Here is a 52,057-nt window from a genome sequence, read left to right as displayed (position 1 = left end):
GTCTGTGACTCTGCTCAGCAATGCTAGAGGTCAAAGGGCCCATGCACTATATTGATCCCTAATTTGGGGGAAGTAATTTAGATTTTGTCAGGAAAGTGCCTCCTCGGTTCTTGTCTTTCTGGTCCACGCTCATCTGGGACTATTCTGTGCTCTGCTGGTAAATCATGTACTTCTTAGTGCTTTTCAACGCATGGCAGATAAGTACTTATGCAGTGAATCAATCCATCCATATAACTTTTTGTTGGACGGCATTAATACATTTTCAACTAGCTTTTAGGGATGTGCACTCATTTAAAACAACATGGAAAACACCAGCAATATATTTTGCTTTGCATTGTTTCCCATCTGAAATGACAATAAAGCAAACAAAAACGTTACCGGTGTTTTTCCATCTTGTTCAGGAGAAGCCGTGAGAGCCCCCTCCTTCAAGGCTGCTGGCCATACCCACCTCCTCCAAGGCTGCTGGCCATCCCCTCATTTCCGTGCCAGTACCAGGAGCAGGTTCATAACTTGCGGGCTGGCACTTCCTGCCTGCTGATCTCACAGGACAAGATCAGAAGGCAGGAAGCGATGACCCGTGAGTTTTCAAAAAGGCTTGCAATTTTAGCACAGGGCAAATCGATTGGGAGGAAACAAAATGTCTGCTGATGGAGCCCGACCCAACGAAGAGAGAAGGAGGCCGAATTGATGGCATAACCCATTCTGTCAGCAGCGGAGAGTGGTAGGCCCAGGCAGAGCATTAAGGAACTGTCCTGGGCACTGGGGAGAGAGAGAGAGAGAGAGAGGAATGGATGCTGGGGGAGAGGGAGTGGAGGCAGTGAGGAACAGATGGTACCAGGGGAGAGAGAGTGGGACAGCCTGTGGCAGGAGCGAAATGCTGGTAAAAGGGGAAATATGCTGGGGCTGGGGGTGGAGGAGGAGGAGTGGTCCGTTTGGGTGTTTAGCTTCTGTTACAGTCAATGAGCATAGAAACGAATACAGGTCGCAAGCAGAACAATAGAAATGATTCCGTTATGAATTCAGGATTCCAGTCTGCCATCACTTTTTTCATTTTGTGCACAAATAAAGAAAGTGGTCAAGGTAGGGTTTTTTTTTTTTAAGCTGAGAAAGCTTTGTGAGTTAAAATATATCTTGGACGAGCAGGATTTTACAACTGCAATTCAAGCCTTTGTTCTAACAAACCTGGACTATTGCAATGCCTTATATGTTGGCTTGCCTGATATCAAATAAGAGCCTTGCAATGCAATCATTGCTACAAGCATCGGCTAGATTAATTACAGGAACCCCTTTGTGGGAGGATATATCGCCAGTACCACAGGCTCTTCATTGGCTTCTGGTAAAAGCAAAGGATGAAGTTTAAAACTATGATGCATGTATTATTAAAAACTATGGTTACCTGGTATTGTCCTTCTTGGAGTTTGTGCTCCCTGAGTTCTCAGATATTGGCGCTGCCAAGCGTAAAGGGTAGAAGGGGGGGGGGGGGGGGGGGAAAAGACTTGTGAGCGAGCTTTTTTGCGGAAAGCCGTGGCATTATGGAACCAGCTCCCATTACCCTTGCCGCAGATTCAGGATTACAAGATGTTCCAGAGAAAGTTAAAGGCCTAATTGTTTTCCAGACGCCTTCTCTGTCTTTTGAAGTTATGATTTTGCTGAACCGTTTTCTAATGTTATGCCATGGCATCTGTCTGATTCTATTGTTTATGTGATTTTGAAAGCTACCAAGAACAGATATCTGGTCATTTGGTGGCATGCAAGTCATCGTAAATAAATAAATAAGATGGAAAACAATTTTTTCTTTCCTGCACAGCCCTTCTAGTTTCAAGAGCGATGCTTCCTTCTTCAGGCTAGCTAAGAGCACGTCAAGTTAGTTCCACAAAAGTATGCACCGGCAGCTTATTTCTGGACCCTTTCTATGCCTGTTCAAATGGGCTAATATGGCAACCACGTTACTTTCAGGCCGATGCAATACTGACTGAGCGCCCACTCTCTTAAGGCCCACGGAGCCACCTCTCCCGGGCGCCCGATTTAATATTTAAATCAACTGTCATGGTAAAAAAGGAGGCGCAAAGGAAAATTTTGCGTCCCTACTGCTTCCTCTGAATCGGGCGCCCGGGAGAGGGGGCTGTCAGGGGGTTAGGAAAACAGGCGCTCGTAAAATTCAGCATCCATTTTCCTAACCTGACTGCCGGCGACACTATTTTTTAATTTTTTTTTTCTGTTCTCCTTTTTTAGGTTCCTCCGGCTTAATGTCACCACGATATTAAGTCAGAGATTTTTTTTCTGCTTTTCTGTGAACTTTTGGGGGTCCTCAAGAATTAACGCCTGATCCGGGGCAGGCGTTAGTTTTTGAGAGTAAAAATGTGTGCGTCGGGTGCACTTTTTTTTTTTTGCATGGGGGGTAATAGCTAATAGCCTCCTCAACGTGAATTTACATGTGACGCGCGCTATTAGCTTCGTGCTTGTTTGGAGGCGCGTTTTGGATGCGTTAATCCCCTTATTGCACGCGCCCAAGCGCCGGTAAAGTCACGTGCTCACCCGAGCGCACTGTATTGCATCGGCCCGTTGATGTTTAAAACTGTATTTTCGCTTAAAACGCGCCATATAAACTTGCTGTAACACAAAGACAAGATAACCGAAGAATGGATGGTCCTCATAGCGACATAGGGTATATTCCAGAGCTAGAAAAGCTAAGAAGACTCATAGAAGTCCTGTGGTAACTGCTCCTGGGAAATGAATCGCTAAGAGCAATATTCCCTGCTGCTCAATTTTATTTTTGACAGCCACTTAATCCGAAGCAAACACTAGAAAGAAGCAAGCTTCAACCGAAACTCATGAAGAAGAAACTGGCACAAAGCTTTACAAGAAACCATGCTGCAAGCCCTGCCAGCTCACATCACAGGATTCCCCGGTCACGCTGCTCCTCCAGTGCAGTGAATATTATTCCATGCTGTGAGGGAAGATAAGTAACTCCCTCAGAACACCTTAAGGGGCTGGCCACAGTTATCTGGCCCAGTCCTCCTTAAAACCCAACCCAGCAGGGGATTCCGAGTCCAGGAAGGATCCCATCAGCCTAGCATAAGAAGGCAGGGTCCAAAAGAGTTACTGGCCGATGCAGTATCGTGCGCTCGGCCTAGCACACCAGTTAGACTGTGGTTGGACGCACGTTTTGGAGCAAGACGTGCGTCCAAACACACTTGAGACTAATAGCGCTCATCACGTGCAAATGCCATGCAGATGAGGCTACTTTTGCCCGCGATGTAAAAAAAAAAAAAAGCTTGAGCTCGACCAGCACGTTTTAACATGCAAGAATTAACACCAGCCCAGAGCCGGTGTTAAGTCTCGCTGCGCGTCGAGGGCTCACGAGAGAAACAAACGTGTCTGTGGTTCCTGCTACACAGGAGGCTGCCAGGAGCTGATCGTGGCGCTTCCGCTTCTCTCCCTGATGCGGCTTCATCATCACTGCCGCCCAACCCTGGTGCCAAACTAGAAGCCAGGGCCACCCCGCTGCTTCCCTGACAGGTGGGGAGGAGAAAGATTGCATCGGCCCGCTATCATTCGCCAGGATCTCCCTGTGGAAATGACCCTCTGTAGGGGACAAGTAAGCCAGATGCCTTCTGGATCGCCGGGTGGCAGGAGCGTTCGTGGTTCTCCTAATCACCCGGAGGTGGGATTTGTTCTTACCCAGCGTGAGTGGCAGTGTGTTGGCAGGTGTTGCCTGCTGGCAGCCCTGGTTGTTCCCCACTGTCAAGGGGGCAAGAGGCATTGCTGAGAGGAAACACGTATGCGCCAATGCAAAATGTGCACACAGACACAGGTCCCCTGGGCGCCCAGTGCTGTTTAATGCAGCAGCTCATTAAAGTATAGCATCGCGCATTTAAAAAACGGGCACCCACTTTGGATGCATGTTTTTTGTGGGCATCTTATTGCATCGGCGAGGCCCCCAGGGAGAAGGCAGGAAGCCAGCTTATGCCAGAACTACATATGTAAGCAAGGAACTGCTGAGGTAAGCAGCCCTTGTGCTGTATATTTGTTTTTTGCCTGTAAATAAAGAGTCTTGTTTGTGTGGAATCAGCCAGAGCTTGGCCTTTTTTTTTTTTACACCTGGCTGCTTCCATACCTATGGCCACCTCTGAGTGACCACAAATGCAGAAAATGTGTAAAGAGAAGTGCCACCTTGGTGTAATGGGTCATAGGTCAAAGACAGGAATACACAGGAGCACACATCACAGAAAAGAACAAGGCAACACCTCCGTGGAGGAGCAGGTTTCAGGATTAAAGCACTCTCTGAAGGAGCTGGCCATCTGGATGCTAAAAGGGGCTTTAGAGCTATCCCAGGCACGCCGCCGAATATTCTCAGCTATCTTATAGTTAGCCAGCTCTGTTTATCCGGCTAACTTTAGGGCTGTACTTAGGATGTTTGGTTGTTGTTGTTCAAATTTAAAAGCGAGCATAAAAAGACTGAAGAGGCTCGTGAGTTTCCGGGTTTCCTCACCCATTCTACCAGATGTAATCCCACTGTCTGTCACTTCTCCTCCCTCCTCTTCCTCTTGTGTATACCGGCAACCTTATCCTTTCCATCAGCCTGTACATTGTACTGTGACTTGAAGAAGGAAGCATAACCCTCAAAAAATGTAATCCAAAACATTTTAAAAATAGTCCAATTAAAAGGTATCGCCTACAACCTTTTGTTTTCTACCTACCCATTGGATTTTGCCAAATGAAAGAGATATCCGATAGCATATCATGCAGACAGACACAAAAAGGACCAGCTAACAGGTAGATTTACTAATCCGCCATAAGGGTGATAGCACGCATTTCCCCTCCAGAATCTGCCCCTATTGAAATGAGCTGCTTTGCATGCTTAAAATGAACTACTGCATGCAAAGCAGCTAATACATATGTAATCTAATGCAAATAAAACAATGCAGCTGGCTTTAAAAAAAAAAGCAGTGCATGCAAATCTGCCTTGTGCATATTCATTGTGGCTATCCTGGAAACCTGACTGGTTTGGGAACCACTGTGATGGAGGAAGAGAGATGTAAACAAACTCGCTGCACATCCAAGTTCTCAAACAACCCTGCTAAGTCTAGTTTTAATGATATAAAACAGTATTTCAGTTGTAGCCAAATAAAATACTAGGAATCGAATGCACCAAAATCATCCCAATTAAGCTTCCGAAAGGATTTTTAATTGTTCCTACGTACCAAATGCCCTCCGACCCAAATACTCTTTATCATATTATGATGTCCGAGAGTACTTCGGCAGTTCTAACGTTATCATAGAAACATAGAAATGACGGCAGAAGAAGACCAAATGGCCCATCTAGTCTGCCCAGCAAGCTTCACACATTTTTTCTCTCATACTTATCTGTTTCTCTTGGTTCTATTTCCCTTCCACCCCCACCTTTAATGTAGAGAGCAGTGATGGAGCTGCATCCAAGTGAAATATCTAGCTTGATTAGTTAGGGGTATTAGCCGGATAACTCTGAAAATGCAGGAATCTTGGTTTAAAGTTTGGAATAAATCGATCTATGTTTGTTTGTCAGCTTTGATTGCTCTGTTTTTAATTTATTTTTTTTTATTGCCCATAGGGCAATTTGAACCTCAGTCAGCGTTGCAAACCTAATGTACTATGATGGGCATGCAAGGTGGAAGTGAGTTCGCCGTCTCATAGGCTTTTCTTTTGCTCCAGTTTTATCTTTCTTTTGGGAACGGGTATAGCGCCGTCTTGCTAGCATTCTTTATTTTCAAGAACCTTTGTCTTTTGAATTATTTGAACTCTTCAGCTATGCAAACGTTGTTCAGTAGTTAAAAGAAAATTCTGGATCATTCACTGGAAGGCAGGCTAATACAGTTTTGGGATGTCACTGGGTGCTGGTCCTGGAATGCAGTGAGTTAGTACTCGTCTAAATATGAACCAGTTACAGCCGATAAAAATGGTCCTGCACTTGCTGATTATAAAGGATAGGGGATGCTGCGTTCCTACTCATCATCACTCTTATTGCACATCTTCTGCTTCATATGCTTCTGTCTTGTCTTAGGTTGTCAAGCTTCCTGGTAGTTTGTTTGTTACATATTGTATTTTGGATGAGTCTTGTTTTCTGTAATTTCAATAAGCAAATTTGAACAACAACAACAACAAAACCCAGCCGAAGTACAGCCCTAAAGTTAGCCGGATAAACGAATCTGGCTAACTGTCATAGCTGAGAATATTCGGCCGGAAACGTTTATCCGGCTAACTTTCCAGTAGCAGATGAGGACGGGAACGGGCCGTGAACATCTTAAATTCTTTAGTACGAGATGAACGGGAACATTTAGAAATCCTCGAGAAAGAGGCAGGAGAGGGGGCAACAGATCGGCTCGGGCTTCGTCCCGCGGCTCTAACGAGCCAGCGGTCAGCAGACAAATTCCTGGAACGGTTTCGGCATCGCCAAGAGTGAAGTGCGAAGAGGAACCGCAGGTTAAGCGGTGCTGCTTCGCCTTTATCGCGAGGGTATATATAAGGAGCCTCCCTTGCCCCTCTCTAGTGCGAGGGCATCGGCTGAAGATGAGGACCGTCCTGCGCGCCCTGCTGGCCGCGGCGCTCTGCCTGCACGCCGGTAAGTGGGAGGCCGGGTCCTTCTTATAAATGCAAAACTTCTCCTCTCTCTCTCTCTCTCTTATTTATCATGATCCAATGCCTCTAAAGCTGTTGCAGCCTTTACGCATGTGAAAGGCGTCTCCTTTTATACCTCACACCTTTGTATTCATGTATTTAATAAACGGCAAAGCCAGCAGTGCCCCCCCCCCCCAAAAAAAACCCCCATGCTTCCCGTAAAATAACTTGGCGACTCATTCCTGGCTATGTGGCGTGCTAGCCTAAGCCCAGCGTGGGTCGCCCCCCCCCACCAACGAATACAAAGTGCAAGCTAGAAAAGCAGTCAGAAGCAGCAAAGGAGACTGCCGAGGACTTTGCTCGTAGTCCGTCGGGGCGGAGGAGGGGGGGAATCCCTGCCGTTGTACAACACTAAAACCTCTGCGGATATAGCAGGGTGGACGTCTAGTAGTAGTAGTGGTGGCAGCAGTGGGATACAAGAGGCCTGGGTTCTTGGCATTCCAGTCCCCGGGCCCGTGTTCAGAGCGGACGAGGCCTGCGGGATGAGTCCTTTACAAATCTCCTTTCCCATTCCTTCCTCCAGCCATGCAAACAGGAGGTACAGAGTCTGGGGGGAGGTTTTTGGGGGACCTCTCTCTGGATACTGGCCAGCAGGCATGCGGGCACCCCAGGCTCTTTGCCTCTCGGGCAGCCAATGCCCGTCGCCCCAGCCCCGGGCGATCAGAAGGATCATCGGGCCCATCCGCTCCCGGAGATGCTAGCCATGCTGCATGCACGGAGAAACCACCCAGGGCCGGAGCAGCCTGCCCCTTTTACCCCCCCCCCCCCGACAACCCCTGCCAGTCCGGCATGAGGAGGGCCCTTCACGCCAGCCAGCGGTGTTTGAATCAGGAAACACCTGAAGGGCACATGACGGGGAGAGAGAGAGAGAGCGCGCCCGGTGCCAACAGGTCCAACCTGGTAAGCAAACAGTGCCTTGTTTATCGAGGGACGGGGCATTTGCCAAAACAAACCCCGAGCAGGAATGTGACGTTGCGGGCAGTGCCGTTTCCCTGCTGCGGGCAGCACAGCCCCAGTCGGAGAGCGCTCGCCTAGGACTCCCCTGGTGACTCCCCTGACGACGACTCTGACGATGAGGAGGACCGTCCTGCTCGCCCTGCTGGCCGCGGCGCTCTGCCTGCACGCCGGTGAGTGGGGGGGGGGGGGGGGGGCGCACTCGGGCGATGCCCTTCAGGGGAGGGGGGGGGGGTCGCCTTTTCACCCCAGCCGCCTGGGAAAGGACTCTGCTGCCTTTCTGTCTTTAAACGTGCAAGCTCTTTGTTAGCCGTTCAGCCGCTAACCCGCCGGGGACAGCAGCGTTTTCGAAGATTGGAATAGACGCGCAGACCTGGGAGAGGTGGGGGAGACTCACAGATCCGGGAGCTGTGGCAGACAGCGGATGGCTGTGTATTTTGGCACTGGGAAAGCAGGAGAAAGCGGTATCCTGCTGGTGCCACCTCCAGACCCGCTGTAAGGGCTTTGTGTGTACCTGTGAGGGCTTTGTGTGTACCTGGCAAATGCCAGAATCCCCTGCATTGCCCCCCTGCGGGGTATTTGACGGTGGGGGTGATACTGGCGCCAGATGTCTAGGAGCCGACTCGTTTTCTAGACTATTTAAGATTGCCCTGATGCTTTCATATCTTTTACCAACCCTATGGACAGGGTATGTTTTGGGGTTTAGTTTTTTTTTTTTTTTGGAAAGGTGTGTAACAAAAGCAAACAAATAAATCATTAATTCTGGACATTCTGAGTGAAAAAGTCACATCCCAGGATCGACTGAACCTATGTGGTTGATACAGTGTATGTTCCTTTGGTAAATCAGCCTCTTGTCAGTGTTACTGGTGCAGCCAGTGCTCTTTTCATAAATCAGCTCCTTGTCAGTACTATTGGTACAGTGTATGTTCCTTTGATAAATCTGCTCCTTGTCAGTGTTATTGGTACAGTGTATGCTCCTTTGATAAATCTGCTCCTTGTCAGTGTTATTGGTACAGTGTATGCTCCTTTGATAAATCAGCTCCTTGTCAGTGTTATTGGTGCAGTATGTACTTCTTTGATAAATCAGCTCCTTGTCAGTGTTATTGGTGCAGTATGTACTTCTTTGATAAATCAGCTCCTTGTCAGTGTTATTGGTGCAGTATGTACTTCTTTGATAAATCAGCTCCTTGTCAGTGTTATTGGTGCAGTATGTACTTCTTTGATAAATCAGCTCCTTGTCAGTGTTATTGGTACAGTGTATGTTCCTTTGATAATTCAGCTCCTTGTCAGTGTTATTGGTGCAGTGTATGCTCCTTTGATAAATCAGCTCCTTGTCAGTGTTATTTGTGCAGTATGTACTTCTTTGCTAAAGCAGCTCCTTGTCAGTGTTATTGGTACAGTGTATGCTCCTTTGATAAATCATCTCCTTGTCAGTGTTATTGGTACAGTGTATGCTCCTTTGATAAATCAGCTCCTTGTCAGTGTTATTGGTACAGTGTGCATTCCTTTGATAAATCAGCTCCTTGTCAGTGTTATTGGTACAGTGTGCACTCCTTCGATAAATCAGCTCCTTGTCAGTGTTATTGGTACATTGTATGCTCCTTTGATAAATCAGCTCCTTGTCAGTGTTATTGGTACAGTGTGCACTCCTTTGATAAATCAGCTCCTTGTCAGTGTTATTGGTGCAGTGTATGCTCCTTTGATAAATCAGCTCCTTGTCAGTGTTATTGGTACAGTGTATGCTCCTTTGATAAATCAGCTCCTTGTCAGTGTTATTGATGATGTACTCCTTTGATAAATCAGCTCCTTGTCAGTGTTATTGGTACAGTATATGCTCCTTTGATAAATCAGCTCCTTGTCAGTGTTATTGGTACAGTGTATGCTCCTTTGATAAATCAGCTCCTTGTCAGTGTTATTGGTACAGTGTATGTTCCTTTGATAAATCAGCTCCTTGTCAGTGTTATTGATGATGTACTCCTTTGATAAATCAGCTCCTTGTCAGTGTTATTGGTACAGTATATGCTCCTTTGATAAATCAGCTCCTTGTCAGTGTTATTGGTACAGTGTATGCTCCTTTGATAAATCAGCTCCTTGTCAGTGTTATTGGTACAGTGTATGCTCCTTTGATAAATCAGCTCCTTGTCAGTGTTATTGGTACAGTGTATGCTCCTTTGATAAATCAGCTCCTTGTCAGTGTTATTGATGATGCACTCCTTTGATAAATCAGCTCCTTGTCAGTGTTATTGGTATTGCTATGATTGTGAACCCTTGAGCCGGCTAGAAGATGATGATGAAGCGCTGAGGGGAGGCCCACAGCGGAAGTCGTAGCCGGGAGGCGGATTGGAGCCAGGAGACCAACAGGAACTTCACCACTGGAAGCCCGAGGTCCCCCCGGGAGGAGCCCTTGGGGACCCGGGCCGCTTGGACTTAGGCGAGGCCTCCTGGAGAAGAGTGCAAAGAGAAGTCCACGTTGAGCCAGGTGGCAATGGAGCAAAACGTGGAGCGGACCAGCAGTCAGGGCAAGCGGCAGACAGCAGAAACAAGCCAGGGATCGAGACGAGCAGCGAAGCAGGAAACCAGATGACGTACCGAAGTCAGGAGCCAGGAGGACGAGCCAAGAGGAAGCAGGAACAAAAGCAAGCAAGGACGGAGCTGGAGACAGGAACAGGCTGGAAGGGAGCAGGAGTCAGGAACTAGCTGGATCAGGAATCAGGAACAAGCTGGATCAGGAACAAGCAGGATCAGGAACAAGCAACTTGAGAACTCCAGGGAGCGAACCTCGTTGCAAGGCAAAGCAGAGCTGGGCTGGGACTTCCTTAAATAGTCCCCAGCTGATGACGAGTCATTAGGGGCCAGGCCGAGGTTTCCCACCACGGCCCCTTTAAATCCTGCAGAGAGACGCGCACGTCTAAGGGGTGGAGCTAGGCAGGACGAGCAGCCAGCGTCCTCCTCGTGGGGAGGATGCCAAGAGAAGGCCCTGATGCGGCTGACTGTAAAGCGGAGCGGGCCGCAGGTGGGCGGGCCCGCCTCGAGATGAGGAAGAGGGAGTTAGTGGCCGACCGCGGCCCCGATTTATAACAGTACCCCCCCCCCTCTTTACGCCCCATCCCTGGGGGTCAAGGCTTAGTGGGATGAGCTCGATGAAATTGGAGCAGTAGAGACTTATCCAGAATGTTGGAAGTGGGTTCTCAAGTATTTTCTTCGGGCCCGAAACCCTCCCAAGAGATCAAGAATTCCCATCTGCGACGATAGAATCGAACGTCGACGGTCTTGCCTGCAGGAACCAAGTCAGTAGTTGATAACAACATTTTAGCAGGGTCCAAAATGTATTGTGGAAGCGCTGGTGTATCTTTGAGCTCTGTAGTCCGAGAAAGAGCATCTGCTCTAATATTCTTGGATGCTGGGTGGTATCGGAGGGTGAAGTTAAAGCGGCTAAAAAACAGCGACCAACGTGCTTGTCGTGGGTTAAGACGTTGAGCTTTACACAAATATTTGAGATTTTTGTGGTCGGTGTATAACTGTATACTACTATGGGGTGTTGAGCGCCCTCTAGCCACTGTCGCCATTCTTCAAACGCCATCTTGATGGCTAAGAGTTCCTTATCCCCTATGCCACCAGGGAAAACTTCCTTGAGAAGTAGGAGCATGGAAGGAGTGTATCGTTGCTGGAAATTTGATTAAGGATGGCACTCATGGCCAGGTCAGAGGCGTCTACCTCCACTACAAAGGGTCGCGAAGGATCCGGGTGCCGATGGCATGTGTCACGGAGAAAAGCTTGCTTCAAGTCTTCGAAGGCTTGAATGGCCTCTGGTGGCCAATCCTTGGCATTAGCTCCCTTTCTAGTCAGAGCCGTGTGTGGCGCTACAATAGCGGAGTAGTGAGGTATGAAATGACCATAAAAGTTTGCAAAGCCTAGGAAGCGCTGTAAGGCTTTAATTCCGGTTGGCCTAGGCCAGTCTTGGATAGCGGTCACCTTCTCGGGGGTCCATGTGAAATCCAATTGAGTATCCTAGAAATGGTAAGGATTCTCGTTCGGAGACACATTTCTCAGCTTTAGCAAAGAGGCGATTCTCATGGAGTCGTTGTAGTACCTTACGTACGTCTTGTCTGTGGGAAGATAGATCCTTGGAATATATGAGTACATCATCCAGGTACACAATGACCGACGATTGGAGCATGTCTCTGAGTACCTCATTCATGAGGTTTTGAAAAACCGCAGGGGCATTGCATAACCCAAAGGGCACGACCAAGTACTTGTAATGCCAATCCTGCGAGTTGAAAGCGGTTTTCCATTCATCGCCAGCCTTGATTCGAACTAAGTTGTATGCACTCCTTAAGTCCAGCTTAGTGAAGTCAGGAGCCAGGAGGACGAGCCAAGGGGAAGCAGGAACAGGAGCAGGCGAGGACGGAGCTGGAAACAGGAACAAGGCTGGAACGGAGCAGGAGTCAGGAACAAGCTGAAACAGGAACCAGGAACAAGCTGGAACAGGAACAAGCAATTTGAGAACTCCAGGGAGCAAATCTCGTTGCAAGGCAAAGCAGAGGTGGGCTGGGACTTCCTTAAATAGTCCCCAGCCGATGACGAGTCATTAGGGGCCGGGCTGAGGTTTCCCGCCACGGCCCCTTTAAATCCTGCAGAGAAACGCATGCATGCGTCTAGGGGTGGAGCCAGGCAGGATGAGCAGCCGGCGTCCTCCTCGTGGGGAGGACGCCGAGAGAAGGCCCCGATGCGGCCGACTGTAAAGCGGAGCGGGCCCGCCACGAGGTAATGAGGAGGGGGTTAGTGGCCGACCGTTGCCCTGATTTATAACAGGTACAGTGTGCACTCCTTCGATAAATCAGCTCCTTGTCAGTGTTATTGGTACAGTGTGCACTCCTTCGATAAATCAGCTCCTTGTCAGTGTTATTGGTACAGTGTGCACTCCTTTGCTAAAGCAGCTCCTTGTCAGTGTTATTGGTACAGTGTATGCTCCTTTGATAAATCAGCTCCTTGTCAGTGTTATTGGTACAGTGTATGCTCCTTTGATAAATCAGCTCCTTGTCAGTGTTATTGGTACAGTGTGCACTCCTTCGATAAATCAGCTCCTTGTCAGTGTTATTGGTACAGTGTATGCTCCTTTGATAAATCAGCTCCTTGTCAGTGTTATTGGTACAGTGTGCACTCCTTTGATAAATCAGCTCCTTGTCAGTGTTATTGGTACAGTGTGCACTCCTTCGATAAATCAGCTCCTTGTCAGTGTTATTGGTACATTGTATGCTCCTTTGATAAATCAGCTCCTTGTCAGTGTTATTGGTACAGTGTATGCTCCTTTGATAAATCAGCTCCTTGTCAGTGTTATTGGTACAGTGTATGCTCCTTTGATAAATCAGCTCCTTGTCAGTGTTATTGGTACAGTGTATGCTCCTTTGATAAATCAGCTCCTTGTCAGTGTTATTGGTACAGTGTGCACTCCTTTGATAAATCAGCTCCTTGTCAGTGTTATTGGTACAGTGTGCACTCCTTTGTAAAGCAGCCCCTTGTCAGTATTATCAGTGCAGTGTGTGCTCCTTTGATAACGCAGCCCCTTGTCAGTGTTAGTGGTGCAATATATGCTGCTTTAGTAAACTCGTTTCTTTTTAAGATTTTCCCTTATAGTTTTGCTGACCATAATCACTCATTAATTGGAGCAAATGTGTGGAGCTCTAGGAGCTATGGATGATAATCTGTTATAATTCTCCTGATAGTAAACGCAGAGATCGTGAGAGGGATTTATCCTTACAACGGCAGACCATTCTTGAAGGTAAAAAACCCCCCAAAAACTGCTTTTTTTGTACACCCTCTGACTTCATATCCTAGCGATATAAAGTCAGAGGAGCCTAAAATTTAAAAAAAATAAATAAAAATCTGCCCGCCGGTCAGGGGGTTAGAAAAATGGATGCTCAGTTTTACCAGTGTCCGTTTCCCTAACCCATGGCTGTCAGCAGTTTAAAAAACCGACGCTGGTAAAATAGAGCGTCGGTTGTCGGACCCGCTGACAGTCAGCTCTACCGCTAATAAGGCGCTAGGGTCGCGCTATTGTCCCTAGTGCCTCCCCTATTAGCGCGCCGCCTCATTTAAATAGAGAATCGCACACCCAGGAGAGGTGCCTGGGTGCGCGTTGGGTGAGCGGGCGCTCAGCACGGAGCGCCCGCTCTCCTGGGATTTTTACAGTATTGGCCTGTGAGCGAAAAAATGCTTTCTGCAATTTATTGTAAAAGTGCTGTCCATTAGCTTCATGGAGTGTTCCCTAGTCCTAGTGCTGGTTGGAAAGGCTAAATAACAGTTCCCCGTCTACCATCCAACACACTCATGATTTTTATATTCCCTATCACAGGTTACGCAACTCTGGTGCTCAGGTGCCTCCAGCCGGTCTGGTTTTCAGGATATCCACAATGAATATGCATGAGATATATTTGCATGCACTGCTCTGACGGCCATTTTGGAGCAGCGAGGGGGGGACTTTCAGCCTCCTGCTCTTAGCCCTGAGGGGGTGCGCGTGCGATGGTCTTCAAATGTGCGGTTTCAGCAGCGTTAGTGCAGACCACTCCTAATTTTACTATTTCCTCCTCGGCCGCAGTCTTGACCAGCAGGAGGAAGACAGAGATCAACGGGCTCGCCGATGTCCCTCCTGATACCAGCCTGCCAGTATTCCTATAACAGGCTAAACAGACTGTGGACATCCTTCATGCAACCAATCATCAAATTAACCCATTATAATGTTACTTTTTTTTTTAACCAGTTTACTTTCAAAAGAATAAGGAACCTCCTGAGTCAGACCGTGATATTATACGCTGCAGTGCAGTGGAATCCTAGTTTGGAGACTACCCCCCTCCATTGGGACAACTGGGTCTGGCCATGCCAAGGAGGAGGTGCCCTTAGGACTGGCAGAGTGCCAAGATGGCCACTGCTGCTATTATTGGTAGTTCCTGAATGCATAGCTGAGGGTAGGATGTGGCATGAAGGAGATGCTCCTCTGGCTCCCTGGGAGGCAAGGCTTCTCGTAGCTACCCAAGGACTCTATCTGGGAAAGGTGATCGAGGATGGGGGGGGGGGGGGGGGGGGGGGATAAGGGGGCCGGCCAAGTGGCTCAGTTCCCGGGTCAGGTCTTCAGCTCCTTGGGCTGATCAGGGCTGAGGTCGGATGCTGCAGAGTCAGGGTGGTGGGATGTCACAGCCGTTGCACAACGGTGACACTGCGAAGCCGATATCCTGTGCTATTCGTTCGGACTTAGCCGGATAAGTGGTGGGGGGGGTTTTTGAAACTTTCCACCGGCAGATCGCCCCCGAGTTGTTTGGCTTAAGTAGTTAAGCTGGTTACAACTTTTCTAGAAAGCCTGGAGGCATTCTGGGGGCGTTCTGTGATGGAGTTAAGTTAGCCAGATAAGTTATGTTATAAGTTATATTAACCGGACAACTTATCCGGCTAACTCTGGTCAGGCCAGATAAACTCATCAGGCTGTCTTTAAGAGAGCTGAGAATATTTAGTGGCGCTGCCGGGCCGTTGACTATCCCGAGAAAGTTAGCCAGATAAGTTTAGCTGCCTAACTTTGCTGGCCTTATGGGGGGGGGGGGGGGGGGTGGAAAACGGACCTCCTAGAGGCCAAACCTAGGACCCCTGATTGCAGGGTTCTTAAAGGAGCCCCTGGTGCATGGCCCTTGGTGGAGGGACTTTCATCTCAATGACTGGAGTGAGCAAGCTGGGAGGGGGTATAAAACGGGGACAGTGTCCCAGGGTAGTGACAAACGAAGTCCCGCAGCACGAAATCTCGGCTCTGGTTCCAAGCGAACCGGAAACCTAAAGAAACAGGGGGAAAACAGCACCCCCCTCCCAAAAACCCCCCCAAAAGAATAGTTATGGTACAAACCTAAGCTCCTTATCTACCTATCCATCTGGTTAGCTGAAAAATATGAACTGCTAATCCTGAGGGAAGGAGCAGTAAAGACAGAATCATACTGTTTGAAAGCAAAAGCAGATAAAAATGGTTTCGTTTTGGCACCCGAAAGCACAATTTCGGGGGTTTTTTTTGACTTGGCACTTTCCTCTTGCTCCTTCGGGCTACCTGTTCCCCCCTCTTCTGCATCCCCTCCCAACTTTACCCCCATCACTGCATCGATGGTGCTTGGCTGCACTGGGGCTCTTCCGTGAACCCTGCACTCATGGGCCCTAGATCCGGCCACCAGGTGTCGCCGTTGTGCGATGTCTATGACTTCCCTCCCCGACTGACCTGGGGAGAAGAGCTCAGGCCTAGGAAATCAAACCCAGATCCCTCCGCAGGGCAGAGCACAGGTCAATGAGCCACCGGGCCTGGCTTGGAACATTTTTTTTTTAAAGCCTTATCTGGAGCCACGGTAGATAGCTGCTGTAACCTGTGACTGCTTTTCAGGATTTGTTTCTGTGCTGAGCTGCTGCTAAATGACAGGGCTGGGTCATCACATAAACCCCCCTTCTCCTCTCTCATAGAGGACGATGTAATAACGCGGTAGCAATAAATGTGCGTTAAGATTTAGCACCCTTTTCTTTGCTACCAAAGCAATAAACGAATTATATGCAAATTGCTTGACAGTGGGGAAAAATAAAAATAAAAAAAAACAGTACTGTGAACAGTTGCAAGGTTACAAAGTGCGCTATGTTTCCTGCCACTGTTTTTAACAGCAGTGCTTAGAGGTGGAAGTTAATTTTAATACACACCACTAACCACTGAATTTAAAAAAAACCTGGAGGCTCTCTGGTGCAGCCTGGAATCCCTGAAACAGAGGGACCCTGCCCTGGGACCCCCCGAGACAGAGTGACTCTGCCTCAGGATCCACACGCTGGAGTCCTCCTGCCCTCAGACGCCCAACACAGAGGGACTCTGCCCCCAAAACCAGAGCGCGCATAACCACACCCACCCACTCCCGCCTACCCTACCACCTTTCCTGTACAATGCCTCTTCCTGTCTTCCCTGTGGGGGGGTTAAGCTGCGAGTGGGGGGGGGGGGGGGCTGAATTAGAGCGAAGATGGTGCGTGGGTAGATAAATGGGGTTTAGGTGGAGCGGGCGATTCCAGACCCAAATCTCCCACGTGCAGGGGTTCTGGACTCAGGTCTCCTGATTTGGATCATCCCGGCCTGGAGTTCCTAGGTCCGGGGGTAATCAGGTCTCCTGTGTCCAGAGACCCTAATTTGGGGATCCTGGGTCCAGAGGTCTCAATTTGGGGGATCCTGTGATTCTCTTGGACTTGGCGACCCAGGTCAATGAATGGCTGTTTTGTTTTTTTTTAAACTTCTGTTTACTTCCCATAGAAATAAATGAAAGTTAAAACTTTACTCCACCTTCAGGTACTAAAAAAATCAGCAGTAAAGGTGAAGTCAAAACGTGTGCTGAGTTTTAGTAATTCCATGTGCAGTTCATTTCCGTGCATTAGCATGGGCAGTGTTATTAGTAATGTATAACCAACTTTTTGGCATAGCAAAGTGGACTATATTCAGGTACTGTAGGTTATTTTCCTGCCCTCAGTGGATTTACAATCTAATTTGTATCTGATGCAATAGAGAGGGTAAAGTGACTTGCCCAAGGTCACGAGGAGCAAAAGTGGGATAGGAATCGTGGATCCCTGGTTTGTAGTTTGCTGCTTTAACCAGTAGGCCCCCACCTCCACTCAAATGAGAGTACTTTTTGTAGGTGCATGCTTTGGGTGCCCTAAAATTACATCCAGCAACGGAAGGCATCGTGCATGTAACGGGGGATGGGGTGGATTCCCCGCAGAGCCGGAGCAGCACATATTTCTGCAGTGAAAAGAATATCTGGGGCACGGACAGGCCGAGACGTTATCAATGTCACATTTTTTTTTTCTGTCTTGCAGTTTATTCTTTGAAGTGCTACACGTGTACTGCGCAGAACAGCAACAGCAATTGTCTTGTAGAAACCGATTGTTCAAATGATACGACAAGCTGCTTGACCATCGTGGGTCACCTGACAACGGGTAAGTTTTAATGGGACAAAGCCAGCATGGATTTAGCCAAGGGAAGTCTTGCCTCACCGATCTGCTACATTTTTTTTTTTTTTTTGAGGGTAGAAATAAACATGGGGGTAAAGGTGAGCCCGCTGATACAGTGCATCTGGATTTCCAGAAAGCATCCGGCAAAGTCCCTCATGAGATATTTCTTAGGAAATTAAAATGTCATGGGATAATTAGCAGTGTTCTTTTGTGGATTGGGAATGGGTTAAAGGATAGAAAACAGAGAGTAGGTCTAAACGGTTAATTTTCCCCCTGGAGACAGGTGAATAGTGGAGCGCCCCAGGGATCTGTTCTGGGACCGATGTTTTTTTTTTTTTTTTTTTAATTTATATTTTATTAAGATTTTCAATATAAATAACAATAGCAAAAAACAGTACCACACGAAGTGAAGTGAACACAGACAGTTTAACAAATATCAAAAAGGTGCTTCACCCCCAGGTGATCAACATCCAACCCCTAGTCAACCCCTCTCCCCCCACCCCTCCAGGAACCATCACATTTCCAAGACCCAAGGCATTGCTGTGAACAGCAATAGACTGTCCGTGCAAGTGTCTCAGTGGATTTAATCATTAAAACATCTTCAGTAAGTGTAGAGGTCGTTGTCGCTAGATGTTCCGGGAATTGAAGGAATATAATATCGTCCATAGTTCATGTTCCCACCGGGTATAATAGTTGACTATTTAAGAGAAGCAGCGTTCAAGGTGCGGGTTCATCTTTGAGGAAGTGCCACACTTTATAATGAGAAGCCAGTCGGTTATGTCCAAGTGCTGTTAAATAATCCAACCGCTGATAACCCTTTAATGTAACAACCACTTCATGGAGGTGCGGGAGGGTTACAGACTTCCAATATTTGGCAACATTAATGCGTGCTGCCAGTAAAGCAAAAGGACACAATTTGCGCTGACGTTGGGCAAGTCCATCAAGGGGTACATTTAAAAGAGCCTGCGCAGGCCCCCATTGAAAGTGATAACCCAGTAAGGACCATAGCCAATCAGCTGAAACCTGCCATAAAGTGACTATTTTTGGGCACTGCCACCATATATGGAAGTAAGTACCGGTTTCACCACAGTTCCTCCAACAACATGGAGATATAGAAGGGTAAGTTTTATGCAAACGTTCGGGATCAAAGTGCCATCTATATATCGATTTATAGCCATGTTCTTGTAATCTGGCTGAAATGATACCTCTACTAGCTCTCTGATAAATAGTATCCCATGTTTTGACCGGTAGTGATTCCCCCAGGTCTTGTTCCCATTTCAAAATATGTGGAGGCTTTGTATTCCCCCCCCAGGGCTCAGCAGCTGATATATTCTTGAAATTCCTTTAGTCAGAGAATCAGAGTTAATACAATAATTTTCAAAAAGAGATCTGCTCCCCCCCCCTCATTCTCCCCGAATTGCCGATAGCTGTGAGGAAATGGCGAATTTGTGCATAAGCCAGAAAAGTATTGTGATCAAGGTGATATTTGTCTGTGAGCTGTCGCCCCGGTAAGGTCTTCCCCCCCTTGAAAGAAATGACCCAGGGTAGTTAGGTCTGCATCATGCCAGGCTTGAAAGGTCCGTGACTGAAAGCCAGTAGCAAACTCCTTATTATATAGAATAGACGTCCGATAGTAATAAGGATAGTTCCCTACTAATCTGGACTTCCATCTATGCCAAATCTTCAATGTAGTCTGTAGGGACCAAGGAATATCCCTCACAGACTGCCATGTAGTTCGTGGCTGCCATGGCAGAGCTCCAATGGCCATGGAGCCCAATATAGATTGTTCAGTATTAACCCATTGTTTACCGGTATACCTTCTAGCCAAATCCAATATGGCCCTTAATTGTGAAGCGACATAATAGGCTTGCAGATCAGGAACCCCAAGTCCACCTTGGAGTCTGGGCTGAAATAAGATGCGGCGAGCCACTCTAGGGGTATGATTGAAGGGTATGATTGAAGGGATGGCTCCCGGACCCCCCGCTAGACCACCAGGTACATGTAAAAGGTTTTTGGGGGGGTCGGGAGGGTGGGATAAGCAAAGGGGTAATTTGTAAAGGGTCGGGGTGGGTTTTTTTTTTATCGGGCCATCGGCGCCATTTTTATCAGTGGTAGCCAAAATGGCCCCAATGGCCCGAGAGCGGGAGATCGCACCAGGACCCCCCCCCACTGGACCACCAGGTAATTTAACATTTTGGGGGGGTTCGGGAGGGTGGGGGAGGGTAAAAGATTGGTTTTAAAGGGTCGGGGTGGGTTTAGGGGTTGTTTTGGTGTGCCGGTTTTCCCGCCCTCCCCCTAAATAATTCCCGTACTCGATTTAACGATTTTTCACAATAAATCGAGGGAATTCCTATTGTATCGAGTCCCTTACCAATTAATGACGATTTTAAAATTATCGGACGATAATTTAAATCGTTAAAAAATGATTCACATCCCTAGAAAGGAATGGAGAATAAAACATCTCACACTCTCTGACAGCTCCACATTGGCTACCTGTACAATCCCGAATCGATTACTAAGTCCTAGCATTAATACATGGCACCATCCATTCAAACAACTCTGGTCTGGGAGGTGCAGCACTACAACCATACAAGCCAGAGAGATCATTAAGATCTCAAAACAAAGGATTACTAGCTGTGCCATCATTACAGAATACTCATCTAACATAAATAAGAGACCATGTGTTCTCCATAGCAGGCCCTATACTATGGAACTCTCTACCTGAGACATTACATCTGACTCCAGAAAGAAAGGAATTCAAATGTGAACTAAAAACATGGTTATTTAAAAACGCCTATAACCTAACTTAAAATGATGTGAGCACAGAGCAAGCACCTACAAGGACTAATTCATTAAGAACCTAACAATTGAACTAACTACCTCCTCACATCCCAACAACTTCCAAATAAATAAAACTGAAACATATCCTCATATCCCGGTACCTTGAGTTAGAACATCCCTGTAGATCTATATCACCCCTGATTACATTAGTCAATGTATGTGTTGATCTATAACATGTATGTTATATGATTGCATTAAATCAATGTATATGTCGGTTTATAATATGTATGTCATGTTGTAAACCATTGTGATCTTCATTTGGAACGACGGTATATAAAACGGCTAAATAAACAAATTAAATAGATTAAGGCCTGGATTCTCTAATCCGGCGTTAATGGGGGGTGAGGGGGCGAAACGGGGGGGGGGGGGGGAGGTCCTGCGATAGCCGGCAGCGATCGCACCAAATAACTACAGCATTAAAAAAGTTGCCGCTCCGACTCCTCCTCTTCCGGGGCCGACTCCGCCTCCAGCTAGCTATCGCACGCGAAAAACGTTAGAGAATGACCCCCCCTAAAACAGAGAATATTATAATGACTCATGGTTCGACCTCATGTCGAGTATTGTGTGCAGTTCTGGTCACCACACTTCAAAAAACATACAGCAGAATGAGAAAAGGTACAGAGAAGGGCAACCAAAATGATAAAGGGGATGGAATGATTCCCCTCTGGGGAAAATTAAAGAGGTTAGGACTCTTCAGCTTGGAGAAGAGACGGCTGAGGGGGGATATGATAAGAGGTCTATAAAATAATGATTGCAGTAGAATGAGTAAACATGAATCAATTGTTTACTCTTTCAAAAGGGGACACACAGAGAGGTTAATATTCAAAAGCCATTTAGATGAATAACTGAGTTTTGCGGCTAGAATTTAGCAACATAAGTTGGAGGCGATCTGTAGGCAGGCGAGAGGCAGTTCCAGGTGGTGCACAATTAGCCGCATAAGTTATGCAGCTGACTGTGGTCAGACTTTAGGGCTGTCCTAAAATTAGCTGGTCAGACAAAACCGGCTAAGTTTAAGATAACCGGGTATATTCAGCGGTGCAACTATGTGGCTGAATATACCTCGCTAGTTAGCTGGCTAACTAGCTGAGCCACATAGCGGCTGAACGTGGACTCCCAATGAATTCACCAGGTGATACATTTAAAATAATAAGAGAACATTTTTTTTTTTTACTCAACACATAATTCATCTCTGGAATTTATTGTCAGAGGATTTGGCGAAAGCTGTTAGTGTAGCTGCATTTAAAAATGGTTTGGACAAATTCCTGGAGGAAAAGTCCATTAATCATTATTAAGGTGGCGTTGTAGAAATCCACTGCCCATCCCTGGGATAAGCAGCCTGAAATCTATCTACCTCTTGGGATCCTGCCAGGTAGTTGTGACTTGGATTGGCCACTGTTGGATACACGGCTTTGTGGACCCTTGGTTCTTATGTTAAGTTTCACCATATTCTCTTCAGGGACAAGGAAAACTTTCTTTCTATTATGATCACACTGCACATAATCTTCACAGTTTAACTACACCGAGAGAGGAGGAGGAACCATCTGGTGGTTAAAGCATTAATGTAGAAATCAGGAGAAATCCTGGGAGACAGTATTACATCTGTGACTAATAAAGTGTGTGACTTGGGGTACATTTTCAAAGGCTTAGGGGCCCACACAATAAAACTTGTGCTAAAAAGCTTTAACCATGCAGCCTGGTAAAATTTAAAGTGCATGTTAAAACAAGGCTTAACATGCTAGGAAAACCTTTTTTTTTTAATTGAGAACATGGTAAAACTTGTGCTCAGGAGCACTAACACGGTTGTTAACACAACAAATTGTAACCCCTGGTTTCCTCCACTGAATTCCAAAGGCACACTGGGGTTTAATTTATAAACCAAGTCCCATATTTTCATTAAACCGTAAATCATTCTGGATGGCCAAGCTGGGATTCTAACAAACTTTATTCACACTTCAAATAAAATTCTTTATAAACTTATGGTACAAGTCTTTACCACAAAATTACTTCATCTGAGCATATCAGTGACCGATAGCCTTTCAAATTGTTGAACCCTAAATACAGATCCTTTCCCAATCTGAGGTGCAATTTTGAAGTTTCCTCCCGAACTTGGACGTAATACTTTGGTAGCTAGATAATGTACTTCAATTCCCAATTTGTCAAACCTTACTTAAGATGTCTTAGATGGACCTCTTGCAGCTTCTCCAACCTCTTCCATTTCTTTGCTGGCACTTGGATCGCACCTCCCACCTCCTCTCCAGAATATCTGTGATGTTTCAAGTGCTTGGTACACCAGTCGGGTGCCGCCGTTCTATACCTCTCCCTTCTTCTTCCGAGACATTGGCGAATGTTCCTCAACTCCTTAAAACTTCTGCTATTGGTCAGGGCTCAATTCCTCTGGCAAGGGGAATTCACTTGCTAACAAAAAACAGGACCCGGTCTCAAAAAAATCCAAAGAAATAGAAGGACGGGTGGATAAAACGTCCTTCAAAAGAACGTCAAACGTAGGAAGTAATATTCTTTAACCCACAGGTGTGAAGAACCCAGACCTTGAGAACTAAGCTCTAAGGATTGTTCTTCAAGAGCGAAACTAAAAAACCCACAACTACGTCAGAGGCCCCTGCTTTTTATAGCAAGCGGCTTCAACCAATCCAGCAGCTCACATAGGGGAACTGAAAAGCAAAGAACCCACTTTCCTCTCCCTATCCAGTAGGGCTCTGAAGAAGTTTAAAATCTGCTTTAGGAGTGGGCCGAAATCCCCCTGTGCAAACCAGCCTAAGGAGAAATGGTTAATTAGTAAGGAGAATTTCATCTCCTCCCCCCCCCCCCACCCCCAGCCCTTGCATGAAAATTAAACACCCAATGGGCTGACAGAGTCATTCTCCCTCCCACAACCCCCCTGGAAGCTCAGCTGAGGGCCTAATGGCCTACTGGACCTCCCCCCCTTCTCTGCCTCCTTTCCAAAGCATCAGGTTTGATGGGAGCTGGAGAGAACCAATCCTCTCTCCTTCCCCGCTCTCAGCATTGTAAGATTGAACTTTCACCTTAAGCTAAGCTCCAGGAAGATGGTAGAGGGGGGGAGGGAGTTGGCCGGGGCTGATCTGTCTGGCCATTAGGCCATAGGGCTTCCAGCTGTACTCTGGGAGTGGCAGGAGGGGCATCAGGCTGCCAAGCCCTTGCCTGTAGATTTTGCCTGCGTTGGGGAGGTCGATTGGCAATCTGATGTTGGGGACCATGTGGATTGTGGGGAAAAATAGGGGATTTGGGGCCACCAGAACCTTCGTCTGAAAGAGGGAGACAGAAAAAAAAAAGGAAGGGCAGAAACATTTTCCCAGGTGACACAGCCGACAGGAGAGATTAGTCAGAGAGGTTGCTGGAGAGGGGACACGGCTACTACAATGCTAGAGCGAGCATTATAGGGAGCGCTTACTCAGCTGGTCAGACAGAGCTAGAGTTTGTGTTTTACGCGGTTCGTGAATGTACAACTGCAGTGAAAGAAATGTACTTTGTAACTGAAATGTCCCTGCTGAAAGGTAAGACTGCTGTGAGTGGGTTAGAAGCTGGTCCACTAAAAGCAAAAGCCTTTCCCCCCCACAGGGGAGATTGTAAAACTGGGGAAGCGTCGGAGGGGAACAGCCCCACAGAAATATTTTACTTATGCGCACAGCTCGTGTTTGAAGATCCAGGTAGGTCTGGGGAGGCTGAAAGGCGTGCAGGGCCTCTGTCGGCTAGGAGGCTTACTGACAGTTCACCCCCATTTCATCCTGGCGCCCAGTTTATCCACAGGAGGAGCAAAGCAACGTTTCCTGCCTGCGACATGCAGTCTCTGAAGACAGCGGCTCACTGCTCAGGCGGACGGGGGCCATGTGACCGTGCCCGGATTCTTCCAGAACTTTCCGTAGATTCTGAGCTGCAGCGGCCCCCGTGGTGCTTTGCCTGATTATGTTAGATTTTTTTTAAGGTGCTGGAGGCAAGGGATGGGGGGGTGTGTGTGTCCTTTTTTTTTGTTTGTAAAGTTTTATTTTACAGCCACTTAACCGGCTATGTTCTAATTTAGCCGGTTAAGATTAAAGGTAGCTCCACTACTCATTGATATCAGGCTGAGCTTAAGCCTGATATCAGTGACGTATCCGGAACGCCTCACTGTTACCCGGATAGGTTTAAGCTGGCCAATGACTAATCCGGATAGTGGTGGGATGTATGTAAGCACGCAGGACTTAGCCGGGCAAACCATTTTGAATACTGACCTGACTGTACCTACAGTACAGTCACTATTTATGTATTTATTTATTTTTAGCTTTTCTATACCGATCTTCTTGCATTGGATACAAATCAAACCCGTTTACAGTGAAACAAACAAATTCTTGCCTTAGAGCAATTACATGGAACAAAAAAACAAAAAACATTCAAAAAACAAAGCTTTGAGTAACATGGTATGAGAGTTAAATAATATCATAACAAAACCATAACAAAGCAAAAAGGTAAAAGTAGACTTAAGATTGCCCAAACAATTTGGACAGGTTGCAAAAAGGGGTGATCGGAACGATTGAGGTAGTGCAGGGAGCAAGAAAGAAAGAGGGAGACATGAAAAAGGCACTAGAAGTATGAAACAGTGCACCGGTGTCTGTAGAGTAATGATAATGTAACTGCGTTAAAGGAAACCCACGCTAAACTCTAACTCCAGGTTTAGCGCAGGTTGTGTTACCTTCAATGTAATAACAGTAAGTATTGGACCAGGAAGGGCGGACACAGACCATTTTTTCATTGCTTTTTTTTTTATGTTCATGTTTCTTTCATTACTGTGTTTTGCTGTTTGTTTTGTTTATGTTGTAACGCCTCCTCTGGACAATGTTTCCTCACCGAGGGAGGGGTGGGGGTGAGGTCAGATGAGAAATAATGAAAATTAAAAATCTTTGCTCCCACCCTACAGCAGATTTGGTTTCCCTTGAATGGTGGAAGGCGGTGTGACACAAGAACCCATCCCCCCACAAACACACACTCCATGCGCTGCTGAGTACCCCCCTAATCTTCAGTTCCCAGGCTGCACCAGTCCAGACGTTTTAGGGAGCTGCAGTACCTGCCAGGCAACCCCTAGATCCCAGCGCACCCACCCAATAGTTTTGCAGAGAAATAAACACCTTTTCCATGATAAATTCAAATTAGGTTAGCAGAGATATTAACGTGTATGGCACACTGAACCACAATTAATATGACAGAATAAACAGGAAAACTTAGATTTTAAAAAAACTATCTTTTTCTGAATATTGACAGAGACACTTGTCTGGTGTCACTCTATGATACGGTGCTTTATTACTGAGTTAAAAGCTGACGTAGCGCTTTCCTTAAAACCAGTGGGTAATGTACGCTACCCATCGGTTTTAATGTGCTTTACAGCGTGGACCCCCTGGTGAATTAAATTACGACCCACTTCTAGGTCTTTTTTTGTGACTCACCCACAGGCTGGAACCACAGCCTCGCTCTGCTGGGAATGAATACCTTTTCAAGAAAGGGCGCTTAACAAACATTTTGCTTTGTTGGACTTTATCACACGCTCAGTCCGTAAAGCTCCCAGCCACGTACAAATGTAAATAATGCATTATTTTGTTTGTTTGTTTAGGTTCTACAAACGACACTGCCATCACAAAACAATGTGCCACACAATGTACCAAAGGCCCTAGCACCATCGGAGACGTATCTGGCAACGTTACCACCTGTTGCACCACCGACCGGTGTAACTACAGCGGAGCAACCAGCGTGAAGATCAGCTTCCTGGCCCTGCTCCTCCCGGCGGGTTTCATCCTCTGCCTGCTGTGAGGGAGCAGAGGGACTGGGGTCCCCCCACCCCCCCCGCCGGGCTTCCTCTTATTCTGTGCCTGGGAGGTGAACCTCTGTTAAAGCAGGTCTCGATTATATATATTCAGGGTCAGAGGAGTCTCTTTTTCCTTTTCACTGAAGAAAGCAACACCTCTGAAAGTCTCTTCTTGGGGAATTTAAGCCGCCTTTTCTCTTCCTTGGATGTAGAATGTCAGATTATAGATATAGTCAAATCCAAATTATTTCAGATCTGTTACTTATTGTATAACACTTATCAACCTGCTAGAGAGGAACAACTGTGCTCTAATGAAGTTATAACCTGATTGGTGGGCCGAGTTCTCAAAAGCATTCGCATGCAGAAAATCCCGGTTTCGCGTGGGCAAATGGGCTTTTGAAAACCCGGCAGGGGGGGCTGGCGCTCGTGAAAGTGTGTGCGGAGGAGATTCCGGGTGGACTTCTGCACACCCTGGAAAGGGGGCAGAGTCCCGGGCGGGGAAGTCATTTATGCAGGCACATTTACACCCGCACCTTAGCAGATGTAATTGTGTGCACGCGCCGTGCTAAGGTATGCACGATCCCCTGAATTTTCAAAGTGAATTTAACGTACACAAATCTGCTTTGAAAATTCAGGCTGTTATAAAATTGGCCTCTGTATCATTAAGATTTACTAGTTTGTTGCCACTTTTTGCATAATAAGTTTAGCTCTTTATTTTAGTTCTATAAATGTTTCCTATTACTACATCATCCATTAATTGTCCAGCTTTTAAAGGCCTGGACTTGCTGACAGATGTAACTTTTTCACTATAGGTCGTGCCCATAAAATGTCTGTGAAGAGGCAGTCTATAGATGTGTAAAGTGTACAAGTCCATGAGAAGAAACTCATTTTAGATTGGAGGTATACAAGGATAAGTGATTTATCCCAACCAACAGCCAATCACATTTCATCCCAATCCTATCCAATTCTATTCTTGCCCTTTTGCACCCAATCCCATATCCTATTCCTCTCCCATTCCATATGAATCCCGTTTTACCCCATCTGCCATCTCTTCCCATGACATCCTACCCCCTATCTCCATCCTAACCCATGTCATTACTATCCCATCTTTTATCAAATTCTAACCAGTCCCATCACTCGTCTCCATTCTAGTCATAAGAATCTAAGAACATAAGATGTGCTCTGGTGGGTTTAAGTCAATGATCTGTTGATTCTAGCATCCCTTCTCCAAAAGTAGTCAATCGAGGTCACTTGGAAGAACTGCAGATCCCAGTGGAGAGATCCAATCTATGTAGCTTACTCCCAGATGCGAGAGATGGAGAATCACCTGCCCCATCCCATATATTCCATCCTTTATCCCATCCTATCCCATCTATTCAATTTCAATCCCATCAAGGGAGGTCATCTTGTCCTGTTTTCATGGAGGGACAGGGTGATAGATGCTTGAAATAACCTACCAGCAAAGGTAGTGGAAACCAAAACTGAGACAGGGTTTAAATCTTTTTTGGGAAAGATACAAAGGATAATGGTAAAGAAGATTGAAAAGCAACTGGCCAGGATAAGGAGAAATCTGGAATGATTGACTGCTGGAGGTGGAAAATGTCCTTAGCTAGAGCAGTTTAGGCAGGGACAGCTGGGGAGAGTGGGCTGGCCAAGGGGTCCTTATCGGCCAACATCTACTGTGCCACTCTGTTTGACATTTGTTCACAAGAAGTGTTGCTTTACTAGCAAAATCACAATTTTTAGCAAAATAAAAGGCATCCCCAGTACATTTGTAGCCATGGCAGGTTGCCATCTTTTCTAATAAGAGATGGTGTGTTTGTTTATATTAACATTTATCAGAAAATATGAATCAACAAATGTGATATTTGCTAGCAAAACCACTGTTTAATGAGAAAAGACATTAGTACAATTGAAGCATATCTAGACATGTCTATTAGCATTCTATTCCAGTGGTTCCTAGAATCTGATTTGTGCCTCTAATATATAATATTTTCTTTTATTTGATGTCTCTAAGTCTCATACCTGTAACTATAAGATCATATATGTTGGAATTGTTAATGATAATCTAAACTAATTCAAAGTAGGGATTCATTGTCAACCTTATGAAGAAACCGGAGGGGTTGAACCAGTTATATCGCTAGATTGCTTATGGATCCCTTACTTCTTACCTTTAAAAAAAATTAAGATAAGAAATCAATCAGAAATATGAAATTCTCAGGCGCTTTAGGTAGCAGCAGTGTACGAGGGAACGGATCTCATTCTGGTCAGGGCTGACAGAAGAGCTGAATTGCATTTTGTGATCTCTCATTAACCCGGAGATGCTGAGACTCTTACTCTACAGAGTAGATAATTAAAAGGTTGCAGATTTCTGGAATCTGTGGGACCTGCGGCCACCCAGAAGAAATTCTGCTGGTTTATATGACTTGCGGAATCTGCACTAGTTTAGAGGTTTGCTCAGTATATTATAAGACATTTCTGTCACTACTAAATGACTTCTCGAGTATCAAAAAGTCATTAAACGAAAATACGATGGCAGAAAAGTACCGTATGGCCCATCTAGTCTGCCCATCCGCCCAACTGAAATCTCTCTCGGGTTTCTGAAAGATGATAAATCTAATTATGTCCTGCTGCCTAGAAATGTAAATAGCTTATCATTCACTGATATGCTATAGAGGGCGCCGAAACATAAGATGTATCTATCCATGTATTGTCTAATGTCTAATGGTTATGTGGAAGATCCATGTATTGTCTAATCATTATGTGGAAGCAAGCAAACCAGTCTAGTGATTACAGGAAAAGGTCTGTATCAGTTTCCCCTTTCCACTGACGACATCTGAAGAAGGAACCCGTTTGGTCTGCAAAGCTCATGCACTGCAATGTCTTTTTGGTTGAACCTATCTGAGGTATCACAGCCCGCAGAGACTCTGGTTCCTCCGCAGCTACCCCAGAACTGCAGCGCCATGTACAGTTGTAAGGAAGGAAAGGTGTGGAGATCTGCATCTCTGTGGGAAACGGCAGAAAGAGCCGTTCTTCCAAAAACTTCAAGCTAAAGAAACGATGGCATCACCAGTATAAAACGGTACAGTCTGATGGGGGACACTGTGGGTTCTATCTAGATTAGGCTCTGTATTCGCTGTCTGTTGCCTTGATTTCTTTGAATCATTTATAGACTCTGAAAAGGGCCTGAGAAATAAACATGTTAATTGTATTTCATTTTCTTATGTCTACGCCTGGCAAATTTCTCTTAATAGAACAAAGGCACCACACAGTTGCAGAAGCAGCAGGGTCACTGACCCTTCACCCTTGCTGAATGCCTCCCCACTCGTCTTTCCTGGATAGTTATCCTCTCTTATTCTGAAGTAGTCAGCATCTTCCTCCTCATTGATAGGAAAACTGGTCCATTCCATGTATGAGGTTGCATATTCCTGTTTGTAAAGCCACAAAACCATCCTCGTTATGGAATCAGCCGGTTGGAAGGGCAGCCATTGCTCGGTTGAGTCGTGTGCGAAATTAAGCCTCCTGTCCTATCAGCTGCCCGCATTCCCTTCTCAAATCGGGGCTGTCAGAGAGAAGTATACTGAAGTGTGAGGTACCCGATGTTCTAGACTCAATTCTTGTCTCATGCTATGTATTTTTTAGAGTTGGGTGCACGTTTTTAATAATTTGAAGCCCTTTGGTTTGTCAGGGACGGAATTCAGGTGCTCTGAGGGTGATCAGGAATGAATGAAATGACAGCAATGTATCCTAAGAATGACACACATCATGGATCAGGATGAAGTGCCATGTGGATGCCAAACTCTCCCAACCTTCTGATCACGCTCATCCCAATCTCCACTTCCGAAACAGCTTCTCAGAGGAGAAGGCTGTACAAAACCACTCACTGTTTGCTAGGAAAATTAGGATCTGGGAAGGAGCCAGACAGGCAAGGGCAATCAGTGCTGAGAAATGAACATGAAGAAATGTGTGCGTGTGTGTGTACATCAGGCCCGGCATGACTGGGTGTGCATTCCATGAGTTTGCAAGGAGCGGCACACCCGGGGAGGCAGCAAGCCGGTGACAGCAGAAGCCACGGGCTGCTGGTGGCCCGCAGCCTTCCCTGCTGCTGTACAGCCCACTGGTCTTCCTGCTTGGGGGGAGAGGGAGCGGAAGCTGTGCACGGGCAGGCATGCAGGTGCAACATACAGGCTCTCACGGGCACAACACACACATAATGTATCTGCGAGGGTGAGGGAGAGGCAGCCTGGGTATGTTAGAGAGAGGGAGTGTATGAGAGAATGAATGTGTTACTGTGCAAGTGTGTGCGGCCCTACCTCCCCCAATCCATGACAGTCTCAGGGTGACTGGAAATCAGATCCCAGGTATGGAAAGCAGATTTTAAAATCCTTATTACTTTTAATTATTGGGTGTAATGTGATGATTCTGCTCTTTTGACATATATATATATATATTTTTGGTGGGGGAGGGGAATAGAACCTTTTTTTATTGGATTTTTTATTCATCAGATTTTTAAAAATTTTTTTTGGTGTTTGGGAAATGTTCAATATTTTATTAATTAACTGGTTTGAAATATTTTTATGAATATGACATTACTATTATGATTAATGTTTTATATTTCTTGATTTTATTTAATGTTTTATGAAGAATGGTACTGTCTCTGTCATTCCATTGTTGCTCAGGCTTGTTGTGGATTCCAGCTCAGTTCTTCTCAGCAGTTTTATGTTTATACTTTCTGATTTCTTTATTCTGTATTTGGTAAGGGTCTCTCTGTGTTCTACATATGTAACCGAGGTGAGGTATTTTGCTGGCAGGTAATTTCTGTGTGGGGATCTATAGCAGCCTGGTTTCCTAATAAGAGTTTTATTGGTGTTCTAGGGCCTGCTGTAATATGTGTGGTGCTGCTTTTCATAGATAAGGTTGTTAGGGATGTTTTGGTATGGGAGGTTTACAGTACTGTAACGGTAATTCGGTTTGTTCATGGCTTTCTGAGGGCCAAGCCTACACCCATCACACATTACAAAAAGTCTAATTCCATAGGAGCTCCAAGTGTCTTTTCTGCAGGATTTTCTGGCTGGCACCACAGCAGTGCATGTAAGTGTAATATGCAGGTTGTGTTACTTTTGCCTCGATTCTTTTTCATGTAAATCTGTTATAAATGCATAGTTTAATTGTGTGTGTGTCTGTAAAGGGCGTGGGAGTGTGTGTGTGTGTGTGTGTGCGTGTGTGCAAGGCTGTAAGTTTTGCCTAGGATACCTAATACCCTTCCTCATCCATGGGTTCTGGGTGGGGGGAGGGGGGAGGGATTGTCAGTTTTTAAAAATATAGATTGCAGGGCAGAGCTGGGCTTTATTTTATGGGTCCCCGGAGAAACACTGGATGAATCGGGAGGGGAGGGGGCAGCGCAGTAATTTTTCGCACGGGGCAGTGAAAAAGCTATCACCGACCCTGGTGCAGGTGCCTTCATGTCTGTCTGTTTTCCATTTGTTATCTGTCGCCTTCGAATGTCGCCAGCCGGTGCTGCTCTCCTCTGTGGCGCCACGGCGGGGGAATGCTAGGCCATGCCATTTGCTGTGGGTATGCAGGTCCTCCTGCCAGTGAAGAAGGGGGATCTCCAGAATAGTACGTGACCGTTCTTGAGGGGTGGGGGAGTCCTCAGAGGCAGTCTATGCCCCTCCTTGGAGGGGAGGGAGAGAGGGGGGGCCCACCTAATTGCTTGGGTGAGAGAGCCGATGTATTCTTGGGGAGGGAGGGGGAGGGGCATGCTTTTTCTGAAGGGGGATGATATCATTGATCATGTGGGTGGGTGAATGTGCTAGAGGGGAGGCTGATACTTTGCCTCCTGGGAGGGAATAGTCGCATGTCCTGGGGGAGGGGGTGGACTTGTGATGCTGAGGGGGGGGGGGAGAAAGAGGAAATACCCTGTGCTAATCAACCCTTTCACTTCAGGACGGTTACCATGGGGGACTTCAGGCAGGAGCGAGCCTGGTAAAAATGAAACCCCGATCAGAAGCAAACATTGCATTATTATACTTTACTGGGCATGGAAATATTTACCATGGGCCTAGTAACGCCTAATTTGCATATGACACTACCTTGAGCGTGCATGGTTGCTCTAATTTTAGGATAACCTTGATAACATCATGCCGGAGCTTCTTAACCTGCACATTACATTTCATGTGCAGACCCCTTTGTCATTTAATGTCAGATATGTAGAGATGTGATATGTTTTATATCGGAGGGGAGGAGAATGGAGGCCCAGCAGAGAATCCAGTGCCTCCCTTAGCCGGTGATTACTGGTGGCTGTATTTACTAATATCCGTCTATATACGGTATGCCTGATTGTATGGCTGTCTCTCTAAACACATCCCCACATCCCCACATCCCCACATCACTTATGTAGCCCCTATGTAATGGTAGAGCCCATGCTTTAACTGGGAGCGACTGGAAGATTTGTGTGGGAAGGCAGGTAGGCGGGGAGACAGCGTTCTGGAGAGAGTGAATGCAGACTGTCTAAGGCACAAGAGTTGCAGGTGCAGCCCATGCTACGTGCCAGGTGGAAGGATTCTAGCTCGCTGGCTTGGCTGTCAGCAGCTCCTGGGTGTACAATGGGACCTCCTCCAAGTTACCTGCTTCTGTCTGGAAACCCAGATGGCAGCGGCTTCCAGGAGTATAGGTACACTGAGCACTGGCTACTTCAGTCATAGAAGGAGAAGAAGAGGGGGCAAATTATCCCAGGCGTTGGGATCAGCAAACTGTGGAGCTTTATCACAAACTCCCACTCCAGTATCATGTGGAAAGTGGATACATTTGATTATAGAAGGGAATAATCTTCCCCACACATCAGAGGTTTGGAGGATTGTAACACTCATTACATTGATGAAATTTATTTATTGATCACCCATATCCTAGGCGAAAAGTAGTAAATCACCTGGACCAGATGGTATACACTCCAGGGTTCTGAAGAAACTAGAAAATGAAATTTCAGATCTATTAGTAAAAATTTGCAACCTATCATTATCATCCATTGTACTTGAAGACTGGAGGGTGGCTGATGTAACCCCAATATTTAAAAAGGGCTCCAGGGGCGATCCGGGAAACTACAGACTAGTTAGCCTGACTTCAATGCCGGGAAAAATAGCAGAAAGTGTTCTAAATATCACAATCACAGAACATATATAAAGACATGGTTTAATGGAACAAAGTCAGCATGGCTTTACCCAGGGCAAGTCTTGCCTCACAAATCTGCTTCACTTTTTTGAAGGGGTTAATAACAGTGGCGGAGCCAGAATTGATTTTTTGGGTGGGTAGGTTAACATGGGTAGGCTGTAGGCAATAGGCATGCAGGTCTACTAATTGTTTTCTTACTGATAAATAATGCCATATACTGCACCCTAGAATGGCTTTCTAAGTAATTTGCAACAGCTATTAGGCATCATGTATGAAAATTTAAAATAATTTACCTCAATTATTTCAAGCACTTACCAGCATTAAAAATTCCGTATTAATCAGAATTTATTTTATATTTATTGCAGTTTATAAATGCACATGTATAGAAAACAATCAGATCCAATCATGTAATAAAACAAAAATTAATGTATTCTTTCATGAACCATCTTTGCAGAAAACCAGAAATCTTCATAAATACAACAAAATATAATTAATCATCAGAACAGGTGCAGCGCAGAGCTAGGGCAATTCAAATTACAACTAACATGAAAAAAAAAATTCAAATTCTGGTGTCATCTCAGCAAAAAATAACCCTCCGCTGCTATTTTGTTCCATTTACCATCACATGGTAAATGGAACCTACTCTGAAGAGAGAATGGTGTTAAGTGAAGTGCCACAAGGATCGGTGTTGGGACCGGTTCTGTTCAACATCTTGTGAGCGACATTGCGGAAGGATTAGACGATAAAATTTGTCTATTTGCGGATGATACTAAGATCTCTTGCAAAGAAAGAGGCATCTAGAACCTTGCTATACAGTCACAGCACTGACTCTCAGGATTCAAATAACAGTATCCTTATGAAAAAGCAGCAATGCAAATACTACACCAGCTTTAGAACATTAATACATTACCTACTGGAATAACAGAACAAGCTGGACTTGTTGGTGATGGTAAATGGAACCTACTCTGAAGAGAGAATGGTGTTAAGTGAAGTGCCACAAGGATCGGTGTTGGGACCGGTTCTGTTCAACATCTTGTGAGCGACATTGCGGAAGGATTAGACGATAAAATTTGTCTATTTGCGGATGATACTAAGATCTCTTGCAAAGAAAGAGGCATCTAGAACCTTGCTATACAGTCACAGCACTGACTCTCAGGATTTAAATAACAGTATCCTTATGAAAAAGCAGCAATGCAAATACTACACCAGCTTTAGAACATTAATACATTACCTACTGGAATAACAGAACAAGCTGGACTACTACTACAGCGAAACTACACACTAGCAGAAATACTGCATTTCTGTCACACACAGGCAAAACTGAGACTGACCCTCACCTAATATATATATAGAAATAAGAGACTACAAATTAGAAACAGAAACATGCAGATAAAACCAAAATAGAAAGCCTGAGAAACTAAAGTCTCTGAACAGTGGAATACTGAAGAAAGAGCAAAATACAAAACTATAAGACATGCACATTCCTAAAAATGACATATTTAAATTGCTAACATCTCTAAATAATTTTTTTTTTTTTTACCTTTGCTGTCTGATCTTTGTATTTTTCTAATCAGTTGGTCCTGGTCTCTTTTTCCTATTTTTTCCCTTGTCGCTCATTTCCTAATTCATTTTCAGTGTCTTTCTTCTTCTACTGTCTTCTTCCCTTCCACACATACACACATACACACTTTCTCTCACAGACTTCCCCTCACACAATCAAGCTCTCACTCTCATATGCTCTCCCCCCACTCACACACAAGCTCACATTCTCTGCAGACACACATACAAATTCTCACTTTCTCACTCCTCCCCAGGCTTACATTCTTATGCAACACAGATGCACATCCAGGCACCCATTCTCACCCACACACACAAACCCAGACTCCTATTCTCACCCACAAACCCATGCTCCCATTTTCACCCACACATACACATAATTTCTTTGCCCTCTGCTCTATGTATATTCCTCCCTGTTTCCCCTCCCCGTTGATTGTAATTTCAGCCTTTCAGTTACAATGTGAACCGGTATGAACCGGTATGATGTATGCTTACTAATGCCGGTATATAAATGTTTCAAATAAATAAATAAATATTTAAGCTCCCATTCTCACCCACAAACCCATGCTCCCATTCTCACCCATACATACACACATTTAAGGTCCCATTCTTACCCAAACATAAACACATTTAAGGTCCCATTCTCACCGACATATACAAATATTTAAGGCCCCATTCTCACCCACACACACAAACCCAGGCTCCCATTCTCACCCATACACAAACCCAGGCTCCCATTCTCACCCACACACAAACCCAGGCTCCCATTCTCACCCATATATAACACATTCAAGCTCCCATTTCCACCCATACACAAACCCAAACTCCCATTCTCACTCACACATACACATATTCAAGTTCCCATTCTCACCCATACACAAACCCAGGCTCCCATTCTCACCCATATATACACACATTCAAGCTCCCATTCTCACCCACATATTCAAGTTTCCATTCTCACCCACACAGAAACCCAGGCTTCTATTCTCACCCACATACATACATTCAAGCTTCCATCCTCACTTTTACACATGCCCAGATCACAATTTTCACCCCCACACACACACACAACGAGGCTCCCATTCTCATCCACACATACACAATCAAGCCCGTGTACAGCTTCCGCTTCCTCCCCCCAAAGCAGGAAGATCAGCTGGCCTCTCCTGCTTCCACCGACCTCCTGCTATCTTTGGGCCATACGGCCCACTGATCTTCCTGCTTGGGGAGGGGGAGGGGGAGGGGGAGGAAGCGGAAGCTGTGCGTGGTGCTTCCGCTCCCCCCAAACAGGAAGATTGGTTGGCCATACAGTCACAGGACCACTTCCCCATGTGTGCCGTGCAAATGCACGGAATGGTGCACCGAGCCTGGGTCCTCCTCTTTGCCGGTCGCGGGGATGGGATCCTGCAATGGCCTTGCGGTTCCGGTGCCAGTAGGGTGGACCCAGGCCCACCCGTGGCTATGCCACTGATTAATAAATATGTAGATAAAAGTGAACAGGTAGATGTAGTGTATCTGGATTTTCAGAAGGCGTTTGAGAAAGTCCCTCATGAGAGGCTTCTAGGAAAACTAAAAAGTCATGGGATAGGAGGCGATGTTCTTTCGTGGATTACAAACTGGTTAAAAGACAGGAAACAGAGAGTAGGATTAAATGGACAATTTTCTCAGTGGAGGGGAGTGGGAGGTGGAGTGCCTCAGGGATCTGTACTGGGACCCATGCTTTTCAATATTTTTATACATGATCTGGAAAGGAATACGACGAGTGAGGTAATCAGATTTGCACATGATACAAAATTATTCAGAGTAGTTAAATCACAAGTGGAGTGTGATAAGTTGTAGGAAGACCTCCTGAGACTGGAAAATTGGGCATCCAAATAGCAATTGAAATTTAATGTGGATAAGTGCAAGGTGATGCATATAGGGAAAATAACCCATGATATAGTTACACGATGTTAGGTTCCATATTAGGAGCTACCACCCAAGAAAGAGAGCTAGGCGTCATAGTGGATAACACATTGAAATCATCGGTTCAGTGTGCTGCGGCAGTCAAAAAAGCAAACAGAATTTTGGGAATTATTAGGAAGGGAATGGTGAAAAAACGGAAAATGTCATAATGCCTCTGTACCGCTCCCTGGTGAGACCGCACCTTGAATACGGTGTACAATTCTGGTCGCCGCATCTTAAAAAAGATATAGTTGTGATGGAGAAGGTGCAGAGAAGGGCGACCAAAATGATAAAGGGGATGGAACAGCTCCCCTATGAGAAAAGACTAAAGAGGTTAGGACTGTTCAGCTTGGAGAAGAGACGGCTGAGGGGGGATATGATAGAGGTCTTTAAAATCATGAGAGGTCTAGAACGGGTAAAAGTGAATTGGTTATTTACTCTTTCGGATAATAGAAGGACTAGGGGGCACTCCATGAATTAGCATGGGACACATTTAAAACTAATCGGAGAAAGTTCTTTTCACTCAACGCACAAACTCTGGAATTTTTGCCAGGGGATGTGGTTAGGGCAGTTAGTGTAGCTGTGTTTAAAAATAGATTGGATAAGTTCTTGGAGGAGGTCCATTACCTGCTATTAATTAAGTTGACTTGGAAAATAGCCACTGCTATTACTAGCATCAATTGCTGTTATAACTTGAGTGTTGTGGATCCCTGGATCGGGTGAGAGTTGGCTCCACCGACAGGGAGGAGCCCTGTGGGGACTCACCATGATAGGCTAGCCCCAGCAGAGACAGACACAGAGCACAGCGAGGTTTTATTATACAGCAAAGAGGTGATGGGCCCGTTCCACGGGCAGTAGGCACTGTTCAGAGTAAGCTGTTCCCAGTGATGGTACCCAGTAGTGGCTCGCAGAGTGGGGTATGCCGAGAATCCGCCCCGTGGATGTAGAGTGGTACATGAGGTAGGAAGAACTGGGTAGAGCAAGGTACTCACTCCGTAGCGTGTATGAAGACTTGCTGCAGTGGCATGGCAATGGCCCGAGGCACGGAGTACACTGGAAGGTCCGACAGCAGAGATGGTAAAAGTGAGGAGTACTCACTCTGTAGCGTAGATGAAGGTTTTGTTTGGTGACGGGGCTGGAAACGAAGAAGACGAGGGCTCAGGTTGATAGAAGAGAACTGAGTTGGTACTGCCACATCGCGTGCCCTACAAGCCAATCTGGGCTGGTCGTAGACCATGCTGGTAGCATGCCCTACACAGCCAGACAGGGCTGGTCACGGACCAAGCTGGTGGTTCATCACTCAGGTAGGTCGGAGAAGAAAGGCTTCAAAGCAGAAGGTCTCTCGAGGAGTGAATAGCTAGAACACGGCAAGGCCCCTGAGGAGCGGATACCTAAGGCGTTCATACAGGAACGCAGGAACAATAGTGAAAAGTGAAGAATCTCCGAGGTAATGGAATACAGCAGGAGGGAAATCTGGAGTAGATGCTCACTGAGGAAATCCCAGAAGAAGCCGGGGTAGAGAGACCTTCCGAGGAGCCAATAGTCTAGAATGCGGAGGAGGCCCCCCAATGAAAGGGTACAGGAAGCGTTCCCAAGCCAGGTCAGGAGCCGGAACCAGAGTCCGAGGAGAAGTGAAAATTGAAGTGAAGGGATTCCAAGTAAAGACTGGATTGTAGCAATGATGAGAATCCAAAAAAGAAGAGTGGAATTCAGCAACTCCTTGCTAACTCACAGGCCGATACAGTAAAGTTCCCGGCGCGTGCACAGGTCACTCTCCTGTGCGTGCGATTCACTAAAACAAATTATTCAAATTAGGGCCCACAGTAAAAAGAAGCGCTTGGGACACTAGTGCATCCCTAGTGCCTCTTTTTTGACAGGAGAGGCGGCTGTCAGCGAGTTTGACCACCGACGCTCAATTTTGCCGACGTTGGTTCTCAAACCCGCTGACAGCCATGGGTTCGGAAACCGGACGCCAGCAAAATCGAGCGTCCGGTTTTCAACTCACGAGCTGCGGGCTGATTTTAAATTTTTTTTTTTTTTACTTTTAATTAATTTTTAACTTTTGAAACCTCCGACTTAATATTGCCATGATATTAAGTCAGAGGGTGTACAGAAAAGCAGTTTTTACTGCTTTTCTGTGCACTTTCCCGGTGCTGGCAGAAATTAATGCTAGCCTTTGGGTAGGCGCTAAGTTCTGAAAGTAAAATGTGCGGTTTGGCTGCACATTTTACTTACCGAATTGCACGGGAATAACTAATAGGGCCATCAACATGCATTTGAATGTTGTGGGCGCTATTAGTTTTGGGGGGGTTGGATGCACGTTTTCAACGCGCTATTACCCCTTACTGAATAAAGGGTAAAGCTAGTGCTTCGAAAACGCTTGTCCAAACGTGGGTTAACAGTGCGCGCCGCCGGAGCGCAATGTACTGTATCGGCCTGTCAAGGAGTAGATGACAGGAAGGAGTTTAAATAGCCCGCCCTTAGTGATGTCATCAGGAGGACCACTCCTAGGCTGGCCCTTTAAATAAAGAGAGAAAGTGCGACCTCGCACCTAAGGAAGCAGGAAGTGGACAGGACCTTGGACAGCGGCGTCCCCGCTGCTGATGACGCTGAAACTGGGGCAGGCCGCGGGACCAGGTCTGGATACTAGGGGCGGCCTCCCGCAGCAGAGGAAGGCAGAGGACGGCTCCAGGTGCCGTGTAGGTCCCGGGGGAGCGACTCCATGCCGCGAAGACAGCCGAGGACGGAGGAGATAGGCCTGAGGCGGTGGAGGTGACTCCTACCGCGAAGAAGGAGACTGGCACCGGCCGCAAGAAACGCTGGTGGCGACCTTCGGGCCGAAGAGGAACTCCAGGGCGTCGGCGGCGGCCAGGCTGCGACAGAGGCAAAGCAGTGGTGGTCCCAGTCGTGCCAAAACGGCGATGGTGGCCTCTGGCTGCGAGGCAGGCAGGATGCGAGAGGTGAGGACCCTCCTGTGCCTCCGGCCGCGGGAGGGATCGCAACAGTAGCATGGGATCTTCTTGGTGTTTGGATACTTGCCAGGTTCTTATGGCCTGGATTGGCCTCTGTTGGAAACAGGATGCTGGGCTTGATGGGCCCTTGGTTTGACCCAGTATGGCATGTTCTTATGTTCTTATAATCACAACCACATCATTTACATAAAATCAGTAGTCATAGTCATAGACAGTCATAGTCATAGTCATTCAAACAAGCCTTCCCCGAGTCTAACTGATACACCAAAACAACTATTAAGAGACCTTTCAGCACAATGTAAATAATAACTACTACTTTAAAGTTACTCTTACTCTTGTCTCCTTCCTCCCCCAGTTCTTTCAACTCTGTTTTTTGTAACTTTTGTTTCCTCTATCTAAACTTGTTAAATATTCAAGGTTATCGCACCCCCTGTTATCTGTAAACCGGCATGATATGATTATATCATGAATGCTGGTATAGAAAAGCTCTAAATAAATAAATACACAGTACAAGTAGAACTTCAAAAGCTCATTAACTCTCAGATTCTATCAATTTATGCAGTAAAGGTTCACAGTGTGGTCAGACTGAAAAAGTTTATTTACACTTTTCAGACACCAAGTAAAAAGAATATTAACACAGTGTGTTTATACACCTCAATTTTTCATATTCAGAAATTTTCTCACTACAACAGTCTAACTGAAATAAGTCAATAAAAATCTCTGCATATTGGTTGTACTTTTAACTGACTGTCACTATTCTCACCTGGTTTGCTCTAATATGAACAACAGTTTTACATCACAATCTCTTTAAAAATGGCGCAGGCCATCCAATGCTCCTACCATGTGACAGGGGCTGGCCAATGGCACAGATACCCTGTCACATGGTAAGGGCAAAGGGCCATCGGCGCCATTTTGATTAGTGGCAGACGACGGCACGAGAGTGGGAGATCGCTCCTGGGACCCGCACTGGACCATCAGGTACTTTAAAAAAGTTGTTTTGGGGGGGGGGGGGGGTTGGGAGAGTGGGGGAAGCTAAAGTATGTGTTTTAAAGGGACGGGGTGGGTTTTTTGTTTATCGGCTCAGGCGCAGCCGATAAAAAAAAACCCGATCGGACTGCACGAAAAAAATTCCCCGATTGTCCCCGGAATCGGAACCGATTCAGGTCCCGATTCACATCTCTAATAGCAGGTAATGGACTTCTCCTCCAAGAACTTATCCAATCCTTTTTTAAACCCAGCTACACTAACTGCACTAACCACATCCTCTGGCAACAAATTCCAGATTTTAATTGTGCGTTGAGTGAAAAAGAACTTTCTCCAATTAGTTTTAAATGTGCCACACGCTAACTTCATGGACTGCCCCCTAGTCTTTCTATTATCTGAAAGAGTAAATAACCGATTCACATCTACCCGTTCTAGACCTCTCATGATCTTAAAGACCTCTATCATATCCCCCCTCAGTCGTCTCTTCTCCAAGCTGAAAAGTCCTAACCTCTTTAGTCTTTCCTCATAGGGGAGCTGTTCCATTCCCCTTATCATTTTGGTAGCCCTTCTCTGTACCTTCTCCATCGCAATTATATCTTTTTTGAGATGCGGCAACCAGAATTGTACACAGTATTCAAGGTGCGGTCTCACCATGGAGCGATACAGAGGCATTATGACATTTTTCCGATTCATTCATCATTCCCTTTCTAATAATTCCCAACATTCTGTTTGCTTTTTTGACTGCCGGAGCACACTGAGCCGATGATTTCAGTGTGTTATCCACTATGACACCTAGATCTCTTTCTTGGGTGGTAGCTCCTAATATGGAACCTAACATTGTATAATTATAGCAAGGGTTATTTTTCCCTATATGCATCACCTTGCACTTATCCACATTAAATTTCATCTGCCATTTCAATGCCCAATTTTCCAGTCTCACAAGATCTTCCTGCAATTTATCACAATCTGCTTATGATTTAACTACTCTGAACAATTTTGTATCATCTGCAAATTTGATTACCTTACTCGTCGTATTTCTTTCCAGATCATTTATAAATATATTGAAAAGCACCGGTCCAAGTACAGATCCCTGAGGCACTCCACTGTCCACTCCCTTCCACTGAGAAAATTGTCCATTTAAAGGCTTTGCCTATATATTATTTGTTATAAGTTATCTGTAAACCGGCACGATGTGCAAACGGTTGTCGGTATATAAAATCAAATAAATAAATAAAAATAAAATAAATTTAATCCTACTCTCTGTTATTTGTACTTCTAATTTTTTTTTTTTATTTTTTTTTTTATTGAAACTTATATAATATTCCAGAAGATAAACACAGATAAATACACAGAAATTCAAATAGAGAATTTACTTTACTAATCAACTTACTGACTTATCTACGAAACCTAAGACTGGTACAAAAAGAAATAACAGAACCTGTCCAATAAGAAAAGAAAGAGCAGTTTTTTTTTTTGCAGCAATTACCAAAAAACAAACTGTGTCAGAACTTATATATTTATTACTTCTTTCCTTACTACTAAGGTATAATGGAATTAGGAATCTAGGTACGCTCGCAACTGATCTGGATAATTAAACACGTATCTCATATTTTGATATGTCAAAACACATTTGCAAGGAAATCGCAATACATATTTTGCTCCCTTTTGAATGACCCTTTCTCTCATAGTCAAAAATTATTTCCTCCTCAACTGTGTACTTAAGGAAACATCTGGGAAAATTCTAATTGGGAACCCATGAAACTGAGAATTTTGATTTCTGAAATATAACCTAAGTATTAAATCCCTTTGGGAGATATCTGCACATTGCACAATTAAAGTAGCACGGGTTTTTATTTCCATATCTGATGATTTTTCTAATAGCTCAGACAAATTTGTATCTTCATTTAAATTTCCTTGAGTTTGTTCTGGCCTATCTGTTCCCTCTGTTATTTGAGTTGTATAATATATCCTAGATATTATAGGAAGCATATTCTCCGCATACTTCAATACTTTTAAAAGATAACTTTTAAATAATTCTCTAGGGGACAACAGATGAGTCCTCGGAAAATTAAGAATTCTCAAATTAGCCCTTCTAATTTGATTTTCCATTTGTTCAATTTTATTTGATTGAAGTTTCTCTGATTTAATTAAATTCGCTTGAACATTTTCTACCTCTTCAATTTTATGTTCTAAGTTTATCACTGATTTCTCTATCTTCTCAGTTTTTATCTGCAACGTTTTATTATTATCTAAGCTTTGTTGAACTGTCTTAGTCAAGTCATTAATGGACTTTTGAATTGAGAGAATCATACCACCAATTTCTTCTATAGTAAATTTTGTGGAAACAATAACAGATAAACCAGCTAGCGTTTCTCCCTGTCCACCTTCCATCTTTTTTACCTTAGAAACCAGTACGGTACTACTTCCCTGATTTTGGTTTACCACTACCTGAGACTCGTGGGTCTGTTGTGGGGATTCTATTCCCACTACTCCCCTCTTATCTGAAGATAAAATAGAAACCAAAGTCTGGGTGGTATCCTCGAATGTAAATTCTCCTCCTCCTCTTCCCGTTGGTGGTTCAGGTATTGAAGGAGCTCCAGGGCTTAATGATATTTCACAAGTCAGGGAGTTGGGTTCCTGCTCCTGAGCCTCAGCTCCAGTGACTTCTGCACCTGGTAATAATATAGTTCTTCCAAAAATATCCTGGATTCGGGGTTGATTACTATCAACCACTGGTGTTGAAGTTATTATTTTCCCCTTCCTCTTAGTATGTGGCATCACTATGAGGAAGGGGCAACACAGCTCTTAAAAAAGCAGAAAAAAGAAAAAGCAACAAATCTATTAGGAACCTTGGAGACACAGTTGTGTATTAGACAGCTTCCGATGGCTGCTGTATAGAAATAAGTGAAAAAGAAAAATTTCGCTTTACCTCGAGACCTCGAGACTCTTCCACTTATGCTCCGGCGATCTCCGGCGTTCTTCGGCGAAGCCGGCAAAGGGGTGCGCGGCTTTGGCGACGCGCCGTTCAGACGCCGATTTTATGGGCGTCTGATACGGCTCCTCCCACTGACGTCAGACCCGGAAGGGGTTGAAGCAGTCACTGAAGAAAATATGCTTCCCTCTCCTAATCAGAAGGGAAAGCGTCCAGCAAAACAAGACTCACTCGAGCAGTCCCAGGTAAGCATGTAGCGAAGAAAAGAGACAGCAGCAAATAATTCCACTCAGATGCCGATTTTATGGGCGTCTGATACGGCTCCTCCCACTGACGTCAGACCCGGAAGGGGTCGAAGCAGTCACTGAAGAAAATATGCTTCCCTCTCCTAATCAGAAGGGAAAGCGTCCAGCAAAACAAGACTCACTCGAGCAGTCCCAGGTAAGCATGTAGCGAAGAAAAGAGACAGCCTTGTACTTCTAATTTTAAGCATTTACGCGTGGAGATTTCACATGTGACTTCTTCTTAATACTTGGCTTTTAGAAACGCAAATCCACAAATTTTAAACGTGTACATGAAGGAAAGTAGCAGTTTTACCAATTTGCCTACCAGTTTGCCCAGTTCATCTCTAGGTCATTGAGACCCTCCTGGTTCTTCAGCCTGAACTTTCCCCAGATTGCCCACATCCCTCACCCAGTCAATATTTGGCAATATTCTCGCTTACACCAGATAATTAGCAGGTGTAAGTAAAAGACTTACACTCGTTGCTTGGCAGGTTCTAAAATAGCAACGTATGCGTGTAAATGTTGGCCTCTCCTGGAAACACAACCCTGGACCGCCTCTTTTTTACACACAGTCTTGCTCACAAGTACTTACTTACATATGAATGTTTGGGTTTATGAAATAGCATATACATGGGCCCATGCTATTGTATGCACGTACGTGCTAGTTTTACATGTGCAACCTTTGAAAATTCACCTTAAAGTGCTTATCTACTTATATCTATCCAGTATAAAGAGGAGAATAAAACAGGTAATTCAATACTTTTGTAAAGCATCTTCCAACAAAACATCCACACGTTTCTTAAGCATAGTGGTGGGATCCCCTTCAAGAGGGCAATGAATTGAAGTATATGATAGTTGACGAATAATCTCAAGCACAACCACCACACCACCTTTATCTGCACTTTTAATCTGAATGATATCATGACTAAGTTAACCCAAAGCTGCCCATTTCATGTTTAAATCCTATGGTTTAAACAAAAGGTTGGGTGGGGAGTATTGTGTTATTGCTCAGTTCGATTGGTTCTCTTTTGAGGCTGGAAAGAGCTTATGGTGGTTACATGTTTCTCATTGGTTGGGAATTAGGTTCCTTTCTTGATTGGTTATTCACCGCCATTGTTGTCTACTTTGATTGGTCAATTGTATAAACCTCTATGTGAGTTTGTGCTTATACAGAAATGATTGGTTTGGCCTCTGATGAGCATGCTGATATTTTTGAGAGTCTGTAATGCTCCATCGGAAATGTGTGCATGGGAGTAGGAGTGGTGTTTTACATGTTTTGTAAAGTTTGTGTGTTGTGAATTTATTTTATTTTAGGAAGTGAGCATTTGACCCCCTGATGAAGATAGTCTTTGTTGTCGAAACACTGGCCATGTTGGGCATTAATGATGGCGCTGGAAATTATTCCTTTTAAAGAAGTTTATTAGTCATTGTGTCTTTACATATAAGGCATCAATTAAGATAAGTAAAAAGTATGGCAATTTGTTTAATACATAGTAGATGTTAAATAGAGGGATAAAAACTTAATTTTGTTTTTGGAACATGACGTGACATCCGAGTGCTGGTGTCTGATAACTGCTTGCAGCCCATTGCAGGAGAGAGGTAGTGAATTACACTTGTTCAGGACATATTACCATATGATACCATTTCCAATAATAATACAACTAGCCGTTAAGCCCGTAACAACGGGCTACATTTAAAAACATTTTTTCGGTCCATTTCCTTCCCACTCCCTCCCCTCATTCTCCCTCCCACCCTCTCACCTCCCCCCTCTATTCTCCCTCCCACCTCCCTCCTTTAGTCTCCCTCCCTCTCACCTTCCCCCTCCCCTCCCCTCCCCTCCCTCTCTCCTCTCTCCCCTCCCCCTCCCCCCTCTCTCCTCCCTCCCCTCAGCTCACTCTCTCCCCCTCTCTCAATCCCCTCCCCTTTCAGCTCATCCACAACCTGCAGATGGAAGATCTCCGGGGGGGGGGTGTGTGTGTGTGGAGTCCCTCCCACCTTCGCGCGCGCCATCGCCGCTATGGCTCCTCGCCGCCGCTCCTGCTCCTCCCAGCGCCATTTTTTTCAGGCACGCTCCACTCTGACCGACGTGCTCGCCCGCGCATGCGCGGTACAGCTGCGCTCTACTGCGCATTTGCGGGCCGTCGGTCAGAGCCCATTTATAAGGTAGATTTTTTTATGTAGAAATCACAATTTTTGTTCACACCTCTTTTTATGTTTTTTGTTGTATTATTGTGAAGCGGTTCGCTTACCGTTTTGTTAGTAGTTAAATAAAAATAGCCATATCACCTCATGGCCTTCCCAACATTTCCTGAGAATCTGCGGTGGACTGAATGCAAAAATAAAATGTTATTAGGTGGCCTAATTGTGCATGCGTAAATGTGAAATACATGGATCCCCTCCCCCTTCCCCCTACCTCCAAATACCTCTTTCATGATTCTTCTGGGACCCCTGAGTCAGGGGAGGCTCAAGGCAAGTTGCGGCCTGAGGTGAGGAATGAGAAGGTGCACCCCTCCCCCCTCAAGACACAGCACAAATCAAAATATCAGGAGGAGCAAGGGGGTCTCTTTGTAATCTTGCCCTTTCAAATGCTGCAGAAGGGGGAAAGCAGGGGTCAGGGATCCCAGAGGACTGGCAGACAGAGGGCCAGGGATAATGTTTCTAGGAAGCTGGCGACCCTGCCTCACTTCCAGGAACCCTAAGACCTGCCTCCCACCTTTTCTGCAGCATTTTTCCCCTGGAGAAGTGGGAGATAGGTGAACGGGGAGGGTCTGTGTGTGGCGCACTAACTCCAGGCCGGTACATTAGGCATCCTAAGCCAGCTTTGCAGTCTTGTGCCTATGTGCCCCTATCCTCATCGCACACAATAAAAAATTCTGCTTTTATAATAATCAATTTTACATGAAAAAAGGGCATTGAGAGTACAGTTTTCCGAGGTAAAAATATCACAAACCGACGTGATATGTACTATTACATGAACATCGGTATAAAAAAAAAAGCCTTTAAATAAATAAATAAATAACACACTTGGACTGCCTATGGAATTAGGCCTGCTGTAATGCATGTTGGGTGTGGGCTTTCCTCTCAGAGAGTCCAGAATAAACTGAATTACAATTACTAGGGGGGTCGATGCAATACAGTTGGACACGGGTTGTATAGGCGCTATGCAATAAGGGGATTAGCGCCTCTACAACTCACGTCCAATGCGGAGTGAAACTAATAGCGCTTATCACATGCAAATGCATATGAATGAGGCTATTAGCTATTCACTCTGAATGCAAAAAAAAAAAAAAAATGTGCATCTAGGACGCACAGTTTAGCAATCAGAAATTAACGCCTACCCGGAGCAGGCATTAATTGCTGAACGTTCCTAAAACTAGTACAGAAAAGCAGAAAAAACTGCTTTTCTGTACTGCCTCCTACTTAATGTCGTTGGGATATTAAGTAGGAGGAACAACTCTTTAAAACAATAAAAAAAAAAAAAGATAAAATAAGCATGACAGTCGAGTGCAGGAAGCGGACGTTCAGTTCAGAAGCGTACATTGTCTGAACCACCGGCACATCCAAGGATTAGGAAAACAGACGCTGATAAATTCAGCATCCATTCTCCAAACCTGACTGCCGGCACTGTAAGGAGTGAAGAAATGAATAGTAAAGTGTTGGGCGCTTAATATTAATTTATTCACGCCTTCACTTATTGCCCATTGGTCCTTTTCACTGACATGTGACAGCAAAGGGACCAATGGGCAATAATTGAAGGCGTGAATAAATTAATATTAAGCGCCTGACACTTTAATATTTATTTATACACTCCTTCCGGTGCTGGTAGTCAGGTTGGGAGAATGGACGCTGAATTTATCAGCCTCCGTTTTCTTAACTGGCGGACAGCTGCCGACAGCGGAGCTTTCTCAGGCGCACGCTGTGAAGGAGGCGCTAGGGGCGTGTAAGCTCCCCTAGCACCTCCTTGACAGCGTGTGCCCTAATTTAAATATTGCATCGCGCCGCTAGGAGCGGTGCAGGGGCACGCGTTAAGAAAACGGCGCTGAACACTCAGCGCCCGCTTTCAGTGCAACATTTTTGCATTGGCCCCTATATTTGTAAACCTCTAATATTAAAAGAGCATTAACTGCCTGCCCTCAAACAGTAAAAACCCTCACTATGAAAAGGCAACACTGCAAATACTACACCAGGCGCTAAACACCAATACACCTTCCTTCTATTAGGAAAAAAGAACAAGCCGAGCTGCTACAGACCTATACACGGAAAGTACATTTCAGCAAAATACCCCACCTCGGTCACACATGCAGAACACTAACAGACCCTGACCAAATACAGAATAAAGAGACCATAAAGTATAAACAGAAATGAACTGGAAACCTCAACAAACCAGACTGAATGCAAAGCAATAATGGAAAAATACAAATGCCATTCCTCAAAACAACAACATCAAAGAATATATAACATAAAATGTTAATAGTAAAAACATACTGATAAAAAGAATATTTCAAAACTCATAAAAATTATTACATTTCTCAAAAATTGCAGACTTCAAATAACACCCAGAAGTTAAAACTAAGGATAAAAAAAATCCCTGCTTTCCATACCTAGGAATTTTTTATTTCCAGTCACCCTGAGATTTCTGTGGATTACTCTGGGGGTGAGGGGTGGTGGGGTGGAAAAGAGAGAGTTGAAAGGGGACACACACATGCTCTTACATACACACACACACACACACATGCTCTTCACACATGCTCTTTCACACACATACACACACATACACACACACTCGCTCTTACATACACACACACTCGCTCTTACATACACACACACACGCTCTTACATACACACACATGCGCTCTTACATACACGCACACAGATGCTCACATACATGCTCTCTCACATATGCTCTCATACACACACATATGCTCACATGTTCTTTCACATACACACACACTCCTTCTATCTCCCTCACACAGTATGGGCTCTATCTTCTTTGTTTTTTGGCTGCTAGCGGGGGCCTCCTCTTCATTTTCAGCTAATGGAGGGTTGGGCTCCGCCAGCAGCCAGTAGGGCCTCCTTTTGATTTTTGGCCACTGGCAGCTTGGGCTCCGCTGGTGGCCAGCAGGGCCTGCTCCTCATGTTCGACCACCGGCGGTTTGGGCTCTGGAGGCAGACCACAGGGCCTTCTCTTGGTTGGGCTCCACCAGGACTGTGCATATTCTCCTTTCCTGCCATTGGCAGGTTGGGTTCTGCCAGCGGCATGCAGGGCTGCATGGATTGGACGCCACTGGCAGTGCATGGGGTCTCTTCCTTTTTCAGCCGTCAGCAGGGAGTGGGAACCTGCTGAGATGTAGCAAAATACATATTTGGTGGCAGGGTGAGGCAGCTGGCAGGCATTTTGGGTGTCCCTTTTTGCTGCTCCAAAATTTTGCCACCTCAGACAGCCCCCTCACCCTACCTAAACATAGAACTGCCCCTGCCCTGAATTTTCCAGAAAATTTGGTGTGGATCAGATGGAAAACCTAAAAGTTGTTAGTTCACATTATTAGATGGTATAATTGCATGCACACATTCTTGGAATATGAGGATCCAAAAAAAATGTAATCCTGTCAGAATCACAATGTCTCCCCTGACAGGTCATAAAATTTTAGCCTGCATAGGATAGAAATCATAACATTTTCAGGTTAAGTTAATTACAGAAGAAATTATTTGGTGGTGAAGTTGCACGTGTGTTTTCGTGGAATATGTGGATCCTAAAGAAATACCCTTGTCATGATGCTTACATTCCTCCCTGACATGTCATACACATTTGGTGTGGATCCTGTGAAGAATGGATCCAAAACGAAAAGTAATAGGGATACAATTGTGCACTTATCGTCATGGAATACGTCGATCCAGCAAAACACTCCTTTTGGGCCCTCTGACATGCCCTAAGGATTTGGTGTTGACAGGACACTGAATGAAGTTATTAGTGGACGACACACACACACACACACACACACACACACGGTGATCACATGAGCTTCCCTCCCTTCAGATAGAAGGCTAAATGTAGGAGGAACAAAATCTGATTTGGTGTCCTCTTTGTTCTCTTGGACAGCCAGGCTCCCAGGACTGGTGGTGCAAGAAATGTTGATACCCTAATTGTAGTTTTACTGCTAAAAATATATTTGTTGCTTATCATGAATGATAAATCCAGTGACATTCCACAGTGCGCAAACTTTTCCTCAAGCCTCATAAGAGAAGGTGAAAATGCTGGATATGTTAAAGGAATTCAATTCATTTCCTGTGCACACAGTGACAAAAGCTTGGGTCTTTGACGCAGAACTTGGCTGCTCACAGGCATCAAACCTGGCGCTGACTTGAGACATTTGACTGCGTGCTCCTGTTCTATGCTGCAGGACACCTTCCTCACTTACTGTCGGAGAAGACATTTTATTGGCATTGACTGCACGAAAAAAATATATTAGTCCTTTCTCTGAAGTACAAATACTTCAAGAATTAGGTGCATCATACAAAGATGCCTGGCCTTGAACAGCTGAGCAGTTACAGTAATAGAAAAAAAACACCTCACACCAAGAAGTATATAGAGCTAAACCTACCATTAAATAAATTCTTATAGATGAGAAACCATAACAATTTAATCAATGGGGAATTACGTTTCTTTTCATTATACCACAAGCTGATAAACACCGGGTACTGAGAAGGTATGGCACAGATCAGGAAACAATTTGTATTTAGCAGAATAATTATCTGACATTGTACATTCAAACTAGAGACAAGCAGCTAAAGGTATAGAGGAAGAAACTGCCAGAAATCATATTTGTTGCACTGAACAGATTTAAAGAGACTCTTCATGTCTGAATACATGCAGGACCCGACTGAGCAGGGGGTTAGTCCTGGGGAAATTAATTGTGCACAGTATAGAACGGGAGCAGAGTTTACCTCCTCTGCAGAATTTAGTGTGGAGACCAGAAGGAGATGCCAATAGCACCACAAGAAGAAAGAAGTCAGCTTAGGCCAGCCTGGATGGAGGAAGAAGCTGTGGAGTTTAGTCTAGGGTGGGGAAGAGAGAAGAAGCATGGTGGAGGGAAGCCTGAGTGGGGGTGTGGGGGGAGAAGGCAGGGAAAGAGAGGGAGAAGGAGAATGGTGGAGTCAAGCTTGGGGAGTGGGGGGAAAGAAGAGGAGAGCTGTGGGGTTGAGCCTGCAGGGGAAAAGAGAGGGGAGGAGACGAGCCGTAGGAAGCACTATTAAACAGTACTTTAAACCTTTTAAAAAATTCAGGCTGAAATGATTCGTTGCTCAAGGACAGTGATAATATTATGTTATAATGACAAATACAGGATGCAGAATTGTTAATTTTTTTGCGCAGAAATCCCTCAGGAGTAAGAGGTTTATCCCCCGGCACAGAACAAGAGGAAGCCTGGGGGGGTCAATCCGTCCCTCTGCTCTCTAGCACGTTCTTAGAGTCCAGCCCACAGCAGGGAAAGGATGAAACCCGCCGGGAGGAGCAGGGCCAGGAAGCTGATCTTCACGCTTGTTGCTCCGCTGTACTTACTCACTGCTGCGTTGTAGTTACTTGTTGCTCCGTTGTAGTTACTCGTGGCTCCGCTGTAGTTACTCGTGGCTCCGCTGTAGTTACACAGGTCGGTCTGGCAGCAGGAAATGGAAAATGTGTTCCCCTGCAGTGTTAAGTTTCCTGGGGCACATATTGGCATGCATTGTGTAAAGATAAAATTTGGCCCTAAACACACAGACAAGAAAAGAATTACATGAAAATTAGTTTTATATTTAAATTCTTCCCTGAAGATAATGCTCGGTGTGTGTTGGGGGTTCTGGTTTCAACCTCTGGGCCAGGACAATGGATTTTGGAAGCATTTTCTTAATTTCTCACAACCCCTTCCACACAGGCCTTCGAGGCTGGGAGCAGTAGCACTGTCGCCTCATTTGTCACACACAAGGGATCCATCAGTGC

The 52,057-nt window shown here is 45.4% G+C and overlaps 1 protein-coding gene across 2 annotated transcripts; it reads left to right on the top strand.

Annotated features, from left to right (window-relative positions):
- Window positions 1-6,448: 6,448 nt before the first annotated feature.
- LOC115085772 (lymphocyte antigen 6E-like) lies at window positions 6,449-29,464 on the top strand. 2 transcript variants are annotated; one of them, XM_029592162.1, is made up of 3 exons: window positions 6,449-6,598; window positions 17,467-17,586; window positions 26,057-29,464. In XM_029592162.1, the coding sequence occupies exons 1-3, from the start codon at window positions 6,547-6,549 to the stop codon at window positions 26,251-26,253; spliced, it is 369 nt and encodes a 122-aa protein (XP_029448022.1). In that variant the 5' UTR covers window positions 6,449-6,546; the 3' UTR covers window positions 26,254-29,464. The 2 variants fall into 2 exon arrangements, with proteins under 2 accessions (XP_029448022.1, XP_029448021.1); XM_029592161.1 differs by lacking the exon at window positions 6,449-6,598 and adding an exon at window positions 7,597-7,781.
- Window positions 29,465-52,057: the final 22,593 nt, after the last annotated feature.

Source organism: Rhinatrema bivittatum, chromosome 2 (assembly GCF_901001135.1).
Source record: "Rhinatrema bivittatum chromosome 2, aRhiBiv1.1, whole genome shotgun sequence".
Classification (NCBI taxonomy): Eukaryota; Metazoa; Chordata; class Amphibia; order Gymnophiona; family Rhinatrematidae; genus Rhinatrema; species Rhinatrema bivittatum.
The sequence above is the reverse complement of the archived record's forward strand: the minus strand, read 5'-3'. Positions and strand labels throughout refer to the sequence as shown.

Excerpts from the sequence above, each read along its gene's own strand:
- LOC115085772 (XM_029592161.1), top strand. The coding sequence starts at position 7,727 with ATGAGGAGGACCGTCCTGCTCGCCCTGCTGGCCGCGGCGCTCTGCCTG. Across the intron at positions 7,782-17,466 it reads GGCGCTCTGCCTGCACGCCG|TTTATTCTTTGAAGTGCTAC; the intron begins GTGAGTGGGGGG and ends TCTGTCTTGCAG. Across the intron at positions 17,587-26,056 it reads CGTGGGTCACCTGACAACGG|GTTCTACAAACGACACTGCC; the intron begins GTAAGTTTTAAT and ends TTGTTTGTTTAG.